At 45.5% G+C, this 71,380-nt stretch overlaps 1 protein-coding gene and 1 long non-coding RNA gene across 6 annotated transcripts; one reads left to right on the forward strand and one right to left on the reverse strand.

The window, feature by feature from the left end:
* Nucleotides 1-2,306: 2,306 nt before the first annotated feature.
* On the reverse strand, nucleotides 2,307-7,946 carry Tmem200c (transmembrane protein 200C). 2 transcript variants are annotated; one of them, XM_087194773.1, is made up of 2 exons: nucleotides 7,297-7,946; nucleotides 2,307-4,701 (listed from the first exon to the last, which is right to left on the reverse strand). In XM_087194773.1, the coding sequence occupies exon 2, from the start codon at nucleotides 4,602-4,604 to the stop codon at nucleotides 2,898-2,900; it is 1,707 nt and encodes a 568-aa protein (XP_087050899.1). In that variant the 5' UTR covers nucleotides 4,605-4,701; nucleotides 7,297-7,946; the 3' UTR covers nucleotides 2,307-2,897. The 2 variants fall into 2 exon arrangements, with proteins under 2 accessions (XP_087050899.1, XP_087050894.1); XM_087194768.1 differs by lacking the exon at nucleotides 7,297-7,946 and adding an exon at nucleotides 4,978-7,055 and having other exon boundaries at nucleotides 2,307-4,888.
* Nucleotide 7,947: 1 nt separating this feature from the next.
* LOC147830173 (uncharacterized) lies at nucleotides 7,948-57,424 on the forward strand. Of its 4 annotated transcripts, none has more exons than XR_015444758.1 (7): nucleotides 7,948-8,235; nucleotides 10,560-10,705; nucleotides 10,802-12,074; nucleotides 13,822-13,906; nucleotides 47,906-48,123; nucleotides 48,863-48,977; nucleotides 51,789-57,424. It is a non-coding gene; the product is annotated as an uncharacterized LOC147830173 (long non-coding RNA). The 4 variants fall into 4 exon arrangements; XR_015444760.1 differs by lacking the exon at nucleotides 7,948-8,235 and having other exon boundaries at nucleotides 8,490-10,705; nucleotides 51,789-52,754; nucleotides 52,891-57,424; XR_015444759.1 differs by lacking the exon at nucleotides 7,948-8,235 and having other exon boundaries at nucleotides 8,490-10,705; nucleotides 10,802-10,913; nucleotides 11,778-12,074.
* Nucleotides 57,425-71,380: the final 13,956 nt, after the last annotated feature.

The raw sequence follows: 71,380 nt of genomic DNA on the forward strand, positions 1-71,380 counted from the left end.
AAAACTGAAAATCCTGTCTCTTCCATCTGCCAGCAGAGTAATCAGTGTCTTTCTCATAGAATGGAAACAATAATAATCCCAGTTCAATAGAATTGCTGTGTAGATTAATTGAAATACAGGTAATACATGTAAACCTGGTAGAACAGTACGTGGCTCACAATAAAGTGAGTGAAACTTAGCATTATTATTGCATAAGATGTCTGCTCATGTGAAAGTTAAGATTGCGAGTTACTACAGTCAGAACTACACAGGACTTCTTCAATGTGAGGAAGTCCAAGACTCCTAGCAAGACTTATAAAACTGAGTTCAATTTTTCTTATCTTCAGGGGAAAAAAGAGAGAATCTGGTTAAATTGCTCACTGACTAAGCTAGCTATAAGTTGATTCTAAACTAAGTTTGCTGAAGTTATTTCATTTCAGAGGGTCTATGGGAGGAGCTCAACAGCCAGAAGAATTTACTTATTCAATCTGATTAATAGTATTGGGCAATTAGTATCATTAAGTATAGACAGTTGTTGAGACTGGATTGTCTAAAGTTTGTAAGGGATAAGGGGTAAAAATTATTCTCTTCAGTTAAGGTAGACAGTGGCCTGATTATTCACCAAGTATTGTTTCTGTACATTTTCTGAGGACTGGAAGCAGCACTGTACAACACCAGGACCCAGATTTTCTCTTACATAACATAATCTCTTAGTACATAAAAGGCCCGAGATGCAGGATAATGGAGGAGAAAACAGGGAAATTTGACTTTTGTTGTTGTTGTTGCCTGGAAGCATGAAAATGCACCTCGGACTGTTGTCATTTAATAATACCTGGAGGGCGTATTGCACTTTTTTGTCACTCTTATTAATGTAACCGCACTTTTGCTCCATAAGAGAGCTCAACACATTAATCCAGAGCTTTAAGTGAGGTATTAGCTTAATGCAGATCCAATCTGGGGGAAAAATTAAGCCTTTAAAAAATGTATTACAGAATGGTACACAAGTGGAAATTGATGAGGCGTATTCACTCTTTGCCAAGTTGTGTGCAAATCTGATATGACTGATTGTCTAGAGGCGAAAACCAGTACCCTGAACTTCAGTAAAGCTTTTCGAGCTGAAGGCGATCACAGAGATTACCTCCTGCAACAGAGGCCCGGAAGGATTAAGTGATTTGTCTAAGGTTATGCGGATAATGAGTGGATAGTTCAGATTTCAGGCTAGTGGAGTCTGGGGAAGGCCACTTCTCCCATGGCGCGCATGGTGCCATGGTCATCACAGTGGCCACGGACACTGCTGATAGGGCTCATCCTCTGGCCCGGTGCGCCCCTGGGCTCTGCACATCCAGCCCCTTCTGCGCTCCCCACTCTAATGCAGCTCTGTGAGGGATGCCATGATCTCTTCCTTTTACTGATCAGATTCTGAGACTCGCCCTGGCGACATACTCAGGCTAGCAAATGCCCCGAGCTGCGATCTACTCCTAGTCCCGAATCTACAGTCAAGAGGTCCAGCTGCTCCATTCATGAGTGCATTTTCCACTGGTTTCCCTTCCCTATCCAGGATCCACACTTGAACCTCCCACAAGGACAGGCTGGCTCCCTGGACTTGCATGCAAATGGCCAAGAGTGCAACACCCTTCCCAGGATTCGAAGGTCACACAGAAAGGGAGGACACCAGGACTACAAGTTCATCTTTGTCTCCTGTTCTTACAAATCAACAGACTCACTTCTAATAGCATCAAGTATAAACAGTCTGCTGACGTACTGAAACACCAGCCTTTTGCCTATGGATTTAAGACCAAACCAAAGAGTGAAATCCAAGAGGTTGGGAAAAGAACATTAGGCCTCATGCTCTGTCAGTTAATGTTCTGAGGTTAACTAGAAATAGTATAGAAATGTGCTATTTAATACTTCATTCTACTTGAAAGAGAAACTCCCAAATGTGCAGCAACCTATGTTTTAAAGTGAAAGATATACTGGAAATTGACTGGTGTACTCACATTTTGGGAGAGGACAACTGGAGTTACAGTAGCAATGTCATAGCAGAATATTCTAGATGTACCAGATAAACTGTTAAATGCTTACGATACTTTAGAAGCGTTAGTTCCCAGGCAAAATGAAGTGATATTATGTTTAATTGTTTGGAAACTGCTTTTATTGAGAGTTTAAAATATTAACGTTATTTTCAATACAGTGTGGTAATACTCAATAAAGCGTGGTGTGGTTTCTATTGTGGACTGAGGGATGTAACAACCTAGCTAGCTCCACCACCGCCTTCCAGTCTGGACACCAGACCCTAGCAGTAAAATGCAAATACCCTTTTAAAAATAAAGAGGTCCTTGGTCAGTGCCTGAGCAGAGTGCAGTGGGGCAAGGAGAGCACTCTCTTCACTTATTCATGCTTTTGGCTTTGACTTCATTTAGAAGGCTCAGTTCGGAGAGAACCAGGCCTCCATGCTCCGCAAAGGGAGGGCGAATAGAGCTTGTCATTCACAAGCAGCTACGGAAGAAACTAGAGGCAGAATATAGGGGTTAGGAAATGTAGGTATACCCCCAAAAGACTGGAGTAAAGTGCACAGTTACTGTCAAAAATATATTATTTTGATCCTAAGAAAATTAAGAGATTTTTATCTAACGAACTAGATTGCTGACCTTTTAATACATTTGGTTTTCATGGAACATACAATCACCATTGGACATAAAAAGACTAGTTTGCTTTAAAAAAAAACACAACTTTTGCTCGGAGTTATCTACAGGAATCTTGCGAACACAATTCAAGGGTAACATTCTGCAGCTCTTTGGATATGGTATGATTTCCTCGGATCAATTCGCAGGGGAGTTGAGGGGCTGCTAAGGAACGCGCAGATTGAAGTGGGCCATTCTCTGGCGTCCTCTCTTGCCCCAGGCTGGGCTCCCCTTTCCCTAGTCCCCGGGGCTTTCTTCTGCCCCCACGGCGTGAGACCGGGAGATCATGAAGAGTTTCTCCTTGTTTGTAAACTGCCTCTGCACCGGGTGGGGTGGCTCGGCCTTGGGCGGCTCTCGGCCTGAACCCTCAGGGAGGTGCTGCTCGCCCCCCACATCGGAGGCGGCTGCACAGTCTTGCCTGAGGCTGTCCGCTGAGTCCACCACCGACTCCATGGAGGTGCCGGCCTCCCGCAGGGGGGTGTAGCCCTTATTGCTGCTGGCGGACGGGTCGTCCGATTGTGAGCTCTGCGAGTCCCGCCTGCTGGCCCCGGGCGATTCCTCCAGGTGCGGGGGAGGCGAGGGGGAGGAGGCTGCGTCGGGATGGGCGGAGCCGGGGTCCGCGCCCCTCGGGGAAGGCGGGGTCTCCGGCGACGGCGGGGCACGGTAGTCCGGGAGCCCGCTGGTGCTGCGGCGCCGCAGGGCTGCGTACCTGCCGGTCCTGGGCAGGCGGCCGCCCTGGCCCCCGCTCTCTGGCTTCCCCAGCGCGCCGTGCGCCCAGGGAGCGCCGCCCTCGGCGCCGCGGAGGTCGGCCAGGCTCAGGTCGAGGGCGCCGCCCCGCGGGAGCTCCCGGGGGCCTCGCTCCCAGGGCGACTTCCGCCAGCTGCAGCTCGCGCCCTCCGCGTCCCCGTCTCGCTCGCGGTCCCCGGGCAAGGGCAGCAGCGCGAAAGCGCTCAGCGAGGAGCCCACGAGCGAGCTGGCAGTGCTCGGGCGTCCCCAGCTCCCGGGCGGGCTGCAGGGCGCCGGGCTGCTGCAGCCGCTGGCGGCCGGGGGCGCCGCGGTCTGGGGGCGGCCGGCCACACCGGCACGCTCGCGGCAGATGCTGTACACCGCCTCAGCCAGGCTCGGGGGCTCGGGCGGGCGGCGGGGGGACGAGGCCAGGTCTGCCGGGGACGCCGCGCGGGGGCGCCAGGCGCCGCGGGCCAGCAGCGCCGCCGCCCCGAAGGCGTCGCCCGGGCCCGCCGGCGTCCGCTCCAGGCCGCGCAGTTGCACGCGGCCCGGGAAGCCGTTGAGCGGCGCGGGCCCCGGGGGCGCGGCGGCGGCGGCGTCCGGGTCCTTGGCACGGAGGCTGTGCACGTCGATGACAGTGGAGTAGAGGTCCCGCAGGTTGATGACCTTGGTCTTCTTGTCGCGGTTCTCGTGCAGCACGGCGTTGGCGCAGATGAAGAGGAAGATGCCGATGCCCATGATGAGGGGCCCGAAGACCTTGAGCTTGTCAGAGTGCAGGTAGCCCGAGAAGACGCGGAAGAAGAAGCCCGCGGGCGCGGGCGAGGACGGAGCGGGCGCGTGCGTGCTTCGGGGCACACTTTCCGAGCTGGAGGGGGCGTCCCCCGAGGCGCTCCTAGGCGGGGCGCGGCCGCTGCCGCTGGCCAGGGCGCGGTGCTCAGGGCCCGCGGGGGGCAGCTGCCTGGCCCCCTCCCCTGCGGCCCCCCCAGCTTTGGGCCAGTAGCCCACCACGGCCAGGGCGATCCCCACCAGCAGCACCAGGATTCCGCACAGGGCGATGAGCCCCGAGACGGAGCACAGCTTCAGCTTGCCTTTCACCACCACCACGTCGTTCTTGCGCCTCTTCTTGGCCTTGCGCTTGCGCTTGGGCACCTGGCCCGGGGGGCGCAGGGGATCCTGCTTGCGGGCGGAAATCCTCAGCAGGCCGCCGGTGGCGATCATGGCGAAGCGGTGGAGCGCGGGGCTGGCCGCGGAGGCCGGGCGGACGCTCGTGCGGGGGCCGCCAGCTGCCCGCTAGCTGCTCCGCCACCTCCTCCTGCTGCGGAGCAGAGGAAGACGGTCAGAGAGTGGAGGCTTGGCTGCAGCGACATCCCACGCCCGCAGTGGCCGGGCTCCGGGTCCCACCCCGGGGCGCCCCACCCAGGGCCCTTACCCACTGACCCCGCGCCCAGTGCCGGGACCGGGCGCGCGTGGAGAGTAGGGGAGGGAAGCGCTGCTGCAATAACCTAAAGATGGGTGGTGATGAAACAGTTTGAGGGATGCCTCTGTCTGCCTCCCCACCCCGCACACATCCCCTAGGTAACCCAGCCCTTACGCTTCAGGCCTGGTGTTCCCACCACCAGCCGGTACTCGGTACTCGGAGAGGGGTGGAGGGCTTTCCTGGCACCTCTGTCTCGCCAGAATCAGAGACTGTCCAAGGCAGGGGCTGCAGGGGTGTCAAGTCCCGAACTAAGCCCAGGACTCTGCGGTGTGGGCCCCAGGTCACTGAAGTCCTCATGTACAAAGGGGAAAAGAATTTGCCTCAGTGGATGAAAGGAAAGGCCATCCACGCAGGGAGGCGAGGCGGCTTAGTTACTCCGGATACTTTATAATACAGTCCGTGGCTGAGAAGGACCCGAAATGTCTCAAGGCTCCGATAGATAATAAAACCCTGCACACGTCGCCTTTCTCCTAGTTTGGTTCCTCCGGCCAAAGGAAAGCAGGCCCCGCTCACAGCCTTCTCCTCTGGACTCTGCAACATCTGGACAGCTTCTTGGAGCGGAGTCTTTAGTTTTAGGTTATAGTTATGTAACCGAGCTAGTCCTTCTGGCCTACCCTCCTCCCTCCGAGGAATTCCCTTAAAGCTATCTCATGCTAGATTTCACCTGGGAGTTTGAGAGGTCCCTTGGAATCTCTAAGAGAAAGCTATCTCTGGGAAAATGAGTGTGAAACAACAGCAAACAACAACAACAACAAGTAGAGCAGCACTGTGACCCCCTCCCCAGCGATATGCCCGCCCACAGCATGGAACAGACTCCCAGGATTCAGATGAGTAGACCGCTAAGTAGATAAAGCTCTCCGTTCCCAGGGATGGGCCCTGCCACGGCATCCCCTGGGGACAGCTGCTGGCTCCAGCCTTTTCCTGAGGTCCTTTTTGGGAAGGTAGGGTGGCCCTAATCCATGGACTGTCTTGGAGGGAGTTTGTAATAAGGCCTGCATAGGTGAAATGCACAGATGCCTATTTGTGGTTATCAGCTTCTTAAAATTCCAGCCTCACAGTTAGAAAGGGTTCCACTGGTCTGGTTACCTCCTGTATCAGATGCTAATATAAAAGGTGTTGCTGAATTTCAAAGATGCAGTTGTCCCTCATAGGCCTTTTGGATTTTTATCCTTTCTAAAATAATCCATGCTTTAAAATAAATTGCCCTTTGAAAATGTGGTATTTCTTGCTTTTAATTGCTGTTGGGTTGAAAAGCATTGGCCCTGTCCTCCTCTCCTTGCATCGCTACAGGCTGAATCTTTCTCCATGTAGTAGGAAAGCAAATGGCAATCGACTCTTAGTGATGTCTGCAGATCAGTATCTCTTTGGAACTTAGTTCAATCGCAGGAAAGGCTAGTAGGCTAGGGAGGGGTCTGCAGAGAGAATCCAACTACACACTTTTTAAATTTTGTTTCTAAGACCTGTAAGTACAAATCTTACCTCCCCCAGATAATCACATTTATCATGTAGTTGCAGCATAGACTGCTGTGACAAACGCTAGCCTCCAGCCTCTTTGATACAGTCTGGAGGTCTGTGGTTATCTTTAGAAGGCTTTAAGGACTAGACATTTTGGAAGCAAACTCAGATTGGTCTGCGGCTGCCTCTCCCAGGGGAGAAGGGCTGCCTTCGTGGTGGGTACCGGTAAGGCGCCCCAGAACGCTGGGTATCCAGGGGAGAAAGGGAGCCACTTAGAGCTCCCTTCCGCTAGGGCTCCGGGAGCCAGCGAGCTTGGAATGGATTTCAGCAAGCGTTTACCAAAGATCTTTAAAATGAGTTTAATAGCTAGTAATTAGCTCCCTAGTTTATTATTCTTCAGCTCTGCTGAAGGCTCAACTCCTTGCCGGCGCCTGGCCACCCGACAGGAAAGGCTGACCCGGGTCCAGTGCCCTGGGAGACCCCCTGGCGGCTTTCCTTTCACCTCACCCAAGAAACTTAGCTTAGATGCAGGCTGGCTGCCTGGCGACCCACTGCCTGCGCCGGGCTTCCCGCGGTGAAGGCGTGGAGGATGGGAAGCTAAGGAAGGATGTCTAAAAATACAACTGCTTCCAAGAGAGACATTCAAGTTCCCTCCCCTCCTGATGGATTGAGCCCCCCGGCGTCGGAGGCTCTGCGCCCGTGGGCCGAGAGCGCTTGAGGCCTCGGCCCGGCCCCCTCCGCGGTGGCGGCCTCCGTGCCGGGGTCACCTGCGCGCGGCGCCTGCGAGCGCGCCCGGGAGGGAGGGGAGGCGGCGGGAGCGCAGGAGCCCGCGGAGCCCGGGCCCCGCCGCACATCTGCGGAGCCCGCGGGGAGGCGCGGTGCCTGGGACACGGCGGGCCGGGGTCGGGGTCTGGGGCGGGGGCGGGGCCGGGCAGGGGACAAGATGGCAGCAGTCTCGGCAAACGATCGCTCACTTACCCGGGCAGGGCGCGGGCGCGCGGGCGACACAAAGGCGGCATGGAGAAACTTTTCAGCCCGAGCCGACGGCGGGCCGCGGGGACAGCGGCGCGGGGGCCCCGGGGCGCGCGCGGCTCAGCGGCCCGGCACGGGCGAGTGTCCCGGCCGGGCTAGCGGCCCCCTCCGGCGCCGTGGCGGGAGCCATTTCCAAGAGTTTCCAAGAAGTGCCGGGTCCCCGGCGGCGTCCTGCGTCCGCTCCAGCCGGCCCCTCCGGCGCTCCGCCTCCCGCGCGCCGCGTTCCCTCCCGCGGCGCTCCCTGGCCGCCGTGAGCCCGCTTGGTCCCCGGCCTCGCGCCTCTTTTGTGTGGCTTCGGCGCGCCGGGCTCCGCCGGGTGGAGTGAAGCTCGGGGCGGCCGGACTGGCGGCTGTTGCTAAGAGACCGGAGCCATGACACAGGGAGATTGCGGCAGGATGGCAGTCGCTACCGGCCCGGATCGGCGGCTCGGGGGCGCCCCCGCCCGCTCCTCCGGGCCCCCCTCCGCGACCGTCCCCGCGTCTCCGCTGCTTTTCCAGCCCGCCGGCCGCCCGTCCCTTCGGAAGCCAGGCGCCTGGGAGCTGGGGCGCGAGGGCAGGCGCGGAGGCATCGCCGCGGGGCGCAGGGCGCCCCACCTTCCCGCCCGGGTCGGCTGGTTCGTCGCTGCCCACGCTGGCAGCTCGCTGCTTTCCCCAACTACCTGTCTGCGTAGCCCGAGGGGCCCCCAGGCCCGGCCCGCCTCTCCCGGGCGTCCCCCACCGCACCCGGGAGCGCTCTCCGGGGAGCCCGGCGGTGCCCCGTGCCTCTCCCCCTGGGCCTCTCTCTGCGCTTTTGTGGCCTCCACCCCGCGACGCGACACAGCCTTGGCGGAGTCACCCCTCCCACCCGGGAGTTTGCAGTGTGGACGCCCGCCCGCGAGCGAGCACAGTAAGTTGTTCCCCGCGAGTTCCGGCCGGCGGGGCGCTGGGAGCTACCGCGCTGCACCCTCCCGGCTCGGTGACGGCCTGACGGGGACCCGGGCTCCCCGGACGCGGCCGGCCGGCTGGGGCGCCTCGGAGGTAGGCATCGGCTCCGAGGCTCCTCCGCGGGCAGCCTCCGCCGCTCCCACCCAGCCCGGCAGTCGGCGTGAGGAGGAAAACTGGTTCTCGGGAGGGGACGGGTTAGCAGAGCGGAGAGGGGCGGGGGCGTGGGGTGGGGGCGAGGCTGCCCAGACACCCCGCGTCACGTGCGGACTGGGGGGAGCGGCGCCTTCCCCCGCGCGGCCCTGGCCTCTGCGCTGTAAAGTAAAAATGACAGAAAAGAGAATTTCCGAGTGGAATTTCCCCACGGGGTATTGAGAAAGTAAGAAAGATTTTAATTATCTATTGAAACGAGGCAGCCAGGATTCAGGAAGAGAGCCACAGAGGAGTGGATGAAGGGAGTGCGCCTGAAACCTGCGATCCAGAGGGAAGCATTCCGCGGTGGCGGCGGCGGTGGGTGCTGTCTGTGGCATTTTGCTGTTTAAGGGTCCGCAGGAGGAGAGCTTGGCCACCTCAGTTCGAGCTCTGAGTGTGTTCTCATGTGCACAGCGTCCACCCAGAGCGTGCATTAAAACACACAGAGAACAATAAAGACCCAAAACTGACAGGTTGAACGATGTTAATGTGATATATGCATGAGGTGGGGGTGGAGGAGAAACGCATCCTACAGGCGACAGGAGCCTGTTGGGGAGGCGGCCCTTGTCACCCTTGTCAGCAAAGAATGAATCTGTTATGATCCGAATGACCAGAGCCCACCTCCTGCTACCTGTCTTTTCCTGTGGGACGGAGAGTATTAGCACACAGGCTACGACACAGGGAAAGTTTTAAACCCCACCGTGGACTGTTCCCCTTTAGAGAAAGCACTAGAAAAGAGAAACAATCGAACCAAGTCTGTGGTCTTCTAAAGCCTTTTTGGCTCTGGATGTCCAGATTTCTTGAATCAGACAATAATCTGGTGTTTTGCAAAAAGGTGAGACCTGCAGCTGCCAAGGGCCAGGCTCCAGCTCCTGTTCTCAGAAGACAGCTGCACACAGGAATGAAGTGGAAGAACTTCATTAGGGTTTTAGGCAGATTAAGCTGTTAATAGTTTCAAATATCTGCATAAGTTATAGCCATCATTTGCACATTTAAAACCCATTTGAGGGATTTGGAGAAGAAAGGACTTTTTCTAGACAAGTGGGCCTTGGGACACAGCTAGCATTTTGCTATGTTGATGACTGTGACAGAATTTATGGTTTATCATTCAAAGGCCTCCTTCCAAACCAAGCTCCTTGGTACTTTGAATGGATTGTTCACAGGTTCAATAATTTTCCTTGTTTTCAGCTCCGAGTATCATTGAAGATCAAACAGAGCACATCTGTTTCCGGGGCAGTCCTTTACTCCCTCTGTAATACAGTATCCACAGACCTCCCCAGGACTTTGCAAGTTATGTGGAGGTGTTTTTGTAAAGAATGTCGATAGTCTTGGCCCTTCTGGTGTTGCCTCCTTCTCAGTTCACATTTAGGCTGGAAGGATTTCTGAGCTCATGGGGCACCGCTTCCCTCCTGTCGAGGACCGAAGGCTAAGCCTACCTGATTATGATAATTTGTGGATGTCTCCCAGGTCTGCACAGCCTTGGGGACATATTTTAGCAGGGACAGTCTGGAAGGAAGGCCTTGGGGGAAAGAAAGAGAGACAAGGAAAAAGATTAGCTTAGTTTCATTAGACTCTGACCTGCAACCTTTCATTGCTCAGTCTTTAGGAATCCTTATATAATGTATTCAGTGTCATAATTTATTCACAACTTCTCTGATCATCTCACTGCCCAGCTTGCCAGGCCCCCCTGAGCATCTGGGCTACCAGAGGGGAGACAGCGGCCTGCCACAGGCACACTCAGCCCTGTGTCCCCAGCGGTGTGCCCATGGGGTGCAGTCTGCTCATGCCAACAGCCAAGAGGCTGCCACCTCTAACCACTAACTCTCAGATTGCTCTGGAAGTGGCTTATCCTTTCCTCTAACCAGCTACTTTCAGTTATGTAACCAGGTTACCTCAGCTTGCTTGACTCAGTTTCCCTATCTGTAATGGTGTTAATGACACCCATACCCAGCTCAGCATTGATCTGATGAGGTTTAAATGAGTTTAATTGGGCTAAGCCAATGCTTAGCACATTATAAACACTCAGACTTAGCTAGGACCTCATGAGTCCTAGCACCCAGCTGGAAGCCCTCACTCTGTTCCACCGAAATTCCCCAGGATCTACATGGGGCCTGTGTGCACCACGGCACTCAAGGCAGGGTTCCAGGACCAGCCACTGTGATTAAACCGCCCCATCCACAGAACAGAGGCCCAGAGCCACTCCAGGAAGCCCACTTTGGAGGGCAAAGACACTTTCTCCATTGGTAATTTTCTCATTTTGCAATTAACCTGGGTCCTTTAATTTCAGTTTTCTGGATGAACTCAGATTTCATACTCATGTCACACTTCATTGAAATTAGAAATTTGCAGAATCACAACCAAGAGGATATTCTCCAGACCAGAGATCTGAGGACTCCAAGAAAGCACTGCCCGGGCCGTATCTACACGAGCAGAAAGAAGTCACCACCCCAGGTGGGGCTGAGGACACCGAATCTCCCATTCTTCCCCTTTTGGCCTCCTCTCTCTTCATGTCCTGTCAGGAAAAAATAAAATCATAAAAAGCATGACAAAAGAAAACAGTACACTAAGCACACAGCTGGAGTCACCAGGGTTAACAAACTAGCGTTTTAGCAGGGCATACATCTACCAAACAAACTATTTGCTGTTGTCTGAAATGGAAGCTTACCTGGGCATCCTGCATTCAGGGTGTAAGACAACTATGATGTACCTTGGTTGCTTCACAATTTTGTCATGGTACTCTTAAAGGCCGAAGAGCCTGAGAAAACAGAAAATGTGCAGTGCAGTGGTGGACTGAAGCCTCTGTAACGATCTAGATCTAACGTGTCCCCCAAAAGTTTCATGTGTTTGGAAGATGATTGGATCATGGGATGCTATACTCCTGAGTGGAACTATCCTTTCATAAGTTCAGAAATTCATACTCTAGGAGGCGGGGCCTAGCTGGACGGGTGGATCACCAGGGCCCCTCCCTTCTCTCTCTCTGCTTCCTGGCCATCATGGGCTGGGCAGCTTCCCTCTGCCATGCCAATCCACCATGCCCATTTCTGCCTTGCAGCCAGCTAGCCGTGGACTGAACCCGTGAAAACTGTGAGCCAAATAATCCTCTTTTCCTTTCATTTCTGGATGTCCCGGTGCTGGGCAAGTGACTAGTACAGCTTCATTCATTTTCTGGGAATAGAATCAGCAGGAAGAGAAGAAACTTAGCTCAGGATGAATGGAGCAGCCCCAGAGTGCACGTTTACTAATGGGCCGAGTGAAGCCTTAGGGCTTTTCCTAGGTAGAGGTTACATGGTTTTCACCTGCAGCTTTTCCCCACAGGACGCTGCTGGCTAGAGGGACAGGTGCTTGCCTCTGCCTCCAATCCCTAGGGCCCCACAAATGAATCTCTGAAGAGAGAGAACTCAGCTTCACTTTCAAGAACTACGGTTTGGAAAGCAAAGATAAAGTCAAACCAGTGTGGAGGTCATGACCGGGCCCCTTTCTTGTGCTTATGAGAGATATCCAAGAAGTTCAAACCCAAGCCCTTTCAACTCAAAGCCCAGGATAAAGAAATAATACAAAGTCTAAGCGCCTTCCTTAGAGCACACCTGACAGGGTTTTCTACCTCTGTGCCAGGTAAGTGGATGTGGCAGTGTCAGCCTCCGTTTCTGTCTCCAGTCCTGTTCATTCTTATTATTACAAATAACCCCACTCTGAATTGCAGGCCTACCAGAAGGTTGTTTTCTCTAACAAGTGGGTTCATTCTCTGTACATTCAATTTTCCCAAATAGCCTGAATTTTCTACTGTTTTCCATAAACAACGTCAAAGTGGGATTCTGTGCCTTGCAGAGTAATTTGAGGCCTGAGATGAAGATCTAGAAAGGGCGGCAGGCTTGAAAGCAGATCAAAGATGAGCTTGGAAAGGGCTTTGCCGAGAGGGCGACCTCAGTGGAGCCGCCAGGAAGAGCCCATAGCTATGTTTCGCCTGTGTTCCCAAAGTGCATCCAGTGTCCACCCTGACATTCATATTGTTTTGTATAATCTACGGTGTGGTGGACAGATGACTTTTCCTACTGAGAGCTCAATAAACTATAACTTACTTCTCTGATCTTTCAAAATTAATTGTGATGGGAGAGTGGTGTCTGAAAACGATCAAGACGTATGACGTATCTCAAATATACACGGATAAAAGAGAAGCATCACTGAGAGAAGAGCTGCTTTGGGTATGAAGCAGAAAAGAGGAGCTAGCTTTGGAAAGTAGCAGATGACAAGAGCCCAGGATCTTGGTACCTCCTGGGACCACAACTGATTCACCCAAGAGCATTTTGTTAGACACCTCTTTCAGGTGTGCACACAAAAGCCCTGTCTCCTGGTGGGTAGAGAGGGGCTGCAGCGAGAAAATAAGTGAGAGAGTGAGAAATGTTTCGCTCTTGCTACGTGGTATGGAGACATTTAAAGAGCGGCCTGGGGCTGCTCAGAAGGGGCAGTGAGAGAGAATGAATTAGATTGGGCGTCCAGGGAAGGCCTCCCGAGGAGTGATGTTCCACTGAGAGGGAGAGCTGAAAACGAACCATTTGAAGTTGTTCGTGTGAGAAGAAAATAGTTAAAGGACATGGCCTTATTAACCTATTGTCCAGTTCGGTCTGGCAGAGAGTCAGTGACAAGTACAACACCAGAGGGGAGAATCTTTAAGTGCTGGAGGCCTTTAGAAAACACACATAAAACTGGGATACGGTAACAGAACGTACTTGATCCTAGTCTTTGCTGTCTGTGACTCATGTGTGTGTGTGTGTGTGTGTGTGTGTGTGTGTGTGTGTGTGTGTGTGTATTGGTGGGGGGGGAACATTTAGCTTTCAAGTATCTTTCCAGTTGTGACCCCAGAGATAGCTGACACCTGAGGCGAATTCCGAATGTGTGTGTCTTACATGGGGAAGTTATAGCTTCCTGGCTTTTGCAGGTCCTGCCCCGTCTAGAAAATAGGCCTGGTGGGTGTTGGGCCTGACTTTAGCTTCTAAAGACCCTCTTTATTCTCGGAATAATCCTTAGATCCAGGCCATTCACACTCAGGTAACCATGCCCCTCCCAGCCTTGTTATGTTGAGCAGGCTACTGAAGTCTGAACATAGCTGTGGTGTCTGTAAGAAGCCCCTTATAGCTCCCCTCTCTCAAGGTAGTTGTAAGGAGAAGATGGGGCGAGGCGGTTGTGGCCCCGTCATCTCTGCAGAGTGCCCCTAGTTGAATAGATGGAAGGCAGAGCTGCATACTTGCTGCACATACTCCCCTCCGTGTGCATCACTGCCCCTACACCTACTCCGTAAATCATGCAGCCACCACCAGACTCAGCTTGGGATGTGGGCCCTGAGGTCTGCAGCTTTCTCTTTCAGATGTTAGCGGTCATGGTGGTGATGGTGAGGACCTCAGGAGCGCTTGTTTCCTGTCTCGCCCCTCCCTGGTCCTGGAGATGCAGTGGTGAGTGAAAGCTACCTATGAACTCAGGCTCCGACCCCACAGCCCCAGCAGGCTCTTGCACTTGCTCTGTGGCTCCAGCAGCTTCTGGGTCCCCGTTCTGTCTCTCTGACCCTCTCACTCCTCCAGTAAGCGCACTTCCAAGCAGGTTTCGGTTTCCCTAAATCTTACACCTTCCTGTTGGGACACCATGGCAGTGCCTCCATTTAGGACTTCAAGTGCTGACCCTCCCACACCTCAGCGTGGTTTAGAATCCCCATCGTGCTTATGCAGTTGTAAAATCATAACGCTGAAGGCTCACGAAGGGGCCAAGGAACCATAATGAGGACTTAAATTTCATAGTCCAAGGAGTGCCACCCAATCAGTTTTTTGCTCCACACATCTTTCAGATGGTCCCACAGCAACATCTACTCATTTTCTTTGGGGGTAAAGAAAGTCACAGCACAAAATACAGCCTCCTCCATGTCACATCATAAAGAACATGTATGTCTAATTCATAAAACCAACGAATCAGTTATCTACATCACGTTTTTACCTAGTGCAACTCTTCTTATCAGAATCACAAAAGATATGTTAAATTATTAAAACAAGCTCAAAGTGGTATATATTTCCCTTGGAAGGGAAAAGCATACATTTCGTCCCAGTAAATTTAGTCTGGAATTTCTGTAAAAGCTTACGGACAACAATCTGAGTGGCTTTAGAAGATTGAAGTATCGTTACATTGGAAAAGCATCACAAATATTGCTTTTCTGGTGCCAAAGACACCAACATTACTTCTTGACAGACAAAGTAATTACACAGCTTTCTATAGAGGCAAGATATTGGTATGGAATATTAGTGTACTGGAAGCTGATATGCAGAGAAATCAGAGACAATGTTTGAAATACTCCTGACTCCTGTTATTTTCCAGTCATTCCCTCCAAGGATCAGGATTTGGCTATGGAGAGGTCTGTAGAGAAAGAGCCAAGTATTTACAGCAGATTGTGTGAGGGCTTAAAACGTTTACCTCACAAAGCGTGGCTGTGGCGGATTCCCTTCACATTCCTCCCCAACACTTACAGCTTCTGACTTTGATGACATTAATATTAATGCAATGATTCCAGAAATTTTCTGGGAATTTGATACTAATCAGTATTATAGCTCTACTTTTTGGGGGGGCGTTAGGGAAATGATGTTTTTCCTATTTGGAGACAGATGTACATACATGGTTAAGACTGAGCATCCACAACCCAAGATAGGAGAGTTGTGTGTGATCATAATTTATGGTAGTCACTTTAAATGTGGACTCGCCAGAACCCAGGTGTGTTTTATGGCTCATTCTCCAAGGGTGAGAACTCACTCTCGAAGTCTTCAGCTTCCTTCTCCTGGGCTCTGCAGGAATCTCCCCCTCAGCGGTCAAATCTGAAGTCACAGGAGAGGCTTGCTGGGCAGGATGAGCTGTGCTTCTCCTTGGCAGGGTAGTTACAGGACGGAGGACCTGAACTCTCATTTTCGGTTTCCATCTCTACTGCTGGTGGAGACATCAACGTGTCAACAGTTTCTGTCCTAAACAAGACAGGTTCTAAACCCTGTCAAAGCAATGGCTTTTGTGCCTTTTTCCTGGGTGATCTCTTCACCACATAGATAAGGCGGGGACTTGAAAGTGTCCCTTGTATTAAGAGGATGTTGAAAGTCAAACTAGATAATGTGATTTCCTCTTTGCTTTCACATCCATAAAAATCTCAAGGGTGTATTACATAACCTCTTGGACCCAATACATATTAATGTACTATTTAAAAAGATACAGAATGCTGAATAGTTGGTGTTGAAGGATGTGATTAAAAGAAAGGTACTATTTGGCTTTTAAAGATTCCTTCCTGTCATCTGGAATTTGATTCTGCAAAACCCAAACTGGCTTTTTTATACCAAGCCCTTGTATTTTTATTTACAGCTGCAAAAACTGGGGTCATGTCGTCCATGTCATGTTCCTTGGGCAGCTTTCTCTGCCTTTCTGTGGGCATGAGAAATATTGGTTTACACCAAACATAGCAAAATGGCAGTGCTCCAAGCCACAGCAAAGCTGCTGTGCTTTGGTCTGTGCCCTACCTTGAATTAGCGATCCCCACACCTCTTCAGGAGGTGGGATGTCGGAGAATCTCAGCTCTTCCTGGAATACTGAGACGCAGGGCTGGACATGGGTCCACGTATGAGTTGGGGTTGAACCACGGTATGGTTTGCTTTGGTGACACGATGGCCGTATGTCGAGAGCCTGGTCTCCACGCAGGGTGCTCTCAGGAGGTGGGGGAGAGTCTTAAGAGTTGGGGTCGAGGTGGAGGTCACCAGGGACAGGCCCTGGAAAGGGGAGTTGGGACCTCAGCCCCTCCTCTCCCACTCATGGTGAGTGGCTTTACTTGCCACACAACTCCACTGTAATGTGTCACCATGGACCCACAGCCGCGGGCCCTCCTGATAGTAGCACAAGCCACAAGAAACTGCTTCTCTGCACAAATGGACCTGACCACTGAAGGCATTCGTTACAGCGACAGAAAGCAGACCAACATAAATCATGTAGCATCAGATTCTTACAGAGAAACAGACGAGGGATATGAATGGAGGAAAACCTGAAAATGATGAGCTTTTGTCTGATACCATTTTCCCCTTAAAACCGGCAAAGAACACAATCGTCCTCCCCGAGGCATGGGACACTTTGACCTAGTTAAGGAACAGGAGTATCTTTTAAGAATATAATTTATAAAACTCAATCTTAGGTCCCAGTGGTTAGCTAAGAATCTCCGTCTTCAGCCGTCTGTTTTGCTTTTGCCACTCAACTGTCATTGGTCACGCTGCAGCCACCACCTGCTTTCTTATTATTTGTCCATCCTGGCCTCCTTTATCAGTGCTGCTTTTCAGGGTTATTTAGCTCCTTAGCTACCTTGTTTCTCTGGAAAATACCCCAGAGGTATTAGTTGGCAATTTCCCCAACTGAGTATCATTTTTTTTCTGGCACATTTTCTTCATCCAAGCACTTCCTTTGCCTTCCCTCCTGCATCCCTGTGGGTGCGTGTGCCCCCTTTGTTTGGTCTCTGCACCAGCTGGGGTGCTGTTTACTCCCTTACCCTGATCATTAGTGAGCACACAGGAGCTCAGGGTCACAGGGGAATTCCTCTCTCTGTTCTTTGTGTACAATCTCGCCATGCGCACAGGGACAAGCACCAAGAGGCCTGTGCAGTTTTAAAACACAGAAAGGGCTCAACTCACTTTTCATCCATTTTTGAAGAAACAGTTCCTAAAGATCTCTTTACAAAGAAAAGGCAATACCCTCAGACCAACTCAGACACTGCTACTGTGTTTCTGTCCTCAGGATTTTATCAGTCGTGTTGAGCTTACAGATTTCCTAGCGTTTTCCCCACAGTGGTCCACATGGGGCTCGTGGTGATGGACTCGTTGTTTGCGGAACTCTCTGGAAGGCTTTCTAGGCTGGCCCTTCCTGCAGCCTCTGCCCTGTGGGACTCTCGGCAGGAGCAGCCATCGGCTTGTGCCTCAGCACCCAGCTGCTCCTCGCTAGGCCACAGCCCCCTGGCATTCACTCCTTTGGGATTTTTCTCTTCCCAAACCCATTCTCAGAGTCAGCGGCTGCTTCCTAGTTGTTTCTCACACCCTCCAATCATATGCAGCCGCTGAGTTTTTAGAGCTTTGCCAGTCACATGGGCCGGCAGCGTGTGTCGTGTAAATGATGCACTTGAGGAATTTGCAGGGATTACAGGGCCTTACAGCCCGAGGAGAGGAAGTTGTAAATGGAAGCCCCACTGGCTTTACTGCAGCTTATTTCATTTCTGAGGCTGCGACTCGCCCCCTCCTTTCCTGTTTTACAGCCAGCAGGGCAAAGCCTGCCCAGGCCCGTGCTTTCATAGCCCTTCCACTCCCCACCCTGGGCTGAGGCGCTGCACAGAACCCCAGGCTCGTGCCAGTGTGAAAAATGTCGGTGACCTGCGTCTCTGAGACCTTCCAGCTTGGAGGAGCGGCCTGGCCTTTAGCCAGAGCACCGATTCCTGCATTTCTTACGCTTGCTCTCTAACTCCTGCCACCGCTGCCACGCTCTTCACCTACTTTCTGATTTCATGCCAGTTGTCCCTTCATTAAACTAGAAAGTAGATTCAGTGAGAGCAGCTGCTTCGTCTTGTACCCTGCTGCGTCCTTAACATCAAAGAGGACCGGACTCCCACGCGCCTTCCGTGTAAGGGCAGCGAATGGGTTGGTTGGCAAAAGAGAAGTGCACAAAATGAAGTAGAAGTATTAGACAGTAGCCCATTAATCAAGCATGATAAAAATAAAAGATTGGGAAAGACATTCTATCATTTGGATAAATGCAAGAACATGCCGTTGTTCTCTGGAAGGAAAGATTGTACTGTAAGAAGGTCAAGTATTCCTTTGCCTTAAAGCAATTCCAGTCAACATTCAACTGGAATTTCCTTTTTAGTTTACTAATATTCTCCTAGAGATCTACTCAAAAGACATGAAAAGATATTGCCACATATGACTTGTACATGCATCATTGTGTATATCTAAAATGTACCAATAAATGTTTTGGTTCAAAAAACTAAAGTATAATAAAGCTGGAAGTGTAGCTCAGTGGTAAAGGCCTGACCCAGCATCCCCAAGGCCCTGAGTTTGATCTCCAGTACTACAAAAAAAAGCAGTAAACAATGAACAATAAAATAAATAAAATGTACCAGGCAATGAAAAAAAAGACATGCATGAATGTTCATAGCATTAATGATGATAACTTAAAAAAAGGAAAAAACCCAACTCAAATGCTCATTAACTAGTGAACAGATTATAAAAACATAGCACATCCACTCAGTGGAATATTACTCAGCAACAAAAAGGAATAAATCAAGGCCTGACACATGCTATAACACAAATGATAAAGACATGGTGCTCAGTGGAAGAAACGAGACACAAAAGACCACATATGGGATTTTATCATTCCATTTATATGAAAAGTCTGCAAAAGGCAAATCTACAGAGATAGAACGTGATTAGCGGTTGTCTGGGGCTGGGGTAGAGGAGTGACTGTAATGGAAATAAAGGTTTTTTCTCCCCAGAGGATTTCTTTCTGATGTGAAAATACATTCTAAAATGAGATTGTAGGGACAGCTACAAAACCCTGTAAAGACACTGAAGTCCATTGAACTATACACTTTCAGTGGATGAATTTCTATACAAGTGTATCTTGATTAAGAAAATAGAACATTCTGAAGTTTCTATGTAAGAACAGGAGGTCTGAATAGTGAAGGCACTTTGGCAGGAAGACTTGTGATGGGCATGAGGTAATTCCCAGGGGAGAGGTCTTAGGAGAATTTCTGGACTAAAGAATATACACAAAATGAGTAATAGCAGTAATTGAACAAAATAAAAACCCACTTTCATCACAGACCTGGACCAAACTCACACTGTAAAATCCAAGTAAACCAAAATGGATCAGAGGTAAAAAGAAAACCCAGGATTATTAAATATTGAGGAGAGAACACTGGGGGAAGTGTGTGAGACACAGGGCTTAGTGTCTTAAACATGACACCAGAAGCGTGGTCTGAAAAAGTAACAGCTGGTAATCTGGAAACCATCGAAATTCCAACCTTTGGGACTTACTTGGGGTTCAGCGCAGTCATAGAGCACTTGCCTAGAATGCACAAGGCTGTAGGTTCAACATCCAACTCCAACAACAAACAAATAAAAATAAAATCTTTTGTCTGACAAAAAACCCTGTTAAACGGATAACCTATGAATAGTGAGAAAATAGGTATAGCCCACTTATCTGAGAAAGGAGTCATATGTAGGATACATAAATAACCCTTAAAATGTAATAGTAAAAAAACAAACCCAACAAGAAAATGGCAATGTACATGAAGAGAGGGGACGTAGGGAGGACTAGTCCATGGGAAATATTCGTTCAGCATCCCTAGCTGTTAGGAAAATACAAGGCCAGAGTAAGTAATTGCTGCATTCTTGCTAAAATTAAAAAATAGTAAGAATGCCTAATGCTTGTGATTATGAAGAGAAACTCTTCTACATTACTGGTAGTAATGTAAAATGGCATACTTCCTCTTAAAATAATTTGGCAGCTTTAAAGAAAACTGAATATATTCTTATTATATGATTCACCTTTTACTTCCTGGACGTTTATCCCAGAGAGACGAAGACTTGTATCTACACACAGTCCTATACACCATTACTCATAGAAGCTTTCTATGAATAGTCAAAAATTGGAAGCAAGCGAAGTATCTTACAACAGGTAGAATGGTTAAATCAACTGTGGTATATTCACACCCTGGAATACTACTTCACAATAAAAGAGAACAACTACTGATTTAAGTAAAAGCTTGGATCTCAAGTGCTGAGTGGAAATGCCCATCTCAAAAGGTTCCTGCTGCCTAATTCCTTCTGGGTGATATTCTCCAAATATCAGAGTTACAGGGACAGAGGACAGATGAGGGGTGATCGGTAGTGACGGGAGACAGCTTAACTATGAGCTAGAACAAAGGAGATCCCTACGGTGGTGGTGGGGGGAGTTCTGAATCTTGATTTCAATGATGGTCTCGCGAGCGCGCACACACACACACACACACACACACACACACGGTAAAATGACAGAACTTGATACAGACATGGTACAATGTCGACTTGCTGAGTCTGACACTGTCCTATAACTATGCAAGATGGAACTAGAGAAAAAAATTAGATTAAAGGTATACAGAATCAATCTTTTTGTACAATCTTTACAACTTCCTGAGAATTATATTTTTTAAAGCTTAAAAATTGGTATGAAAAAGAATGTAGACACAAATGAATTATAAAATTTAATCATTAAAAGGATAATTCAAGTTATAACAAAAGATGCAGGTAATTTAAAAATATACAGATAGGTAAATCAATTAAAGAGATTTTAACACATGAAAAGTGATGCTTTTTGTCAGAAGTCAAGATTTTTAAATAAAATTTTCTAGGTTAGTTATTCCGTTAAAAAAAAAAAGTCCTTGCTTTTCACTATCCTCCAGAATGAATTCCAAATAGATAAATCATTTAAAAGCAAAATAATTATACCACTAACAAAATCAAAGAAAATGCAAATGAATATACATTGGATCTCAGGATAGTAAGACTGAAGTCATGAAAAAAATATATTGCTGGTTGGTACTACATACAATTTTAATACTTTAGTTAATTAATATCAAACTAAAATTCAAAAACAAAGAGCAAATTAGGAAAGAATCTCAATCTAGATACCAAAAGGTTAATGTCTTTACTATAAGAAATGGAAGAGGCCCGGCAGATCTCGCCCCTCCTCCTCTGGGACCAGCACAGGGCCCAGTCCAGAATCCGGGTCTTAAGGCAGGCCCTGGAGTCTCCTTAGGGCCGACTCTCATTTAGAAAGATGAGGCCAAGGGAAGGTAACACTTTTATGCTGTCTGGCAGCTGTCTATGAAGAGGGTTCTGGTCTCTCTGACCCTCTTTGGCCAAGAGAATCTCTAGTTTCTGTGACCTTGCTGAAGGGAGGCCAGGGGTGAGAGAGGTGGGAAAGAGAAGATCAGAGAGAGGCTTTGTTTCTGAGAGTTTCACTTTGGGGTATCATTTTCTGAGCCTCAAGAACCCATGTAAAGAGTATGTTTTCTTTCTTTTTTTTCAAGTCTGTACTAGTTCTCCTGAGTCTATGGAATTCTTCCCATGCCTTTGCTTTCTTTGAATCTTGAATGTTTCCCTTTGCTGTTGTTTCCTTTTGCCTCAGTGTGAATTCAAACAAGTCGTCCTCCTGGGTGCTTGATTTTCGGAGCAGACTTGGAGCTTAGCACTTGCCTGGAGATGGTTTCAGAACTCTCCCTCCCCACCTCAGTCTCCATCCCCCCTTGGAAAGTGCCTTGCGTCTGTCCTCCCTAAACACCACGCTAAACACTGGGCTGTCTGGGTCTCAGGTCTGTACCCTGTGTACTGCAGCATGAGCTCCAAATGAGATGGCTGAGGAGAAACAGAGCGCTGAGCTGGCTGCAGCTCAAAGTCCATCAAAACCCTTGTCTTAGACAACACTTTAAAAGTATGAGCATCCTGACTCTCTGTCATCTCTACAGCCTTCCTGGTTCTACTTCCTGATTCACATCAGGATGGTGAAAATCCCACTCGCATTCACTTGGGTCTGGGTCTTCAGATAGCTCCCAGGAGTCACCCAGCTAGCCTGGTCCAGTAACTGATATTCGCAGGACACATCTGATGCTGCACCTAGGAGACTTAGCAAAACCCTCCTGAAGATGCCTCCCTCTCCTTGGCTTTCATTGTCTAAACCTCCAAGAGACTCAACAGATCTGAATTTCAGATAGGGGGTGGAGGAGGATCAGGTAGTGGAACCCTATTTAAAATTTCTGCAGAAATCATGAAAAGAATGACTAACAAATGGATCCAGTGGGTCTAAGAGTGAGCTAAATTTTTAGCAAAAAAGTCAGAATGCCTAGAAGGTGCCAGATGGACAAGGAAGCAGTGTGCTGAGCCTCAGGAAAGACATCGCATGGTAGTAAATCCTCCACACCCTTTCCTCAGTGTGCATACCAGCCTGTCAGTCTGTGAGGACAGCGGTACCCAGTAATGATCCTCAGCATTTGCCAACTGCAGAAACCATCATAAGCTTCTGTTTACTCCCAAGACAGCCCTGGCATTGGGGTTGGATTGATTCTTTCCATAGGGCACACAGAGAAATTGAGGCAGGGTTTTAGCGGGAAAGGGATGAGTCAGAGTGGAATTAACCTAAGGAATAGTCTTTATGTTTCTTCCTGCTGAGTGTGCTACAGAAATTTATAAATTGTGCAAAATGACCATGGCACCAAGACCACCTCTTCAATCGAGAAACAGCGCTTCTGTTGTAGTTTCACTTATTTCCCCTGGCCAGAGGTAGCTTGGGGGTAATAATTTGCAAAGATGAAAAGTCTCAGCTTCCATTAGCGACCTCTAGGGCTGCTGTCTGAGAGCTCAGCCAGGCCACCAGTGTTGGAGAGGGGTGCTTTCTCCTTCGAGGCTTTGAGCTGATTCTTAGAGGGGTTCTGTGTTCTCTGTTGAGAAATCTCAGGGTCGATATGGTGGGTATGTCGTGTTTCTTGAATGAATGGCTAGGTTATTTTGAAGAGATGAGCTGAGGACGTAGCTCAGTGGAAGAAGAGTGGTTGTCCAGCGTGTGCACAGCCCATGGTTTAACCATTGTTTAACCAAAATCAGGACATATCCAACAAGCCCATTGAATCCGTGGCGTTGGGAAGATAGGGGTGAAGGCTCTGACTGAGAAATGGCTGTTGCCATGGTAACAGTAGGGTGGGCAGGACTAACTCTGGTCCTTAACATTTATTTTAAAGTAGTAATTGTCAAATGTTCTTGAGAATCCCCTGGAGGAGTTAGGTTATGGGTCTCACCCCAGACTTTCTAGTTTGGTAGATTTGGAGTGGTCCCTATAATTTGCATTTCTTTCAAGTTCTCTCAGGTCTAGCTAGAGACAAATCCAAATTCCAGTTGCCATTTGTTTTTCTAAAGGCTGCAAGCTAACAATGGATGTCACTGATGAATCTTTGCAATGAATGCCATGATAGGAAGCACTAGCTCAAGTGAAATACTGGTCCCCCCAAATTATATTCCTCTCATTAGTAGACCTGTGTACAAATGATGGCACTCAGTATTGTGGTTTGAATTTCACCAATAAATCTTAGTGGAATTTGTTTTCTTCCTTCTTGTTCTATAAAAATGTGCACAATAGCCTCAATTTTGCCTTTGGGGGCCATGGAGTCTAAAGTATTTTTTGGCCCTAGACAGAGAAGCTGGCCAACGATGCTGATCTGGGGGTAACTTAGAGGACCCCTGCCCCAAACTGCTTTTATCACATTCTCCTTTGCTCACGGGCACAGTCTACCCCACCTGTCACTGAGCATCAAGTGCTGGCACCCTGACACTCTAGATAGGGCATGCAGCGGAATTCAACAGAACTCGTCCTCTGAGACTCTGGGGATTCTCTGGCCAGGCCAACTTCTGCCCCAACTTCTGCCCTCCTGGGAGACCTCCCCAACATACCTGCAGCAGACAGTCACCTCACCAGCTAGGTGTTGAGTAAGCCAGCTGAGGATAAGTCTTCAGGATTTGTTAAATTCTGCGATTCATCTCTGATATTTATGGTACATACAGTTGCTTCGTTTTCTCTTTAATGATGAATTGCCTGTTGCAGTATTATTTGAAAATTAGTGCACTGAAAAATGTTGCTTTTTAGAAAGTCTTGTTTTGTCCCTACTCTCCAATTTTGGTGTCAATAGCAGATTCTCAATATTAAAAACTGCTCAAGGTGAGGTGTTTTATTGTAGCTGGGCTTGAAGGAGGAGTGCCACCTGACTCCTACCAACTAATGAAAGTTGTAATTCTCTCTAAAGAAAGTTCTCTCATCTTGATTCTTGTAATCAAAGAATGAGTCAGCTGAGGGATTCAGCTTCACCTCTTTCTTGGGCTCAGACTCTAGGGAATCCTGAGAAAAGCAGAACGATGTAACCACAGGATGGCAATTGCTTTTGCTGTCATATCGCACATGTTCCATGGAAGAAAATTGCTTGCTGTTTGTCTTTTTCACATTGGAACTCACAACTGCGAAGCTCCTGGCTATTATAAAAGTTAGGAGAGAGCAGTGGAGCATAGTCCTTAAAAGAGTTTTAGAGTCAGCTGAGCTAAATCTGGAAAATCTCATTTTTCCACTAAGGTATGAACTTGGCCACAAGGACACCTCTCTCCGCATCATCTGTACATGTGCAATGATGTCAAGATCAGGTGCTCGAGGGGGTTATAGGGATTATAATCGATAATGTGCAGAGTCCGTAGAATAATACCTGGCCCATGGCTTACTGGGGCTCTACAAATTGTAGGTCTATGTAAAGTGCTTTATTAACTGGGATTTAATCATACCTATAGTGGTGCCTCCCAACAAACACATCCATCTGTCCACCCTTCCATTTATCCATTCTAGAAATATTTTTGAAGACCTGCTGTAAGCTAAGTGCCCTCTAGAACTTATACACCTGGTTCGATCAGGCCCAATGTGGCCCCAGCCTGCTCCGAGCTAATGAGGGCCTATCCCTGTCTCTGTCAACAGCCTAGCAAGCTCTTTACTCAAAGAGTGTTTCTTAAAGAAGGACTGCATGGCAGACACTTCTGACAAGTGACAGGCTCTCAGTGGGGCCTGGGCCTGGGCCTCCATTAAGCAAAGCACCCTGGGAACCATCAGGGCTGACCATCCTCGGAGCCCCGGGCCAGGGGCCATCTTCTCAGTGGGCACAGAGGGGAAGTGACAGCCCCTGGGGAGATGGCAGCCACTCTGAGACCATGGTCCTCATCTTAATTGCAGTTTGTAACTCAGCACTGAATTCCAAGTGGCAGCCACACAGAGGTTGTTTTCCGACATAACTAAATGTTCTTTTTATCGCCGTGGTACACCGAACAAACTGTTCAGCTGTGAGTGAATTCCGGGGAAGGAAATATAATATTATGCTGCCATGTGTGCTGAAAGACAGAAAAGCTTTCATATTATGGAGCAATTAATTGAAGAACAATCATGAAAATGTTCCAGATAATTCACTTCAAGCAGCTACTCAGTTACTTTATTATAGATAATGTTTGTGATTGTTGTTTAATTTGTTTTCAATACGAATGCACAGTTTTATGTAATCCTCTTGTAATTGAGTACCAGTTAGAGGTCCACATGCTCTGAAATACTTCTTTAGACAATTACACAACTTTTACAAGAATCCCATGATTCCGGTAACCCAGATTATTAACACAGACATAGGCATTCGATCTCTTATTGCATACAGGCACAACTATAAATCTATGGGACTTAATTTCTGAGTTTCATGGCAAAAGCTATACTGCCATTTCTAGCTAATACTCATGGATCCACAGTCCCTATTAGGGGAATTCATCAGTAGTTGACAAACATTTCTTGGACAATTACCTTGTACAATATATGGGAAAGGAGTTTTGGAGCTGAGTATATAAGAAATTTACAGAGCTTTGTCCTTGATCTCTAGACATATCTAGTTTTGTTTAAATAATAACATATATAGGCTCAGGGTGATAATTTATGTCAAATGATAGTGTCAAAAATAGTTACAGGAGCCCACAGGAGACAGCAGTATGGTTATACTCGGTTGTGAATGTCTTGTGCACTTAATGCTGTCTGTCTCATGAAAGGTCGTCCTATTAAATGGAAGAACGGTGGGCTGAGTGTCTACCCTGGCTACTCAGACAGACCAGAAAACTGCTGGACATGAGACTCTTCAGTCCTGACCCAGATAGCCTAGGTGGGAATCTGTAGTGTCCTGAGACCCTCAGTGATCCACAGAGGATTAGGGTCTCAGAAGCACTGGCCCCTCCTGTAGATTCAGAATCAGTCACTTTTTCTTACCCGAGGGAAATGAGATTCACATTTGCTAATCTCATTCTGGCCTCAACAACAACAAAAAACAAAGTAATTAAGACAATCATTTCTTCAACAAGCCTCTGTGTTGAAAGACTGAGGTAGAACGATCCCAAGTTCAATTTAGTGACCAATTTAGCCGCAACCAATTTAGTTACTAAGTGAGATCCTATCTGAAAGTAAAAAGATAATAAAAATACCAGGGACCGAGCTCACTGTGAATATCTTGGGTTCAGTCTTCAGTGCTGGGAGGTGGGGGACGAAAAACCCCCATGTGCCTTCGATATGCCAGGCACTCTAAGTGTTTACCCTTGCCCAAGGACAGTGTGGGATGCTTAGTACTTCCAGTGACTTCACCCTGAAGATGCTGAGATGTAAGAGCCAAGCAGATGCTTAGCACTCAGGGATGTCTCCTCCATCAAGCAAGCCGGGGCCACCCGGGAAGTGGGATGAGGGTGTGAGAAACTGCTGGGGACACAGTGTGACCTTGGGAAAGGAGGTTCTCCAAGGCCAGAGCGGGGCCACCACAGGGTCAGTGCTGCACTTGGTTTCCTCCTGGGCCAAAGACTCTGTACCCAAAAACCTACTTGGCATTGCACCTTGTGCGTCCAACAGGCTTTCTGATGATAAAAATCCAATAGAAAGGCTAAATTTCTCCCACAAGTCCTTTTTTTCTTTTGTACCGGGGATCGAACTCAGGACCTTGTGATTTTGAGGCAGGTGGTGGCACCACTGAGCTAAATCCCCAGCCCTCCCACAAGTCCTTTTTACCTTGGATCTACCTCTTCTTGAGAAATGGCACATGTACCCAGTCAATGTGTCCCACAAATCAGTCTGAATTCTTCAGTTTTCCTCTCTGTCACATACAATCCATGTGTACTTTGTGAATTCCACCTTCAGACCCAAGATCTTGGATGCTCCCCTTTGGGTCATCTTCTCGAGCACTATCAGCCAGCCCTCTTGCCCTGGGAACACAGCTGTTTACCAAGTGATTTTTCTGTCTCAACTCTTGCTCTTACCCAAGCTAATCACCATACAGCAGCCAGGATGGTCTCTTCATGCCATCGCTGTGCTTCACATTTTAATGACTTCCTGTTTACATTTTATAAATAGAAACAGCCTTGTCGAATCAGGATCAGGGTATCCCTTCTCTGTACCCCTCACTTCCTGTCACATATTGTGTTCTAGCCAAACATCTTCTAAGCATTCTCTAACATTATCATCTCTTCTCTGCCTTAAGACCTTTGCATTTGTTCCCTAGAACAATCTAGAACAATCTAGAGCAGTCTACCTGATTCTTCACATGGTTGTTTCTTGCTCTTTCCGGTCTCAAAGCAACTCTGCTGTTATGTTGAAGATCTTCCCCGAAGTTCAGCTAGTTGAAAAGCTCAGTGATGATATATGTCATAATCCTAATGATAAGCTCCAATCAAAAATGTTAATTCTTTTGGTTTTGTTTATGTAAGCTGTCCCTCAGCTTCAAAATGAGAATATAAACCTGGGAAGTACCTCATTCTCTTGCTCTTCTCTATTTCTTAACCATTCCGTGTGATCCAATGAGCAAATGAATAAGAGCATATTTCTAAGTTTGTGCAACTTGATTTTTTCTCCTGTTTTCCCTCTTTTGGGGAAAAACTGAAATACTTTTTGTTTATTCAGTTCCCCAAGTAGTAGAATAGGGCTATGTAATTAACACAGGTTGTGAGCACAGGCTTACACATTGTCTCTACTTCACGCAGGTGCACCAAGGAGCAATGGTCACTGTTAGTGTGGGAGTGCCACCAGGTGCCACCAGGTGCCCAGTGGTGTGGAGGGAAGGCACACGCTTAGCACCCAGCTATCTCTACAAGGTAGCCACATTTCCTTCCAAGATCCACTCCCAAAGACACTCCGGACCCTGTAGTAGATGTGTTTGTTAGCTTCCATTGCTGGCCTGATATATATAACTTAAAGGACAGCTCTATTTCAGTTCATGGTTTCAGAGGTTGCCATTCATGGTAGTCTGGCTTCAAAGCAGAAGCATCCAGGCAGAAGGGCATGGTGGGACTGCTCACTTCATGGATGTTGGGAAGCAGAGCACAGCACAAAAAGAGCCTTGGGGACCAAATGTGGTGCGCAGGGTCATGGCCCGGTGGCCACTCAGAGGATTCACTAATCCCCGAGGCAGCTCTCAAGCCAGTCAAACTGACAGGCAAGAGTAACCCTCACAGTAGAAATGGAGCCCCCAGAGCAGCCCTCTCGAGGTGTAACATACGTAAGAGGGTCCTCTGAGTCCCTGCATCCCAACAGAAAATGCAGATGAGTCCTTGCATACTGACAGGAAGTGCATGTAAGTCTCTATGCCCTTACAGGAAATGTAGATGAATCTCTGTAGATGAACCTAAACATGGAGGAAGTAAATACTTCAGTCTCCTTAAGTGATTTAGATTGTTGGGTCTTTTTGAGCTCCAAGGAATTCAGTAACTTTAAAAAAATTTATCAACAGCTACCTGTTGCCATGTCTAATATAATACCAAAGAGACTCATGTTTGGTTACTGCACAGGTAGAGTAATGGGCGCCCCAAAGATGTCCATGTCCCAATCCACCAGAATCTGCAAGCATTGCCTTACAAGGCAGACACAGTTCAGTTAAGGACCTTGAGATGAGAAACTGCTTGGATTATCTGGAAGGATCTAGTGTCATCACAAAGTTCTTTCAAAAAGTCAGAGAAGGAGAGCTGATGACAAAACATTTGAAGATGACAAAGATTTGAAGATGCTACCCTGCTGGGTTTGAAGTTGAAAGGAAGCCATGAGCCAAGAAAGCAGCAGTCTCTAGAAGCTGGCAAAGGGAAGGCAACAGATTCTCCCTAGGGGCTCAGAAAAAACAAGCCCTGCCGAGAACACCCTGACTTTAGACCAGTGGGACCCATTTCAGATTTCTGACTTCCAGATCTGAAGGATAATGCTTCGTGTTGTTTTAAATGGATACGTTTGGAGACATCTGTGATACTGGGAATGGCTGTTACAGACAAATGCTTCAGTCTTCAATTTCACTTAAAAAATAATGGCTGTTCCAACATCTGCTCTAACAGGGATCATGAAGTGAAAGCATTTCACCCAAATCGGATCTGCCTCCTCTCTTCACTCAGAACCCCTTCTGTTTTAGTTTCCTTCTCATCACCAAGACACAATACCCAGTACAGCTCCAAGTAGGGAAGGTTTATTTTGGCTCAGTTTGTAGAGGTTTCGGTCCATGGTCAGCTAGCTCCAAGGCAGGGTGGCATGGCAGAGGAGAAACAGCTCATAGCCTGGTGGCTGGAAACAGAGAGAGATCAAGGGAGGAGGAGGGAGAGAGACCCTTCCAGAACACACTCCCAGTGACCACCTCCTGCCACCAGGCTTTAGCTCCCAACATCACATTAGCTATAAACTCATCAGTGGGCGAATCCTCTGATAAGTATCTGCCCCATGATCCAATCACCTCCCTGCACCCCCACCTCTGAGCACATAGGCTTTAGGGGACATCCAGATATAAGCCAAAACATCCTCCCTCTGTTTCCCACGTAAATTTTATTAATTAGCTCTCTGCCCTGCCACAGATGAAAAATAACAAGTAAGGAACTGTTGGAGCAAAGACAATGCCTGTCACGAGATGTGACAGAGAATGGCTTGTCTGTGAGAGAAGATAGTTAACCCACAGAAAGGCCATGAGAGGTGGGCCGCCACAAGAGGTAAGTGATGCTCAGGATGTGACAGTCCCTGGAGCATTCCTCATTCACATCCCAGCCTAGTCCTCACTGTTTGAATCATGGCCCTGAGTCATGCAACAGAAAGATTAAGTAAGTCTTTCCTAATAAACCTCACAGATGCAGTGAAAGGTGTCCTATCTTTAAGAGAGAAACCTAAGAAAAAGTTACAATCAAGATGATTTGAGGATTCAAGGTAGACAGCTAAGGTTGACTCTCTAACCATACTGGACACTGAGGCATTGCTGTGGGTCTCTACCTTCTCATTAAAATGACCATCGGGTGTGGTTTTCTAGGAGATGTCAGAGGATACCTCCTGGGGACTTGATTCTCTGTCCTTCCTGGAAAAGATTGTGAAGTGACAGATGGGCTGTTGAGTGCTTTCGGAAAGAGCGCTCCCTGCCTTCCTGCCATCTTGAGAGAATAGCTGTCTGTTGGAAGAAGAATTCTCAGCAATGATCAGAGCTAAGTGCTTACAATACAATTAGAGAGGCATGGTTGACATTTAAACATTTTTCATTTTTCATTTTTAACCACCCTGTAAGGATTAAGTAATTAAGTCTCATCAGGCACTGATGCAAGAAAAAATTACCTCCAATATTCTGTGATGAAAATAGTTCATATGATACTTCTGAAATTTCACCTCACGATGAAAAGGAGATGTGTCACCTGGTGTACCTCTGCAGCATTGCATTGTTTTACTGATTTATTCATCTTGCATCACTGGGGGTGGATGCCAGGGCTTTGTCCACATTAGCCAAGCGCTCTACTACTGAGCTACACCCCCAGCCTACTGTGATTTCTTGAAGCAGAGGTTCTCAAGAGTGACCTGGTGTTACTGAAAGAAGACTGTGTGTCCAGATATACAACCAAATGCAAATCCAGCCATAAGTTCCCAAGATAAGGTGGTGCTGTTGATCTAAGGCCTGGAGTTTCAGAACCATTCATCTTGGGTACTGAAACAAAAGGAAACACATTACTAGTTCTCATTTCTATGGTACTGGTCCTAACCATCTTTGTTCAACACAGCAGATAGGATAGACTTTAAATATGTTGCAGCTGTATTTTAAATTAATCCTTGTTTGGGGTAGATGATTTTTAGAGGATATCAGAAATCAATACACTTACCTGTCATTAAATTTTTCTTCAAATGAAGTTCTGGAGGAGGCCATTTGCATCCAGTAAGAAGATATTCTTTAAAATTCTGTTTAGCAAATACTACATTTTGGGAGTATTAGTCACAAATTAGTCAGCTTTCCATTGCTGGGACAAAATGGCTTATCTACAGAACTTAAAAGAGGAAAGGTCTATTTTGGCTCACAGTTTCAGAGGTTTCAGTCCATGGTTGGCTGGTACCAATGCAGAGACATCATCCAGAAAGGACGGGGTAGAGGAAAGCTGCTCAACTCATGGTACAGGGAATCAGAAAGCAGGTGAAGAGCCAGAGAGGAAGGGGCAGAAGAACAGATGCAGTCCTCAAGGTCTCATCCCTGAGACACACCTAGGTAGACAGCTAAGGTTGACTCTAACCATACTGGATAGTGTGTCATTGCTGTGAGTGTCTATCTTCTTGTAAAAATGACCATCTGATGTGGTTTTCTAGGAGATATCGGAGGATACTTCCAGGGACTTGATTCCTCTATCCTTCCCAGAAGTGTATTTTACTAATCTTTTAGGGTTCTCTCAGGTCAATCAAGTTAACAATCAAGATTAATCATCACAGTAATTAGTGACCAGTGAAAATCCTATCATCTCTCAGTATTTGAGGGGGATCAGTGTTCCAGGATCCCCTATGGGTACCAAAATCTGAGGATGCTCTCTTGTACAAAATGGCAGAGCATTCACATATAAGCTGTGCACACCCTCTGGCATACTTGAAATAAGGTCTGGCCCATTTATCACACCAAATACAATGGGAATGCTATATAAGTAGTTGAAACACCACATATTTAGGGAATAATGACAAAAGGAAAAAGTCTGTATATGTCCAGTACATATATAGTTTGTTCTTGTTTTTATTTTTGGTATTGGGGATCAAACTCAGGACCTTGTGCTTGCAAGGCATGCGCCAGAACCACTGAGCTAAATGCCCGGCCCCTACAATTTTTAAAAAAATAATATTTTCTGTCTGCAGTGGGTTGAATCCACACATGCAGACCTGGCAGTGCAGGAGGTGGACTGTATGTCCAATGGATTCTAGTTCCTGCCATCCACGGTAGCAACACAGATCCCAATGGTACCCATGTCGTGTGGCACATGCATGTGTGGCCTCCATCCCGTGTGGCCTTCCTCTGTCCTCCTTGTCTGCCTTTACTCTAGGACAAGTCTCAACATGGTCCACCTGGACCGGGGCAGTCGATACCTGATGGCTCTCCCAGACCCCTACACACACACACACACGCATACGCACACACACACACACACGCATACGCACACACACACACACGTCTGTCTCCTCACAGTACACAGAGTGATCTTGTAAAAACTTAGGTCATTGCCACTCCTCCTAATAAATCCTTCCACGATTTTGCATCACTGTCAAATAAAATCCGCTCTTCTTATCTTGATTTCTGTTATGGACTGAACTTTCGTGTCTGTCTCCTAATTCATATATCGAAATCGAATTCCCACTGTGACGCTGTGTGGAGGAGAGTGGAGGTCAGGATAAGTGCTGTCGTAGAATGAAGTTAGAAAGCTCCTGCATGCCCTGCCACAGGTGGTCTGCGAGCCTCCCCAGCACCCAGCCATCCCAGCTCTGATCTGAGAATTCCAGCCAGCGGAGCTGTGAGGAATCAGCCTCTGTTGTTTATAAGCCATCCAATCTGTGATACCTTGGTGCAGCATTCCTAGTGGACTGAGATGACTTCCAAGCCCTGCAGGGTCCAATCTCTGCCAGCCTCCAGTGCTGATCCTCACTCAGTATACCCAGCCGCACTGGCCTTGTGCTCTCTGCCCAGTGCCCCAGGCCGCCTTCGCCTCCAGACCTCTGTACTTGTGGCTCCTCTCATCGTCCCACACCATCTTCTTTGTGTCTTGGCCTGCATGGTTCCTTCTCAGAGGGGCCTCTCCTCGCAGCCCAACCTGCAGAGACCAGAGCCAGTATGAGGGCTGTTGTGATTAATGAAACACACGTGACCTCACAAGTGCCACTAAAGCCAGAACAGGTTTGGATCATTCAGAATTTTTTCCCAATTAACATGGCCTGTAAAAATGTTCAACTTGTAAAAAAAATTAATTCCACCCCAAAAGGAAATAACTATTAAATGGAGCATCTTTATTTTTTTTTTCGAAAAAGTCTTTAACAAAAATGATGCTACTAGTGTATCCCAGGTTGGTAATTCAACATATATTTCTCAGAGCTACTACTGATTTTGATGGTGTCATGGTGGAAAGACCTAGTGTAGTGTCAGGTGTTGAGTAACAGAATTTCCTTATTCTGGAAATATGAGCGAACTTGTTTTTCTAAGCTTTGCAAAATCACATTTATTCACTGAAACTTAAGATAGCTTCATGGTCCTGTTCACCGACAGAACCCATAAAGAAGAGAAAATTACTATCAGGCACACCACAAGCAATCTAACTATCAAATTGTAAGAGAGAATGTATCACTCTCTAAAATATCCATTTGAGAAGCAAATAAGTTTATTTGTTATACCTATAAAATGTGAATCTGCAGGTTTACAAGCTACAAAAAGACTGATCTCTGAAAAAAGTGAAAAAGATGTACAATGTTTTAGAAAATCACTGGAAACAAGACAAAACTTAGAAGGAATATGTACTGTGGAATGGGAGAAGGGCCTCTGTAAGGGACAGGGTCCCTGGGACCTCAGAATGTCTCAGCTGTGGACCTGGAGGTGCTGAGATGGCTCTGCAAATCTGCCAGAAGAATTTGGGGGGAAGCACTGGGAGGGTGGTCCAGGCAGCGTGGGGTGGAAATGAGGAGTGGAAACTGGGTAATACAGGGGGAAGGGTCAGGGAGAGACCTCTGTGGACAACAGTGGACAAAGGGTGGCCCGAGGATAATTTAGGGCAGGTGTGTGTGTGTGGGGTGATGTGTCAGTGGGAATATGCTGAGTATATGGCCTCTCCTGATGATCCTTCAACTTTAACGGAGTTGACATTGAATGACTGGATGTGAGTGTGTGGTAAACTGAGGAAGCAGCTACATTTTGCAGCTGTTTAGTAGGAAACATGGCCCTGAGACTATAAGCCTTTCAAGAACTGACAGATCTCCTGGGTTTAGACCTCACGGGGAATCTAGCTTCATCAGAGAAAGTTCTTACAGAGTCCAAACTCCACAGTGACATCTGGACTTTGAAGTCCTGGAAGCTTCACATGGGTTGGGTGGGAAGGAGTAATTAAAGACCTATTTTCGCGTGTTCCGATGAGGAAGGCTGCTGGTGCTGGGCTGAGGGAATACTGAATGGGATGCCATAGCTTTCAGCTCATTGTCATACACGCCTTTATTTGAAGGACAGTGTTTTCAATGCTTCGCATCAGTACCAAACACTTCTCATTATGGTTTGATAAAATTCCTCCCTATGCACGTGGTCAAGGATAATAGAAACTTAAATTTAGTTTCACTGAAGAAAATTTCCTAAGGTGTGATATATGTAATGGTTTCACCAACATTTGAAAAATGACACTAAGTGGCAGAAAGAGGTTGTTAGTCTTTCAAGAAGTTATTGAAATTTTCAGTGTGATATTGAACTCAAAGAGATAAAAAGCCAGTTATAACTAATGTGAAGTCGTAAGTTTAAACTAGATGCTATTTATTCCTTACAGTCTATTTTTATTTAAGAGGGGGAAAAACAGGTTAAAAGTGATCTTATTAAAGATTGTTCCCTGGAACGTTACCTGAAAAAAGTGGAACCCAGTGTACAAGAGGTGAGAAACAGCCTTTATCCTGGGCTTAAATCTAAATTTTGATTCTTCTAGCTATCATGGTTCTTCATTAAGCCAGCTTGTTAGCTTGAGGCTTGTAACAAGTCTGATTCTCAACAGCTCCATTTCATGTACATTTCATATATTTTCAGTGTGTCCTTTGAACAGATTATTATGAAATGTTATGTGAGAATGTCAGTCTCCTGATGAAAAGAAAAGGAGGTTTGCAATGTGTGTTCTGGGAAGATATGACTCCGAGGGAAATTTCCTAAGCAAATAAGTATAGTTATGAAAGAATAAGCCATAATTATGTCTCCTTTCCTCTAAGAAGAAATGATTCCACTTCCCATAGCATACAGTGGCAAAGGTAAGAATCCCTGCAGCTTACTCCAAGCACACAGTTGGCAAACTAACACTGAAAGGGACCATCACTCACATGGGAAGAGCAGGCTGTGCACTGGATGACATTATCACCGAGTCATCAGTATCTATCAGCGCTGAACGCTGCTGCCATATTGAATTTGACAGTGCACTCTTCTGGAAGATACCTCAGAGCAGCTCACGCATGATAGGGTAGTCTAAGGGAGAGGAACTCCATCCCCCTTCCTTCTTCAACTCTTTCCTTTCCTCCCAGTTGGCTCCTGTTTCCCTAATTCACACACACACACACACACACACACACACACACACACACACACACACACTTGGATTTCTCTTAACTCAGGCTAAATTTCTATTCCAATTGCAACTCTGTCCTTTACTCATGGGGCTTTAGGTTCTGAAAATCCAGAGAGAAATTCACTCCAGGCAAGTTGCAACTCCCAGGAGCAGGTTGATGATTCCTCAGGGCTGGAGACCACATTCCAGCCAGCAGTGAGCGACTCGAACAGCTTTTCCATGGTTGTGAAGGGCGACACTGATGGTTCCCGGCTTGGAAGGGAAACTTCTGTTGGCTTCATGGTGCTCACCATCATTACTCTGGACCCTACACTCCTTCCTTTGCAAAGACCTAGGGCAGCTTCTGAAAGGATGCTGCTTATGTGCAAATTGAAGCCCACATCCTGGTTGGAGTCTGCCATGACTCATCCTTATCCATGACATTGAAAAGTAGGGCATGGTGCTGCTGTATTGACCCTTACAGGGCAATCAAAGTGAGAAAAGCAGCAAGTATCTCTATTTGGAGTATGGCTAATGTGGTCAACACATGCTTTTATAGACGCTGGCTGAAAATAAATGCTTGGAGTTTCAATAAGGATCATTTTTATCTATCAAAAACCTACCCTGTGAGAGACACTCTGCTTGGAAGCTGGTATACTTTGCCCAGCTTCCTTTAGGACTGACATGTATTACTATAGAGATGAGAGAACCAAGCCCAAGGATGCTGGGTATCTAGCCCAGGTTCCTAGCAGAGGCTAGAACAGGGTTTTCGTTCAGTCGCCTTGTCTTTCCATTATGCAGTGTTCCCACTCAATAAGGGAAGGAATCTGGTGAGAAACAATGGAAGAGCCAGGAAATTTGCCACCAGTTAGGGAGCAAATTGAGAATATTATTTGTTTTGCTATAAATAAGAAAGTGGCCTAATAAGAAATCAAAGGTAGAAGAAAAGCTTTCTTCTCCAGATGGAAAGATGTTAAGAGATTATTTAATAATTTTATAAGTGGTTTGGATCAGAGCACACAGCAAGATCTCCAAAATTAAAGATGGAAGTGAAATGTCAAACTGACAGGGATAAACCTCAGTAATATCTCATGAGGTTTTGTGAGTGGGTAGAGAGATAGCAAATGAGCTCCAGCGTGGGCAAGTGTAAGGCAATATAGTCAGGGAAAATAATATAAAACTTTCCTTATGACAACTCCTGGTTTTAGGGTAGAAAAAGGAGCTTGGAATCAATATCAAATATTATAGACATATACAATATGGTGCATATTTTAAAAAGGGGATTTTTAGACCCATTATGTTTTGGCCTTCAGAAAGAACCAGGGAGAGAAACTGCTGCTAACTCATTTTATAGAGAAAGACCGGGTTGTTCCTGTGCCTTCTCAAGGTCATTCTGGAAGTCACTGCAAGAACTCTTAACTAGAAACCGGTTCTGAACAGAGTCCTAGCCCTGCTCTCTCTTCTTCTATGGTCTTTAAGCCAGTAATCACAGGTTACTGTCAGTAGCTGTTCTCTTGTCTTTAGCATATCAAGGTCATGCTTCTGGGCTCCATAGTCTTATAAACTTGGATTTGAATCCTATTTGGGCAGAGCACTTGACTTAAAACAGGTCTATAAAAACTAAAAAGTGTTGATTTCCCCTCATAATGGAGATACAGAATAGTACCAGCCTCCTAGAGATTTCAAGCATTAAATGCGGTAAGAAGTGAAAAGATTTAGTGCCTGGCACACAAGTATTTAAAGAATGTGTATTTTATTGCTGCAAATGGATGGGACAGTGTTGTAGACGGATGGAAACTCCTACTTTGAAGTACCCTTTGTGCTCTGAGCATATGTAAATGGTAGATAAGAGAATAAAAAAGCAAATAACCACATCTGGGTTAAAATTCCATGTAGATCTTCTCCAAGACCACAAGCGGAGTAACACTGCAAAGACCAGTGAGGCTGGCGATGGGGCTGCAAGCCGCTGGAGGGAGGAGGTGGGTTCCCAGGGAGTACAAAAGACCCAAGCCTCCCACCTGGGGGCAGGGCTAAAGCCAGTTTCCCAACCCTGAAGCTTCCTGTGCAAAACGGCTGCCCAGGTTACAGTTTCAAGAAAGCTATGGACCGTGGAGGATGGAGACACAGTGCGGGACCTGGAGCCCGTGACACCCCTGTTCTTCTGAAGAGTGAGGCTGAGCTGTCTTACTGGACAGGAGGTCTGCATAAAATCCAGCCCTGGGCTGTGGTCAGGGAGGTGGACAAGCATATTTTCCAGCCAGACTTCAAGGCAGGGAGCTTATACCTCATAGGAAGGGAGGCCCCAAACCAAAACAACTAAATACCTCCAGCGGATACATTAAGATCTATTGGTTTCAAAAGACTTTTCTGTTTGGGCAATTCATAAAGACATTTGATATTAAGAAAGAAAACAGAATAGATGATTAATAGGAAGAGAATCCAGAAATTAAAATATTTTTGTGGTCCAAGAAACACAATAACGTATGTGTGTTCAGAAGGCTCAAATATAAATATTTGTTTTGTTTTGTTTTTTTGGTACCAGGGATCAAACTCAGGACCTTGCACTTGCGAGGCAGGTGGCAGAACCACTGAGCTAAATCCCCGGCCCTCAAACATAAATATTGAAATAATATTTATAAAAAACCCAAAAAAGTAAAACAAAACAAATAGAAATAAAAGAAGAATGGGTAGATATGACTAAGAATCAGTTTGAAACTTTGGAAATAAAAAATGTTAAACATTTAAAAGCTTAATAGGCAATAAATAATAGGTGGGACACCAGAGAGAACCAATGAGGAGGGAGATATTGCTGAGGATTACCCTCGAGAGCTGGGGATGTAGCTCAGTGGCCCTGCACCTGCCTCACAAGCGCAAGGTTGGGAGTTTGATCCCCGGTACCAAAAACAAACAAACAAACAAACAAAAAATTACCCTAGAGTGCAGCATCGAAACCAGAAAAAATTATGAAAGAGAAGTTCAGATCCATGAAGAGTAGACTGACAGGCTCTGGCAAATGTCAGTCTAAATTTCAGAGGAATATTTAGAAGGAATGGTAGAGAAACGAGATAATGGCTAACATTTTTTCAGACATGTGTCCTCAGACTGAAAAGTACCTACCAATAATAATAAAAGTAAACTGAAATTAATGTATGACTTGAAATGTCAGGGTGAAATGTAGAATATTGAAAATAAAAAGAAAGTCTGGAAACCACAGGGGAAAAAAGCAGATTATCAACAAAGATTGGATATTCAGTGAATTTTACCACCAAGGGCTATGAGAAAACATGGACTAAGAGGTTCAAAATTCTAATGGAAATAATTTTCAACTTTGAATCTTATACTCCTGTAAATTGTCACTCAAGATTGGAGAACGCAAACATTTTCAGCAATATAGTGCAATGAGAGTTTATCAGTCACAGCCCTGTGTTATTAAAGGTTGTATCTTATCAGGCAGAAAGGAAATACATCAGACAGAAACAGAAACAAATAAAAAAATTTAAAACATGCTTGTAAATGTAATGGACAATAGATTATAAACTACAAATAACCAACTAGGGTTATGATTTTAGTAAGGCAAAAAAGAACCCAATTCTGATTAAATATTACAAATTTATAATCTGGTATGTATGATATGCATTTAAGAGTAATTACAGAAATATATGAATCTGCACACCTGAAAACATTACACAGAGCTAAATACACACATATATGCATGCGTATGTACCACAGTTGAATGCATATAAAACTAATAAAACTCAAAGTCACTGGATTTTATCAGTATTAATGTCCTAGTTGTGATATTATACTGCAATTATGGAAGATGTTACCATTGGGAAAGGTTATATTATCTTGCATTATTTTTTACAATTGCAAGTAAATCTGCAATTGTCTTCAATTAAAAAGCTAAAAATAATATAAATATAATCTCTAGTTTTACAACTTTCCATGAAGGACAGAAGTTGTGTATATAGAAATTGCTATCAATTCAACAGAAGATAAAAAGGGGAAATAAGCAAATAAAAGAAGATGGTAAAACAAAACACAATGAGAATGCAGATACAATTTTAAGAATAATTACAATTATGAATTACATGTATCCATTAGCTTAAGACAAAAGCTACTGGTGTGAAAAATATTCCAATCCAGCCAGATGCTATTTAAAAAAGACACATAAAACAAAATGATGTACATATGTACAGAAAAAGAAAAAATGCCATAGTAGGTAAATATTTATAAACCAAATTTTAAAAGAAACTTGGTGTAGTAATATCAATATGACACAAATGGAATATAAGAGGAAAAGCATTAACAGAATGAAACAGGAGGAAAATATATAATCAGATAAGAAGCTATAACAATTATGAACATTTTGGTATAGAAATTAAAGCTGAAAGAAAGACATATTAGTATTTATACAACTTTGTCCATGGGCTTCATTTTTATTCAGTTCAATAAATTTTATTAAATTTTAGCCAAACACTCTCTTGAAATTTTAAAGCCTAGACTTAGAAGGAAATTTTATTTTATATGCAGAGTTAAAATGGGTCTTCCGCAGTCCATCTGGGCTGAAAAAAATAAACGTGGCCATAAAGTTTAGTTAGATAAATGGAACACAAAGCCAATTTGAGGATGTTCTTGTGTGTGTATCTTCAAGAATTTATGGCTAGAATTAAAGAAAGCAACAATTTTTTTTCCACAAAAATCTCCTTAGTCTAATAGCAGAGGCAGTAGGTGGTTCTGGATCCTTTTCTGTCAAATGATTGGCATTTCTCACATCATTGGATGGGATATATAGTGAAAATATGTGAACTAAAGAGGTTCGTTTGACGTGACCTTATTATAATTGAATGATTATGTCCTCCTAAATTCATGTGTAGAAATCCTAGGCCCAAGCCGTTAGCAATCCCCAAGGGGGCAGAGCCTTTGGGAGGGGACAGGTCCCGAGGGGGAGCTTTCGCGGTCAGGATTAATACTCTCATAAAAGGGATTCAAAAGAGCCGGTTCATCCCTCCTGACATATGTGGACATAGCAAAAAGACTTGCGTGTAGGAAACAGACAATAGAATTTCCAGTACTTTGACCTTGAACTTTCTTGTCTTCAGAACTGTAAGAAGTGCATGCCCATTGTTTATTTGCTACTAGACTCACAGTATTTTGTTATAGCATTCTGAATGGACTAAGACAGACCTCTGGATGTTGTGAACAATGCTCATCATTACTTCATTCAGAGCCCCACAAACTTGGCTTTGTCTTCCTGTTTAAAATTGTCTTCATGGCTCCAGGTTTGCAGCCTGTAATGACCGCATTCGTCATGGGGAGGCTGCATGTGTACCTGACACACCTTCATTCCTTTTTGTTCCCTTCCTCTCCCACCCTCTCTGTTCTTTCCACCTCTTGTTCCCCTTCCAATTTGAAAAAACTCTATTTCCATTTTTTTTCTTCGTCCTTACTTTTTTTCTGAGAGGCTGAGTTCTGAAAGATCAAGAAGCCACAGTCAAGGACAGGCCTTCTGGGATTAGTGTGACAGAGACCACTGGAAGCACAAATCTGCAGGAACTTGAAGAGCACAGTGCTGGCCTCAGCCAGCCCAGTCTGTGCCTACCGGGCATCTGCCTTGGGAAAGGAGTATTCTGCCATATTTCCATCTCCGGGCTTCCCCACTCCAGCCGGGACTTCTGACAACGTTTGTAGGAAGGATGATTGTGTGTGAGTCCTAGCAAGGAGGTTCATATAACATTTCAGAGTAGGTGTTCCCATCAACTAATCAGAAAAGCCAGTCTCAGTAAGATGACTACCAGCCCTTCTTATGCCTCTTCTACCAGAGGTGGGACAGAGATTAGGCAGGGGATAAAGGAATGGCAGGGTTTGCTGACAAAAGGCAGGTATGCAGGTGCGGGGTTGCACAGACATACGGAGAAACACCCCACTTGGAAGGCACATACCAGAGAGATTGCTGTGAAATAGGAACATGAATGTGTACTTGTAATTCCCATGTTCTGGCTTTCCTGGATCATTGCATTAACCAGGTAGGCAAATGACACTCAATCAATTTGCAAATATAATGCTGTAAATGGATATATTTTATTGGCTGATTGATTGGACCTACATTTGTTTTCTATGTTTTCCTTTCCATAACATTTTAAAAATAAGTCTTAGTGCCTAACGTTGACTCTGCTGAGTCTTGGCTTTGTGTTTCAGAAACCACACACATGCACACACACGCACACACACATGCACACATGCATGCACACACACAGTACTCTTCGGGTTTCCACAAAGTGATGACCTTAGAATCAGTGGTGTGCCGGGGCTGACTTGGACTGGCTCAGGCATCTCCTTCCAACTCTGCATTCAGTAGTGTCATTTTGGTAGCTTGAAATCAGACACAGTGACTGTATCTCCACCAGGAAGCTGACAAATGCTGTAGCAGTTGTTAAAGATTTCCCAGCAGCACCTGCTCAGGATCCTCTTACCCACAGTGAACTGCCCTTCAGATGACCTTACAAGGCCAGAAGCGGGGTCCTCTCTGAGGTGGTTCTGCTTCAGCGGCCACACTCATTGCACAGCGGCTTGTAAGCATTTCTCTCTTAGCACAAGACTAAGTACTAAGCTTTTCCTTTCAAGGTTCATATGAACACAGCTCACCATTGGAGTAGCCTATAACAACAATAACAACAATGTGTCCTTTGGCTAACGTTCTCAATTCTGATTCTCTCATTTTATAAAACATTGGCTCCTACTGTACCAAATTATAATAATTCTTGCCAAATATACTTTTCCTGTCAATCAATGAATAAAATATTTACTAAGTATTTATTACATATACAACAGGGTGATAAGCAATATGCCAGACAGAGAGGGTGATTATGCAGACTCAGATTATTATCTTCAACAAGTGTATAATTTAGAGAGAGGCAAGGCATGTAAATGTGGAAAGTTAGATAAAAGAATTTCTGTAGCAGTGTGTACTTTAAACGTACCCTGGCTGTCTTGTTTTCATCTTGTGGACCATCTCAGGTCATGGCACACATCGGCACCTGCACGCGCACACACACACACACACACACACACACACACACACACACCCTATTGAGGATCCTTATTAAAGATTTCTGAGAGACGGACACCAGAAGACCAATGTGGAAGTTGCACCTCATATTATACAGCAAAATGTTCTAGAAATCCTCTTCGACTATTGCTATGGATTGAATGTTTGTCCCCACCAAAATGCACATGGGAGCTTAATTGGCAAATGCCTGTGTTAATGGTGTTTGGAGGTGGGGGTTTTGATCGACTTGAGCTGAGGGCATTGGTGGCTTTACTCAGACACGCAAGTTGGGACCCTTTCCCTGCGGTGCTCTCTGCCATGAAAGAAGCAGCAGAACACCCAGGCCTGCTGTGGCCAGACCCTGGTGCCCTGCTTATGCATTCCCAGCCTCCTAAACTGGGACCCTAAGAACCCTCTGTTGGCAAAACACTTACCTTTTGGGGAACCCAGTCCCATGGACACTAAAGGATAAAAAAATGGTTGGTTCATATGCTCCTTCCACAAAGATTATTCTAAGATAGAGCTGAGGACTTGCGGGTGTTCAACTCACAGAGAAGGAAATGTGAAAGCTGATTCGGGGTGAGAAGGCTTGGGAGAGGGACAGGTGTGTGGAAGGTCTCACAACAAACCCAGCCGGGAGTAACGGCCACGGCCTCTCTCGACTGTGTGCTCACCTGGAGAGCCATCAAGGTGAGCTCAGAGTCACCTCGTGAACAGAACAGAGTTAGCGTTCAGGAGCAGGCAGAGGACCACACTTGCTTCACATCTCACCACACCTTTGGACATCCTTAAAAAGACCCTTGGGAGCTTCTCCCTCTTCTAAAAATGCAGAGGAGGAGGAGGAAGGAAAGGAAGAGGAGAGGGAGGAGGAACCTGTTTCTGCATGGAGTAGAGAGAGACTTTCAGGACTTCTCCAAGGTCACGCTGCCACCCTGGTAGGTCACACCTCAGATACCTGGACATTCACATAGTGTCTGCTTCACCTAGGGTCACTCTCGAAACCCAGTGACCAACTGGAGAATGGCTGTGCTGTCCTATTTGGGTCACAAAGCCCTGGCCATCACCCTCACCAGTACTGTTTACTATCTGAGTTCCGACCCGGTAGAGAAGCCTTTAGGAGAGTTTCTCTCTTCTTTTCACGGGAGGCTTGGACGACTTTGGTGTCAAGAGAGAACCCAACTGTCAAGTGTGCTGTCAGTGACTTTGCCAACTTGCCAGGGCTTGAGAATCGTCAGCCTCCTCCAGCCCAGGTGATAAGTTCAGAAATCTTGCTCTCCATTATGAGACATCATCCAAACCCAGAGTTTACTCGGGGATTTGCATATTCTCTCTGCCCTTTCTGGGACCCAGCTGTTGGCGCAGAAAGCAGGGAGCCAGAAGTGGTAGAGAGTCCTTAAACTAACTGCAACCCGATTTCCCTCATTTCCAGGCCCGAGCATCTAAATAAATCTAGACCTCTCCCTTCCCAATCAGCCCGTAAATCCTCACTCCCAACAGTATCAGAGACACTCGAGTCATTCAACCATGTCTCATCAGGGATTCCAGGTATTTCGCTCACCTCCCTTCTGCCTCTCCAGCCCCGTGACCTTGAGTGAGTTCCTAAATGGCCGCCGGAACCTCAGGGTTGACATGTCCAAGTCAGGCAGTGATGCATCCTGTGTCTCCCCAGGCTCTTCCGAACACCCACATTAGCTAACATGGAAGAAATCACTGGGAAACGAGAAAGTTCTGTATAATCTTTTAACGAGAAGATTCCGTGATGTCCTCTTGGCTGATGAGAAAGCAAAATTGCAATCGACTCTTGAGCCTCCTACACTGGTCCCAGAGCAAGCACTGAACTCAATTCTCTGGTCTGTTCCGCGGTGTTTCTAGGAAGTTTAGTGTTAGGTAGGGATTTTCTTAAGAAAAGTATTAATTTCATCCCAGTTTCTGATAGGTTGCTCCAAATCCATGGTGAACGTGGCATTTTTATTATATTTTCTTTGACATAAATTATGGGAAAAATAGGAATAAATCATCCCCCAGAGTCACAAATACTTTTCCAATAAATAAAGTGTAGCCTTCTTGAAGTCACAATGTAGATCCAGACGCTACCCAGTGAACACCCAGGAAACAGCGGGCACTGGCAAACAAACACATTGGAGAATAACCAAGACCTCCCTGTTCTGGCTCAGGTCTGTCTCTCTCCCTTCACGTTTCTCCCAGTCCTGCATCACACAGCCGGAGCACCATGCCAGCAAAAGCAGCAGACTTCAAGGCCGGTGGTGAACGGGACTAACCCAGACCCCTCATGTGGGATGCTGAGCATACTCCACATGCAGATTTCTTTTTTTTTTTTGCAGTACTAGGGATTGAACCCAGAGTTTCACATTGAGCTACAGACCCTGTTTTGAATCACGGTCTTGCTAAGTCATTAAGTTGCCCAGGTGAGACTCAAACTTGGAGTCCTCTGCCTCAGCCCCCCAGAGCACCGGGATCACAGAGGTCCACCACCATGCTTGGCTCATATTCAGAATTTTGACCCATTATAGGTATAGAATACAGCAAGGACTCTCACTTGAATCATCATGGGATTCGGCCACGGCTGGGTGAGCCGGGAATCCTGCAGCAGGCTAGCACAGCCAAGGTCTGTTGGAGAAGGAGGTGAAGAGAACCACGGAAGAGGGCAGGCGGGGAGGAGGAAGAGGGGAGTGGAGGACGCCTGGCTGAGGTCACTAGGAAGGACTGGTGATAGGCAATGTCCCCGGGTCTCCACTCCCTGAGCTCACACTAGGCCTGCGGGGAGAGCAGGCTACTATGAAGAACAGAGGAACTAGAGGGGCTGAGACCTCAGGAGAAGGAGGAACAGCCGGGCCTGGTGCCAGAGCTCCTGTTGTCAGCTGCAGGGGACATCGGCCAGCTCGAGGCAGCCTGGGAGGGACCAGCTGCGGTTGGCAGCAGCCTGAGACTTCAGCAAGCTCTGGCAACGTGGCCGATGGTTTAAGATGGGCAATGGAGGAGGCTGGGGCCAGACAGGAGGCAAACGGCCTGGGCAGTGAGCAGAGGCACTGGGAATGGGAAAGGCAGGCAGGGCATGAGAGGGCTGGGGCCCAGTGCAGTGTGGTGACCCTTCCCTCCGTATCTTTCCCATGAGCATCTCTGGGGCGAGTGACACAAGTGCATCCCCAAAGGCCCACCCTGGGTAAGCGACATGGAGTTCACAGGCGTGCAAGTTTCAGATATGGAAAGAATGAGGCAGTTTTTCAAAGGAAACACAGGGTGGAGACCATGTTAAACCGTTGAGTTGGAAGAAGCAGCTGCAACTCCCAGACTCAGGGCAGTCCTCTTTCCTCCTCTGCGAACACAGCTGGTCCAGCAAACACCTGCGGCTCTGCGTCTGCTTCCCCCAACTCAGGAGCGCAGCAGTTGCCCATTTGCTTCAGGGATTCTAGGTGGGGTTTTTATAAGTAAAGAGATTTACCCAGCTCATCTTTCCAGCCGCCGGGAGTTACAAGCATTGAGGTGTCCGTGTCCTGGGAAGGGCTCCTGGCTGTGTCACAACATGGCGGGGAAGCAGAAAGGGAGCGACTGGGGACCAAGCTCAGGGGCGGCCCCGCTGTGGGAACTGGGTCTTGTGAAAACTCACTCCTGTGAGACCCGCCCAACAGTGAGAGACCAGCAGCCATCCGCTCCCGAGCGCAGTGTCCCCGTGACCCAGCCACCTTCCATGAGGCCCCCAGCTCTCAAAGGCTCCAGTTCCACATCAGATACGGGGCACTGAGCTCCCAGCACCTCCACCTACGGGGAGCAAGCCAGTTCCTAACCATAGGGTGGCCTGTTAAGGAGGCGAGTTTGGTGGAGGAGAAATCCAAGCCCTTGGGGCGCATGGCTTGCACACAGGACGAGAGCTGTCCAAGAGGCAAAGAGGAGCTCGGTGGGGATAGACAGAGGCCCTCCACACTCAGAAGAGCACCCCTGGAGAACGGTGCTGTTGGCAGTGGTGCCTGGATACAAGGAGGCCAGGACCAGTGCGCTCACAATCTTGATGTGTGGATGGACCCGCCCCCAGGCGTCACAGACTGTCCCCAGCAGGTCACTGTCCAAATGGAGCCAAAGCTCTTTTAGACACTGAAGAGCAGGCTGTGGGTGGCCAGAAAGGTGCAGACACGCGTGTGTCCAGTTAGAAAGTGTTACTAGTGAAGGTTCATTTGAGAAAGTTTGGAAAATTGCCTAGCGCAGAGCTGCCTACCTAGAATCCCACAGCACAGGAGGCTGAGGCAGAAGGATAACAAATTTTTGACCAGCCTGGGCAACTTAGTGAAATGCCGTCTCAAAACAAAAAAGAGATGGGGCTGGGGCTGGGTATCTCGGTGTAAACATGTTATGTCCAATCCCCAAAACCACAGAAAGGAAAAAGAAAAAAAGAAAGTTTGGAAAATATAGAGAAGTACACAGAAAACATGCAAATGACCTGTGATTCCATTATGTACAGGTAAAACGTATCCACATTTTGCCTGATTCCTTCCCTGTCTCTTTCTATGCAGATTTAAAATATGATTGTGTTGTCATATGCATGGTGTATCTGGCTTTCTTCTTCCTGTGGTATTACATGGCAGAGGATGTGAGAGGCCTGCAGACTTGGCTTTGCACACCTGTGTCATTAGCCTGAATGTTCTTCTTCTCTTGCACCAGTATCTTCTACCATAAATATTTAAAACCCATATCTGTGCTGAAAATCTTGGTGTGCAGTTCTGATTCTCTCTTTAGGGTAGCTTCTTAGGGTTGGTTTGGATACAGTTGGTTCCCTCCGAAACGAGTCCTGGACTTGATTGCCATTGTGAAGGATTGGGAAGCCTTTGAGAAGTGTTTGGGTCATTGATACCATTCTCACAGCACTGGGCTGGTTCTCGAGGGAGTGAGCGAGCTCTTGCTGTCGTGGGAGTGGATCGGTTACCGTGGGAGCAGGTTGTTACAGAGCAAGGCACCGCCTCTTCCTCTGCCCCAGGCACAGAGGCCTTTGCCCTTCTGCTCTCCATCATGAGCTGAAGCCCCTGAGGCTCCTGCCAAATGTAGCCATGATATCTTCCAGCCAGGAGCTCCACGCACCATGGGCTCCAGAACCTTGAGCTAAAATAAGCTCTTTTAAATTATCCAGTCTCAGGTATTTGGTTACAGCCGTAGAAAATGAAGTAAGGCAAACAGGCACATTTTAGATATTCACAGTGTATTCTTTTTATTCTCTCAATGCATAGCTGTTGACAGCAATGCCATGCCATGTCCTGACCTTGTGGCGAGAGGAAAAGGAAGCAGGACAGCCTGAGCCCCCAGCATTCACGGGTCTGGAGAAGTGCTAGAAGGATTTCCATTCGGTGCTCTGTGTGCAAGGCGTGGGAAGACCTTGGTGCTTCGGGCTGACATGCCAGGACCCCTGACCTGTGTCCGGCTTTGGTGACAGCTGAAGGAGTGACATGCAAGTGTCGGCCCAAGGAGACTGCCTAGGGGCGGGGGCTGTGGTGGGTGCTGGCAGTGGAAAGGAGTGTCCAAAGCCATAGGGAGGAAAGGCACTCACGCTGCCCAAGCCTAGTGATGGGCGTCGGAGAGGCCCCCACAGGGCCCAGCGAGGCCCTCACATCAGACTCGCCCACGGCATCTGAGGGGCTTCGTCCCTGGCTCGGGGGTAATAAGGAGCTCACGAAATGTCCTCCGTAGGAGAGGGAGGTGGTCACTCAGCTGCACCTCTAAGGGAGGAGGAGGCCAGCTGGAGCTGTGGAAGTAACCCCGCTGAGAAGAGCCATCGTCTAGGGGAATGGCGGGAAGGGTGGAGAAGGGCCGAGTCCAGGGCGTTCAGGGGAAAACGCCAACAGGCTTCTGTCCCCCATGAGGTTGGGGAGCGAGGGTGGGTAGGGGGTCAGAGAGCTCCTGAGTCTGTCTCTTGTGGATGCCTAGGGGGTGGCAGTGCCAGCCAAGCTGAAGGGACACAGGGGATGGGAGCTGGGCGGATGCTGCCGAGAGCAGGGCCAGGACCAGCTCATTCGGTCGCACAACACCCGAATGGAAGAGGAGAGAGAGGTGGGAGAGGGCGCGCTGTGTGCCACAGGGAGACCCGTCGGGCTGCATCCACGCCGGGACTTCCACACGCATGCCAGCTGCAGACTCCCAACCTTTCTCTGTGAGCTCCGGCAACCCTGGTTCTTCTTCACTCTCCACAGGATCAAGACCTAGCCCGGCGTGGCTGCCAACCTACGCGCCCTGGGAGAACATAAGGAAGACATCTCCGGTGTCACAAATGCACCGGACTGACCCTAAAGCAAACTTGGAATCGAAGTGAGCACTTCCACCCACAGGTCTGGAGCTGGGGGAGGAACTCGGGGCTGAAGACTGGATTCAGGAGTCCTTGGTCTCCACTGAAGTGGAGTGAGGAGCAGGTCAGACTCACTGCGATCCCAGCCTCCAAGGGGCAAAGGGCACCATCCCCCAAGATGAGGAGTATGTTCATAGTTCATAGTTCATAAGCACTTCTGTGAGGAAGGCACTTTGTGATAGGACCTGAGGCTTTCAAGGCCCAACAAGATAATCAATAATTCACTTCTGAAGAGGGTATCTCATCCACGACAGGGGTCTGGCTTTTCCGGGTGCACTACGCCCGTGCTGGCCTTACATAAATGTTGACTGATTGTTTGGGGACTGTACTGTTGGCAGGGTGCTGAATGCTCGGCTCTCCTGCAGAGCACAGACAGGGGGACGGACCGGCTTAGTGTGAGGATGTGGGGCGTGCAGCAGACACAGGCAGGAGAAGAGCAGATGGGCTGCGTGAGACCTCGGGCAGCAGCACACGGGGTGTGAAAGCGAGGGGTCGGTTATTGGTGCACCAGGCAGCTGGCCAGTCGGGTCAAGTGATGACAGAAACGTTGGCATTGGGTTCAACAGCAAGTACCTTGCCGGGCATCTTTGGTAGCATATCCCCTGAAATGGGGTTGATGATGCTGGACTTCGATTTGTGCTTTTGGCACATCAGAAAAGGTAGACAGGAATTAGACAATTCATTCGAGAGATTTGGCCTCCTTAGGAGAAAAGAGAGGAGAATTTGTCTTACTGTCCACTGATGGCCTATGGGTTCATGATTTGGTAAAACGATGTTTCAGAGTCAGTATCTGCTGTCCATCACTGGGACTCTTTGGTACTGGGGATGAACCCAGGGCCTCGTGTGTGCCAAGCAGGGCTTCCGTCCCTAGGCTATACCCCCAGCCATACTGTTTGAACTTCTGACCTTTATCTGACGGTTAGTATTAGTGAGTATTTTCTCTGATGACTATGTATAATTTTTCTTTTGTTATTTATGTCCTTTGCCCAATATGCTGTTAGATTAGTCATCATCTTACTCATTTTGAAGATGTATTTGTATGTAACCTCTTTGCAGTTATATTTGAAGCAAATATATTTTCTCAATAGTCAAAGGACAAAATTACCACACTTTAGTTTAAAGATCTTAATTGGCTTTATTTTCAATTCTAAGATTGGACAATGCTTCCATCCACAAAGTATAATAAAGTGTTATAAAAACCTGAGCAGAGAAAGTTGGTTTTATAAAGTTGGTTTTATAGAGAAGAGCTAATGAAAGCAGAAACAATAACAAAAAAGCCAGCTCGGTCATTTTCTTGTAAGGTGGGGACAGGGAAAAGGCAAATAACTGGTTATTTAACATCAGGTTACTCCAGGTTATTTCTGTGTGAGGATTAAGGCAGAGGGAAGTTTGTTATCATGCCAATTGAAAGGAGCCGGTTGGGGAAATTTGGCTATTATCTCTCCAATCCTGATTTCCCGGAAGTCAGATAAACAACTTCCTTTTGGCTTAGTGACTTGGAACTGTAGCACCAGTGATTCCATCTTGAGTTTTAGTCTTGTCTGTTGGGGCCCAAGGCAGGAGCCCGGCCCTGTAATTTTTATTTAACATAGTGTCAATTTTTCCTGCCTTTACCATGGACAATTGTTTTCTGTCTTTATGTTATGAAATCTCTGTGGCTTATTGACTTTGAATGGAAAGTGAACAGCAGATGGATCCATGTGGGCAAAGAGGGACTCCTCCGGAGCCACTATGAGCCCACTGCATGCGTCCTAGCCAGGGTGACAAGAATACAGCACTGAAGGGCAACCAGTAGCTCAGGAAGCCAGCCATCCAGGCAAGAAGGGAGCCCTGCTGAGGTCCATGGCTGGCCTGCAGGCTGTGCAGTGCCAAGGGCTGCCAGCCGGGGGAGGGTCAATGAGCTCAGGCACAGACAACTGTCGCTTGGGACTTCCAGAAGCCACAGCATCTCTGTAGCTATCAGTGTGCACTTGCTGCTCCACCCACACCTGACAGCCATCTCAGCCCTTGAAGGTGCAACAGGAAGCAGCCTGTAGGCAGGAAGCTCAGCAGGGCAGTGCACAAAGCTAGCACTCAAAGTCCAGCAGCAGCAAGAGGTTCTTGTGGGAGGGACATGGCTGGGGATGGATGCAGCTGCAGCTGCTACCAAAATGTCCTGCTGGTTCTTGCTCAAGGTACAGATGTCAGGAGAGTCGCTCGGTCATTGGGAAACTGCTGATTGAGCATATGTCTTGTGAATGAGGCATGACCAGAAAATATGGCAAATGTTCAAAATTTTAAAAAAATTTATTATAGTAAAAAAGACACTGCCACGAATCCCCCTCAAAATTCTCTACTTACTTTCAAACACACTTAGCCCATCCTTCTTGCCATGTTCTGAAGCAGTTCTCAAGTCCTGAGTCCTCTTTCCTGAGTGTCTTCAATTGCACTGTCCCAGCTGCTTTGATGTCCTGAATCGATGCAAAGCCATTTACCTTTCATGGTCACGTTGACTTTGGGGCAGAGCCGAAAGTTGCATGAAGCAGCAGCTGCCGCTATATTTTTGATCTCATCTTATAAAGACCCTCATGAAAGAGGACTTCCAGAATTGCTTCAGAAAGCACAAGAAGCATTGATGGGATAAGTGTGTTCAATGTGAGGGGGAGGATTTTGAGGGGATTCATGGCAATGTGATAATAATACATTCTTTGAAATTTAAACATTCACTGTATATTTCATTTGCTCCTTATAATTCACTGCTGCAGCTGCTTACATCCCCTACTCTGTTTTCCCAGGGAGAACAATTTGAAGAGACTCTTTGCCTCAGGAGAAGACCCATGAAAGAGGAGTGGCCCAGGTGGCAGGAGACCCACAGAGTGTGCAGGAGGCTGAAGCAGCCTGGCCCAGCACCTTGTCCTCTGCACAGGCCCCTGTCACTCACCAAGTCCAGCACCACACCTAGGTCACCCTGAGCACCAAGCCAGTGTGGGCAGTCGAGGGACATCCCTGGGCAGCTTTCCTGTCACCCTGGACTGTGCTGGTCATCAGCTGGGCACTCTGTTCCCTGTGGTGTGAGGATTTGGTCCACGCCGTCCACACACTGCCCATCCTCCCTGGTCACTGCAGATGCAGGCGGTGACCCTACTGGGTGAGGCTGGCAGCGCAGTGCAAGGCGACTGCCCTCAGGGAGGTCTGCTAGCACCAAACAGAGCCAGATCATTAGGAAAACACTGAAGTGCAAAAGGGGAGAAGGGCAGGTTTGGCCAGTGCCATTTTCACCACTGTTGGCTGCTTCTCTACTAGTAGAGTAGCTGGCTGTGTGGCTTCAATGTCAAGATTACTGAGTTCAAAGCCTGTGTCTCCCTGTGTGGCCCTTGCACAGGTGACCCCAGCTATGGGTGCCAAGCTCTGTGGCTGTGAAAGGAGGGCCCACTTCGCAGCATGCCACCAGAGTGCACACGAGGGAAAGGGCTGCTGTGTTCTCATTGCTGTCTCTGTCATTCCTGTAAGGGACATGGAGAGCCTGCTTCACACTTGGTCCTGAGACTCTCGGGGAAGGCAGAAGACCCTGCAGAACTTCAGGGTGCAGCTCTGTTTTCTGGCTCTGCTCTCTCAGCAGGGATAAACCTTTCCGCAGAACTCTCCCTGCTGCCATAAAATGCCCTCTCTGCAGACTGGGACATCCCCAGATGCCAGGCAGACGGTGGCTCCGTGCCCTGTGCCCTCAACGCTCTGGTGGCGCCAAGGAGTTCTGCGTTCAGGTAGAAGGAACAGGAGACACTGTCAGCTTCCAGTCTGCAGGAGAGAGACCGGGAGGAGAGGGGAGAGGGAGAGGCAGTCCTGCCCCCATCCCACCTCTCTCCCCATGGCCTCTCACTGCTGCCTTCCACCTTGCAGTACCTGACCTGCTGAGTGAGCTCAGCCCCTGCCACATTAGTTACACAAGCGTTTCCCGAGAGACAAGCTGAAGCTGTCCTGCTCACCTGCTCCTCTGAGCGCATCCTGGAGGCTGTGAGATAGGCCGCATGCAGAGAGAAAGCATTGTTCTGCAACCTGCTCTCTCCTCAGGGGTGAGAAGGAAGCAGGGGAAAAAGAAAAAGAGGAATTATTGACCCCTTTGTTTTCTCTTTGAAAAATGTAATGGAGCTCTGAAGCCAGTTCAAGTGATGCGGGGACAAATTTTGAATAAAGGGTGATCTTGACTTGACACTCACTCCCTGGTGTCCTTCCTGGGAGTCAGGCTTTCAGGACCACAGGTCGCATCTGCAGGGGTTGATCTGCAGGTTTTGCATTTCTAGGGTGACACTGGGACGTTTCTCACTGCCGGGGCACCAGACAACACTGTGATAGCAGAAGTGAGCTGCATCTGTCCTGTCCATGCAGAGCCCCAGCCACGCCTGGCTGTGCCCCGGCAGCTGAGTGACTTCACCTCAGATTTCCCTAAGGTGCTTAAATTTAAGTGGGTGAATGTGATTAGTGTATGGGGTACAGGTTAGTGCTCAAAACACTATCACAGCAGCACTAGGACCAGCCACAACATACTAGACTGTGTCACCCAGCCACAAGAAGGAAGAGGGTGACCGGCAAGACCTTCCTGTCCCCAGTGGGAACTTCTGCTCCTGGCTGTGCCCGGTCACCACCTTTGGCTCCACCGGCCAGCTGAGGGACTGCAGCCTGCTCTCTCCAGGGAGAATGAGGTTGAGATGACAGAAGAACACGCATCACCTCCTGGGCTAGGTACTGTTCCCACTCGGAAGCTCTCCCTTCCGGTACGGACTCAGCGAGAGGGTGACCTGGAGCGCTAAGCGGAGGGGTAGATGGGAGCTGGTGTTGGGGTGCTGGGGTGTTGGTGAGGTCAAGAGGCTGGAAAGCAGTGCAGAATCTGCAGCTGGGTGGCCACATCCTGGTTCAGGATTTGGGGACACAGGCTCAGGAGTTGATGTGAGTTCCCAATCCAAGAGAGAGGGAGGCCCCAGAGCCATGTGGGAGCAGACCACGAGCATGAGAGGACCAGGAGGGACCTCTGTCCCAGGCCAGGAATGGGGGAGAAAAAGGAGAGAACAGGTGGTGGGGCCTGGCTCCTGGGCTGGGTGCATGCATTCCATCTCTTGGGTCCCAGGACAGCAGGGCACCGGCTCCTGGTGTTCCCACCCCAGCTTCCCAAACCCTCAGGTCTGTAGCCTCTGAGTAGAAGTTCCAGCCTTGGCTTCCCTGGTTCTGAGATCTTGGACTTGGTCTGAGCCATGTGATCAACATCCCAGCTTACAGACGAGCTGTCAGGGAAGTTCCCAGCCTGCACACGTGCAGGGGCCAGGTCCCATCTAGTGCTCTCTTGCTCATCTAAGTGTCTATCTGTCTAAAATGAGAGAATCAGAATTGAGAACTTTAGTGAAAGGACACATTGTTATTGTTGTTGTTATAGGTTACTCTAATGGTGAGCTGTGTTCATATGAATCATCCATCATCTGTCATCGCTCTGTCATCTACCTATCCATCCGTCTAATCATCCATCCATCATCATCTGTCATCTGTCTATCTATTATCTATCCATTATCTATCTATCTATCTATCTATCTATCTATTATCTATCTATGATCTATCTCCTATCATGTGTCTATCTTCTATCATCTAGCTATTTACTTATCTACATCTCTCTCTGTTTCTCTGGAGAACCCTGACCGACATGCAGGCAGGCCCTTAGAACACAAGCATGGAGCACAGAGTTCATGGTGAGGCAGCAAGAGAGGCCCTGGGACCAACCCCAGAGAGTTTAAGACCACCGAGAATGAGGGAGGGCAAACAGGACTCCGACCTGCAGGGCCCCGTGTGGAGGGGCTCACTGTTACTCATGGTGCTTGAATATCTGCCTGCACTGGGGATTCTCTGTGCATTGCGAAGACTCTAGGGTAGATACTCTTATTCTAGTTCTATGAAAGAATGAGCTGAGCCTTGGAGCAACTGAGCCCTCTCTGGCCTGGCTGGCTATTCCTTCTCAGGCTTCCGTGTCCCGACCAATGCACCTGCATTGGGATTCTCCGAGGCTCCTTCCCCAGCCTCTTTCCTTCTTTTTTATTCCTTAAATTCTTTTATTGGTACATTTTAGGTATACAACACGTTTACATTTATCGTTGGGAATTGTACCTGTACATGATGAATTTTAGTTCTTATTTTTTCCCCATTCCCTGTGCGCCCTTCACCCCCTCCACCCTTCCCTATTTACATAGATTTTGTTTCCATTTTTTAAATTTTCTCATAATTGTTCCTTTCCCTTCTTTCCTTTCCCCTTCCCCTCCCACCACCCCTACACCTTTGGACCTTTTCCTATTTCAAAGTATCAATTATTAGTTATTAATCCTTTTAGTCCTTATTTACACTTTCAGTTTCTCACACTAGAGAAACTATTTGGTATTTACACACATGTGTCCTATTTATTTCACTTAAGAGGATGGCCTCAATGTGCATCCATTTAGCTATACATGACTCTAGTTTCTCATTCTTTATGGCTGAGTAGTACTCCATTTTATAAAAAAAACCCCACATCTTCTTTATCCAGTTTCCAGTTGATGGGCACTTGGGCTGTTTCCAAGCTTTAGCTATTACAAACTGTGCCGCTATAAACATAGGTGCACATATATCACTGTGGTATGATTCTTTTGATTCTTTGGGGAAGATACCCACCAAGGGAATAGCTGGGTCAAATGGGACCTCTAGCCCTAGTTCTTTGAGTTATCATCACACTGATTTCCAAAGTAGTTGCACCAGTCTGCACTCCCACCAACAATGGAGAAGGGTTCCTTTCTCCCCACACCCCCGTCAGCATTTATTATTGGTTGATTTCTTGATAGCAGCCATTCTTTGTGGGGTGAGGTGGAATCTCAGTGTTGTTTTCATCTGCATCTCTTGAATGACCAGTGATGTTGAACATTTTTTCATATGTTTATTTGCTGCTTTTACTTCTTTGTCTGAGAAATGTCTGTTCATTTCAGATGTCCATTTTTGAATTGGGTCTTTGAATTTGGGGGGTCTGATTTTTTTCAGTTCTTTATATTTCTAGATAGTAGCCCTTTGTCTGAGGTACAGCTGATAAAATTTTTTTTCCCACATTGTAGGTTGTCTGTTAGCTCGGTTGGTGGTTTCTCTTGCAGTGCAGAAGCTTTTTAATAAGATGAAATCCCAATTGTTGATTCTTTCTGCTAGTTCCTGTGCTGCTGAGGTTTTGTTCATAAAGTCTTTTCCAATGCTAATATCTTCAAGAGTTCTACCTAGCTTATCTTCCAGCAAGTTTAGGGTTTCTGCCTTAATATTTAGATCTTTAATCCACTTTGATCTTAGTTTAGTGCATGGTGATAGATATGGGTCTAGTTTTAATCTCTGGCTGGTTGAGATCCAGTTTTTCCAACACCATTTATTAAATAGGCTATCTTTCCTCCAATGAGGGTGGTTGGCTCCTTTGTCAAAGATGAGGTGGCTGATTATGTCTGGAGTTGTTTCTGCATCTTCTAATCTATTCCACTGATGCTTGGGTCTGTTTCTCTGCCAGTACCATGCTGTTTTTATCACAGTAGCTTTGTGGTATAGCTTCAAGTTGGGTATTGTCTGTTGTAACAGCCATGTCTCTGTTGCCTAGAATTGCTTTTGCTATTCTAGATCTCTTCTGGTTCCAAATGAATTTTTGGATTGTTTTCTCTAACTCTGTGAAGTATATTGTTGGAATTTCAATTGGCAATGCATTGAATCTATATAGTAGTTTTGGAAGTATGGTCATTTTCACTAATTTTTTTCTTCCTACCCAGGAACAAGGGATGTCTTTCCATTTTCTTATATCCTCTTTGATCTCCTTTTTCAGGGTGCTGTAGTTTTCAGTGTAGAGGTCTTTTGCTTCCTTTGTTAGATAGATTCCTAGATATTTCATTTTTTTGGATGCTATTGTAAAAGGAATTGTTTCCCTAATTTCTCTCTCAGTCAGTCTGCTATTGGTGTATAAGAAGGCTATTGTTTTTTGAGTGTTGACCTTATATCCACCTACTCTACTGAATCTGTCAATTAAGTCTAGAAGTCTTTTGGCTAAGTTTTTTGGGTCTTCTATGTAAAGTATCATATCATCAGCAAATAATGACAGTTTAACTTCTTCCTTTCCTATCTTTATTCCTTTTATTTCTTTCTCTTTTCTAATTGCTGTGGCTAATGTTTCCAGAACTATATTGAACAAGAGTGGTGATAGTGGGCATCCTTGTCTTGTTCCTGATTTTAGCATGAAAGTTTTCAGTTTTTGACCATTTAGTATGATGTTGGCTGTTGGTTTTTTATAAATAGCCTCAATCAGGTTGAGATAAACACCTTCCATGGCAATTTTCTGTAGGGTTTTTATCATGAATGGGTGTTGGATTTTGTCACATGCCTTTTCTGCATCTGTTGAGATGGTCATATGGTTTTTGTCCTTGACTCTGTTAATATAGTGTATTACATTTATTGATTTACAAATGTTGAACAATCCTTGCATCCTTGGGATAAGTCCGACTTGGTCAGGGTGTATGATCTTCTTGATGACCCTCTGTATTCTGTTTGCCAGTATCTTGTTGAAGATTTTTGCATCTAGGTTCATTAGGGAAATTGGCCTGTAGTTCTTGTTTTGGGTTGGGTCTTTCCCTGGTTTTGGAATCAAAGTAACACTTGCTTCCAGGAATGAATTTGGAAGCCTTGCTTCCTTTTCAATTTCCTTGATGAGTTTAAAGAGTAATGGCTACAGTTCTTTTTTAAATGTCTTGTAGAATTCAGCAGTGACCCCATCAGAACCTGGGCTTATCTTTGTTGGTAAATATTTTATTACATTTTCAATTTCACTCATTGTAATTGGGGTGTTTAGAATTTCTCTGTCTTCTTCATTTAACTTTGGCAATTCGTATGTATCTAGGAATCTGTCCATTTCTTCTGTGTTTTCCATTTTATTAGAGTACAGGTTCTTGAAGTAGGTATTGGTGATCCTCTGGATTTCTGCTGGGTCTGTTGTGACTTCACCTTTTTCATACTTAATTTCATGGATTTGAGCCTTTTCTTTCCTTTTTTTGATAAGGTTGTATAAAGGTTTATCAATTTTATTTATTCTTTCGAAAAATCAACTCTTTTTTGATTCATTGATTATTTGTATCTTTCTTTTAGTCTCCATTGAATTGACTTCTGCTCTGATCTTTATAATTTCCTATCTTGTGCTAGCTTTGGGTTTGTTATGTTCTTCTTTTTCTAGGAGCTTGAGGTTCTGCATTATGTTATTTATCTGAGTTGTATTTTCCTAACATGGGCATTCTCTGCTACGAATTTCCCAAGTAGAATTGCTTTCATTGTGTCCCATAGATTCCTGTATGTTGTTCTGGCATTATCATTTACTTGTAGAAACTGTCTAATTTCTTCTTTAATTTCCTCTGTCACCCATTGGTTGTTCAGGAGGGCGTTATTCAATTTCCATGTGTTTGTGGGAGTTTTGCAGTTTCTTATGTTATTGATCTCCAATTTTATTGCACTATGGTCTGATAATATCAGGGGGTAATTTCAATTCTTTTACATTTATTTAGACATGTCCTATGAGTTAGCACGTGATCTATTGTGGAGAATGTCCCATGTTCAGCTGAAAAGAATGTATATTCTGATTTTGTGGGGTGGAACACTCTGTAAACATCTATTAAGTCCATTTGTTCAATAGCTTGGTTCAGTTCTAGAATTTTATTGCTAATTTTTTGTCTAGATGATCTGTCTATTTGTGATAGTGGGGTAATGAGGTCCCCCACTACAATTGTACTAGTGCTTATTTGGTTTTTCATGTCCATTAATATTTGTTTTGTATAGTTGGGGGCATTTGTATTTGGTTCATATATATTTATGGTTATCATCTGTTCCTCTTGGATTGTCCCTTTCATAAGGATGTAGTGACCATCTTTGTCTCTCTTAACTAGTTTTGTTTTGAAATTTACTTTGTCTGCAAATTAGATTGCTACCCCTGCTTTTTTCTGGGTTCCCGTCGTGTGGAGAACTGTTTTCCATCCTTTTGTTTGTTTGTTTTCCATCCTTTTACTTTCAGTCTATGAATTTCTTTTTGAGTTAAGTGTGTTTCTTATATACAGCATATTGCTGGATTTTGCTTCTTAATCCATTCTGTCAGTCTATTTCTTTTGATTGGTGAATTGAGGCCATTAACACTGAGAGTTATAACTGATAGATATTGACTCTTCCTTGTCATGATGTTTTACTGTTGTTGGGTCTTTTATTTCTTATTTCTTCACCTTTTCCCTTTAGTTTCTTACCTTGCCTGGTGGCTTCCCTCTGTTGGGCCTCATGGAGTTTTGACCTTCATTGTCTTTTTCTAGGATGTTGCTTAGAATTGTTTGGAGTGCTGGTTTGGTGTCCACGAAATTTCTCAGGTGTTCTTTGTCATGGAAGTATCTAATTTCTCCATCGATTTTGAAGGATAATTTTGCAGGATACAACAGTCTAGGTTGGAAGTTATTTTCTTTTAGGGCTTGAAATACTTCACTCCAGGCTCTCCTTGATTTGAGGGTTTGTGTTGAGAAGTCTGCCGTGATTCTGATGGGCTTTCCTTTGTAGGTGATTTGTTTCTTTTCTCTAACTGCCTTTGGATTTTATTTTTCTGTTGGGTTTCTGGGATTTTGACTATTATATGTCTAGGTGTAGATTTTTTTTAATTAAATTCTTTTATTGATACATTGTAGGTATACAACACAATTACATTTCTCATTGGGAATTGTACCTTTACATAATGCATCTTGGTTCTTATTTTTCCCCCATTCCTAGCCCTCCCTTCACCCCCTCCACCCTTCCCTATTTACAAAGACTTTATTTCCATTTTTTCCATTTCTCATCATTTGTCCTTTCCCTTCTTTCCTTTCCCCTGCCCTTCCCACTACACCTACCCCTTTGGACCTTTTCTTCCTGTTTTGCATTATAGATTATTCATTCTAATCATTGGTACATTTTCAGTATACAATATAATGACATTCATCATTGGAAATTTGCACCTTTACATAGTCTCTCTTGGTTCTTATTTTTCACCCTTGCCCAGCCCTCCCTTCAACCCCTCCATTCCTCCCTATTTACAAAGATTTTGTTCCTAGTTTTCCATTTTCTCATATTAATCCCATTCCCTTCTATCCTTTCCCCTAGCCCTCCCACTTCCTTCCCCTTTGCCCCTTTTCTTCCTATTTCACATTACCTATTATACATTTAGTCCTTATTTACACTTTCAGTTTCTCACACCAGAGAAACTATTCGGTATTTACACATGTGTGTCCTATTGATTTCACTTAAGAGTACTGTCTCAATGTGCATCCATTTAGCTATAAATGTCTCTAATTTCTCATTTTTTATGGCTGAGTAGTACTTCATTTTATAAAAAAACCCACATTTTCTTTATCCAGTCTCCAGTTGATGGACATGTGGGCTGTTTCCAAGTTTTAGCTATTACAAACTGTGATGCAATGAACATAGGCGCACATATATCACTGTGGTATGATTCTTTTAATTCTTTGGGGAAGATCCCCAGCAGTGGAATAGCAGGGTCAAATGGGACTTCCAGTCCTAGTTCTTTGAGGTCTCTCCATACTGATTTCCACAGTGCTTGCACCAGTCTACACTCCCACCAGCAGTGGAGCAGGGTTCCTCTTTCCCCACAGCCCCGCCAGCATTTGTTATCGGTTGATTTCATGATAGCAGCCATTCTTTCTGGAGTGAGGTGGAATCTCAGCATTGTTTTCATTTATATCTCTCAAATGACCGGTGATGTTGAACATTTTTTCATGTATTTATTTGCTATTTCTACTTCTTTGTCTGAGAAATGTCTGTTCATTTCAGATGCCCATTTTTTGATTGGGTCTTTAAATTTGGGAGGTCTGATCTTTTTAAGTTCTTTATAGATTCGAGATAGTAGACCTTTGTCTGAGGAACAGCAGGTGAAGATTTTTTCCCACATTGTGGATTGTCTCTTCACACTGCTCGTGGTTTCTCTTGCTGTGCAGAAGCCTTTTAATAAGAAGAGATCCCACTTGTTGATTGTTTGTGCTAGTTCACGGGCAACTGAGGTTTTGTTCATAAAATCTTTTCCTACACCGATGTCTTCAAGGGTTCTACCTAACCTCTGTTCCAACTGGTTCAGAGTTTCTATTTTAATATTTAGATCTTTAATCCATTTTGATTTTAGTTTAGTGCATGGTGAGAGATATAGGTCTAGTTTTAATCTTGGCAAGTTGAAGCCCAATTTTTCCAGCACCATTTATTAAAGAGGCTATCTTTCCTCCAGTGAGGGTGTTTGGCTCCTTTATCAAAGATGATGAGATGGCTGAGTGTGTCTGGCGTTGTTTCTGCATCTTCTAATCTGTTCCACTGGTCCTCAGGTCTGTTTCTTTGCCAGTACCATGCTCTTTTTATCACAGTAGCTTTGTAGTAGAGTTGCAGGTTGGGGATTGTGATACCCCCTGCCATGTCTCTGTTACCTAGAATTACTTTTGCTATTCTGGGTCTCTTCTTGTTCCAAATGAATTTTTGGATTGTTTTCTCAAGGTCCATGAAGTATGCTGCTGGGATCTCAATTGGAATTGCATTAAATCTATATAGCAATTTTGGAAGTATGGCCATTTTCACTATATTAATCCTTCCTACCCAGGAGCAGGGGATGTCTGTCCATTTTCTGATATCATCTTCAATCTCTCTTTTCAGAGTGCCATAGTTTTCAGAGAAGATGTCTTTGATTTCTTTCATTAGGTTGATTCCTAGGTATTTCAGTTTTTTGGATGCTATTGTGAAAGGAATTATTTGCCCTATTTCTCTCTCAGTGAGTCTGTCATTGGTGTAGAAGAAAGCTATTGATTTTTGTGTGTTGACCTTGTAACCAGCTACTTCAGTGAATTTGGTTATTAAGTCTAGAAGACTTTCGGTGGAGTTCTTGGGGTCTTCTATATAGAGTATCATGTCATCTGCAAATAATGACAATTTGACTTCTTCATTTCCTATCTTTATTCCTTTTCTTTCTTTCTCTTGTCTAACTGCCATGGCTAATGTTTCCAAAGCTATATTGAACAAGAGTGTTGATAGTGGACATCCTTGTCTTGTTCCTGATTTTAGTGTGAAGGATTTCAGTTTTTGACCATTTAGTATGATATTGGCTGTTGGTTTTTCATAGATGGCTTTTATCAGTTTGAGGTAGAGACCATCTATTCCAATTTTTTGTAGGGTTTTTATCATAAATGCGTGTTGGATTTTGTCAAATGCTTTTTCTGCATCTATGGAGATAATCATGTGGTTTTTGTCCTTGGCTCTATTGATATAGTGTATTACATTGATTGATTTGTGTATATTGAACCATCCCTGCATCCCTGGGATGAATCCCACTTGATCAGGGTGTATGATCTTCTTGATGATCTTCTGCATTCTCTTTGACATTATCTTATTAAGGATTTTTGCATCTATGTTCATTAGTGAGATTGGCCTATAGTTCTCCTTTTTGGATGGGTCTTTCTCTGCTTTGGAGATCAAGGTGATGCTTGCTTCCAGGAATGAATTTGGGAGTATTGCTTCCCTTTCAATTTCATTGAAGAGTTTAAACAGTCGTGGCAGCAGTTCCTCTCTAAATGTCTTGTAGAGTTCAGTGTTGAAGCCATCAGGGCCCGGGCTTTTCTTAGTTGATAAGTTTTTAATTACATTTTCAATTTCATTGGTTGATATTGGGTTGTTCAGAATTTTTAGGTCTTCTTCATTCAACTTTGGTAATTCATATGTATCTAGGAATCTGTCCATTTCTTCTGTGTCATCCATCTTATTGGCATATAGGTTCTGGAAGTAGGTACTGATGATCCTCTGGATTTCTGCTGGGTCTGTTGTCATTTCACCCTTTTCATTCCTAATTGCATGGATTTGGGCCTTTTCTTTCCTTTTTCTGACAAGGTTGGCTAAGGGTTTGTCAATTTTGTTGATTCTTTCGAAGAGCCAACTCTTGGCTTCATTGATTTTTTGTATCATTCTCTTAGTCTCCATTGCATTGATTTCTCCTCTGATTTTTATAATTTCCTCCCTTGTATGAGCTCTGGGGTTGTCCTGCTCTTCTTTTTCTAGAAGCTTGAGGTTCACCATCAGGTTGTTTAATTGGGCTCATTCTGTTTTCCTAATATGCATATTCACTGCTATGAATTTCCCTCGTAAGACTGCTTTCATTGTGTCCCATAGATTCCAATATGTTGTATTGTCATTGTCATTTAATTGAAGGAACCGTCTGATTTCTTCTTTAATTTCCTCTGGAACCCATTGGTTATTCAGAAGTGTGTTATTCAATTTCCACGTGTTTATAAAATTTTTCCAGTTTCTTTTGCTATGGATCTCCAATTTCATGCACTATGGTCTGATAAGGTACAGGGGATAACTTCAATTCCTTTGCACTTACTTAAACATGTTCTATGTGTGAGTATGTGGTCTATTTTGGAGAATGACCCATGTGCAGCTGAGAAGAATGTGTATTCTGATTTTGTGGGGTGGAAGACTGTAAACATCTGTTAAGTTCATTTGTTCAAGAGTTCAATTGAGTTCTAGTATTTCATTACTTATTTTTTGTCTAGTTGATCTATCTATTTGTGACAGTGGGGTGTTGAGGTCCCCCACTACAATTGTATTAGTGCATATATGACTTTTCATGTCCATTAGTATTTGTTTTATATAGTTGGATGCACTAGTGTTCGATGCATAGATATTTATGATTGTTATCTCTTCCTCTTGGATTCTTCCCTTTACAGGGATGTAGTGTACTTCTTCATCTCTCTTAATCAGTGTTGGTTTGAAATCTACTTGATCTGCAAAGAGGATAGCTACTCCTGCTTTTTTTCGGGTTCCTGTCACATGGAGTATTATTTTCCACCCTTTAACTTTCAGTCTATGAGTTTCCTTTTGAATTAAGTGTGTTTGTTGTATGTAGCATATTGTTGGATTTTGCTTCTTGACCCATTCTGCCAGTCTATTTCTTTTGATTGGTGAATTGAAACTATTAACATTGATGGTTATAATTGAAATGTATTGACTTGTCATTGCCATGACTTTTTCTTTTTGTTGGGTTCTCTCCCTTTACATTTAATTTCTTGTCATGCCAGATGGGTTCATTCTGCTTTGCTTCCTGGGGTTGTGATCCTCAATGTCTGTTCCTAGGATATTGTGTAAAATTCTTTGGAGTGCTGGTTTGGTATTCACCAAGTTCCTAAAGTGCTCTTTGTCATGAAAGTATTTTATTTCTCCATCAAATTTGAAAGATAGTTTTGCAGGGTACATCAATGTGGGTTGGAGGCTGTTTTCTTTTAGGTCTTGGAATATGTCACTCCAAGCTCTTCTTGCCTTGATGGTTTGTGTTGAGAAGTCTGCTGTGACTCTGATGGGCTTTCCTTTGTAGGTGATTTGTTTCTTTTGTCTAACTGCTTGTAGAACTTTGTTCTTCTGTTGAGTTTCTGGAATCTTAACAATTATATGCCTATGTGTAGATTTTTTTTGATCAAGGCTATTTGGAGTCCTATATGCCTCACTTATGTGTATGTCAAGCTCTTTTCCCCTCCTTGGGAAGTTTTCTGCCATTATTTCTGTGAAGAGATTTTTTATGTCATCTGCACTCTCTCCTGTTTCTTCATTGACTCCAATCAGTCTTATGTTATTCTTCTTTGCATCATCTAGCAGCTGCTGGATTGATTTCTCATGTTCCCTTATAATTTTGAAGCAATTTTGTTTTCCTGGTCACTAATTGCAATCTTATCATGTATATCTGAAATTCTGTCCTCACATCGGCTCATTCTGCTGTGTAGACTTTCAGTGGAGTTTTTCATGTCCTGGAAATCTATGTGCATCTGTTTTATGGATTCCATTTGTTTCCTATGTTGGGATTCCATCATGTTCCTGAGCTCCTCTCTAGATTTATTAATCATGTCTTGCACTAGGGGCACAATTTCTCCTGTTATCTGAGAAATTATTTCTGATTTCATTTTTTCCAGATCCCCTTTTGTTGCCAGTTCGGTGGGTCCAGGTGGTTGAGTATCAGATTGTTCCATCTCAGTTCCCTTTGGGATTGCTGTAGGTGATCTGGAAGTCTGGTTTTGAGACTTATTTATGTGTTTTCTCATTTCAACTGGGTGGGGGGGCTGTTGGCGCCTGCACGGATTACCTCCTCTGAGCTGGGAGAGGTGGGACAGGGTCTGGGAGCAGCAGTAGGGATGGTGGCCCAAAAGCCCTTTCCTGTGGGCTGGGAGCAGTGGGAGGGATGGTGGCAGGGAAACCCCTTCCTCTGGTCCAGGAGCAATGGGATGGCGGCTCAGAAGCCCCTACCTCTGGAATGGGAGCAGCGGGACTCAGTACCATGGTCTGGTGGTCCGGTGGTCTGGTGTCCTCTGCGTCTTTGTAGTGTGGAATCAGGTGGCTGCCTGTCTGCAGCGGGCTGATTTGGCATGTTCTTTGAGACTCGGGACCTTGGTAGGGCATGCGCAGACCTGCCTGTCTGCCGCCAGCTGATCCTTATTATTTCCAATGGAGTGTCTTAGTTCTTCTTAACTCTCATACACATGGTTCTGATGCAGAATTAAATTTTGTGTTTCCCTCTATAAGAAGGCTCCGGGCCTAGCTCCTGCGGGCCAGCGAGTTCAGGAGTCTTCCCGCCGGGGGAGTGTGTGTGGGTGTTCCAGGCGGAGAGGTGCTCTTTGATGGCCCTCATTGTGTGTTGTGGAGGAGGGTGAGGAATGGTGAATCGGGGACCCTTGGGCACCACTAAGTCCTTTAGGGGGCATGGGCTGGGGGGCCTGGCAGAGCTCCAAGGATGGGGAGCGACCCTGCCTCTCTCCCACTTCCCACCGGTGTAGATTTTTTTTTGATCGTGGCTAGTTGAAGTTCTGTATGCCTCACTTATCTGTATGTCCAATTTTCCACCTCTGTCTGGGAAGTTTTCTACTATTATTTCTGTGAAGAGATTTTTTTATGTCAATTGTACTTTCTCCTGTTTTTTCGTGGACTCCTATCAGTCTTATGTTATTCTTCTTTGAATTATCTAGCAGTTTCTGGATTGATTTCTCATGGTCCCCTACTGTTTTGAAGAAATCTCTGTTTTCATGGTCCTTAACCACAATCCTGTCTTCTATATCTGATAGTCTATCTTCAAATTCTCTTAATCTGCTCTGCATGCTTTCAGTGGAGTTTTTAATCTCCTGAATATCTGTTTGAATCTGTTTCATGGATTCCATTTCTTTTTTATGGTGGGTGATCATGGTTTACATTTCTTTCTTATGCTGGGCATTCATGGCTTCCAGCATGTCTCTGAGCTCATCTTTTTTTTCATCAGTTTCTGTTCTAGAGCCTCTAATCAAGTCTTTCAGTCTGCTCACCATCTCTGTAGTTATCTAGGAGATTATTTCTGCTTTGAATTTTTCTAGAGCCTCATTCATCTGTTTTGTTACTTCCTGTGTTATGCGTTCAGGGTGTCCAGGTGGTTGATTATCAGACTTTTCCATCTCATTTCCTCCAGAATTTGCCTTTTGTGGGGTGGAAGTCTGATTTTGTGACTTGCTTAAATGTCTTCTCATTTTTGTTTTTGGTACTGTCGTTGGTTTAGTTCCTGGGTTGATATTTTGAAGTTGCTTATCATAAGTATCTTTGTTGATGTATTTAGAACCCTTATGGAATGATTGTTTTTCAGATGTGTCTTCCAGATATAGCTGGTCTTTAAGTTTTGAGTCTCTAATGGCTCTGAGGCTATCTCATTATCATTATACCAGGAAGGACAACTGATTAGATCAATCACAACACCTTAGCCCAAGTGGTACAATCAGCAACACCATAGCATCAAGTACATCTTAGAAAATGACAATTTGTGGTAGTTATTAATCTATCACTTTTAACTGTGTGAATTAAATCAAAATCAAATCAAGGACCAACCCAACATATGCTTATATTGGACAAACTCTTCAATTTAGGAACTTTACCCTTCAGGATGGGGAGTTAGAAGGAGGTGTGGAGGGAGGAATAGGTAAGTAGAAGGATAGGGGAAGTTTAGCAGTGAGGCCAGAGGGCACAGGCAAGAGAAGGAAAGAGAAGAAAAGACAAATAAAGAAGAAATATAAATTAGGGCCAGAACAGGGACACAAAGGGGAGATGAAGAACAATGTGGGAAAGCAAGGGAGCAAGGCAGAGAGAGAGAGAAAGAAAATAGGAGAGAAAGAAAAAAGAAAAAAATTTAAAAGAGTAGCAGAGAAAAAAATTAAAATAAAAGCAAAAAAAATAGTGGTAATTTTGAAAAATAACAAAAGATACAGATGAAGGGCCTCCTTAAGGGTGTGTTTCTTCTGTCATAATAGACAATGTGGGCAGCAGTATGTAGTTATAAGTCAATGAGTCTCAGCAAGCTAGTCCCAGACCTGTGAGATTCAGGCAGATTTCTGGCTGCAAGTCCCAAGTTGAGCTTCCTGTCCTCCAGCAGGGTTGAACTCTGCAAGGCTCTACTGCAGGTTCCAGCTGCCCTTCCCCTGAAGATAGCCCAGGTTCTGATGGGAGGTGGCCTCCAACTTACCAAGCACGGTGGTCTGGTGTGCCTTTATTGCAGAGATTCTCTTCACTTTTCCAGTGGGCTTCAGTTATCATCAGGGAGCCTGAGAGAGGCCCTCTCTCTGTTGTTCACTTCTGCAGATCAGAACAATGGCTTTTATGTCCCTCTGTGCCTCTGTAGTGTGGAACCAAGTAGCTGCACTGGCAAAAGACCAGAGCGGGATGGGGGTGGGGGGCTGTTGTTGGAGGCGCCCGCGTGGCCAAGCTGGTACCAGCCTCTTTCCTTCTAAGCTCTCCTCACTCAGCCAGGATCCTCTGCGAGCTCCAGAATTCCATCTCCAGCCTTGATCTCTGCCAGGAATAGCAAAATTAACCTGAAAGAGACATGGGGAAGAAATGCATAGACATATAAGTAAACATTTCTCATTTGTTACTAGAAAAAGCAGAAAGAGCAGGCAATGATTCTAACAGACAATAAAGGAAATGGGAAAGCATACAGGCTAGGAAAACGAAGTGTCTCATCTGACCAATGCTGTGTTGACACTTAAAACCCTAAATCAATTTAAAAATTTTCTAGCAAAATACTTGTTACAAAGTTTATACCATGATGGAGTGTACTACTAGGGTTGCCACACTAGCAAATAAAATTTTGCATTTCAGATAAAGATTTTTTTATTATTAATACAGCTCATGCAATATTCAAGACATACACTTAAAAATGTATTATTTTTCAGAAATTAATTGGATGTCTTTTATCTGGCAGCTCTATTGAAACAGATAAATTATTATGGAGAAGCATTAGGCACTAGTTAGAAGCTTTAAAAAAACAGCAAGATCAGATGTTTAAGGTGAATTACGTGAATTATATTCAAGGAATATTTTCAGCTCTGTTTAAACTATTCCAAAACTAAAAAAAAAAAAAAGAATTCTAAATTTTGTATAAACCTACAAAACAGTGAAATCAAATCTGACAATGATAGTAAAAAAATTGTGGACAGAATGGATAAAGAAAATGTGGTATTTATACACAATGTTTACTGCTCTGCCATAAAGAAGGATAAACTTGAGGCATTTTTAGGGAAATGGATGCACCTTGAGACCATAATGCTAAGTGAAAGCAATCAGATGCACAAGCTTAAATGTCACATGGTTTGCCTTATAGGAGAAAGTCAAATTATGAATAAAGAGCAAAATACAAGATAAGAGGAAACAGGGAAGTGGATCTTTCGCAGAACGGAAGGAGACCAAGATATGGAGGGAGGGGGAGAGCGGAGGAGAAGGGGCGAAAAAGAGTTCAGATGCCTTTGTGTATGGGCCGACTCCCCGCAGGGAATGCAATCACTATGCACTGCAAACATGGAATTCAAAAATAAACATTCGGGGCCGAAGATTTAGCTCAGTGGTTCCGCTGCCTGCCGCCAAAGTGCAAGGGTCCGCCCGATTTCGATGCCCAGTTCCCCCTCCCCGCCAAAAATAATTAAATAATTTAAAATTAAATAATTAAATAAATAAAAATAAACATTTTTTAAAAGTCTGAACAAATCTGTTATGAATGTTCATGTTAAAATCTTAACTGTTATTAACAAAGGTGGAGGAAATAATATTTTCTTCACATTTGAAAAACTTCTCAAGAAAAAAGCAATTGAAACAAACTACCAGAAGTGATTCTACCAAGTGTTTTGGATTTCTTCTCATTCTATAATGCCTCAGTATTTAATCTATATGATTCTTACTTTTATGTCATCAATACAGTAGATGTTACTTTCTGTAAGCATCTGAAATTAAAATTCATTGTTCTGAAAACACAAGTCAGTGTAATTAGATAAGAGGAAAACTTGAGGCATCAATACTTCAGTTGAGGAGATGAAATTCTTCTTTTTATCAGATAATGCATTTGTTTACCTAGGAAAGATTCAAAAGAATCATTTGGGGAATTTCATTTAGCAACAGAATGCAATTCAGTTAAGTGCACTGGTTTCAAAATTAATATCCACACTGAATTCTTCCAATAAACAATAATATTGAGCTATTAAATACAAATTACCTCATTTATAAAATGAAAATATGAAACCTATAAATGTAAATCTATTAAGAAACATATCAGACCTATTAAAAATCCTGCTAAACTTCTTGAAGAACATGTAAAAATAAAAATGAATAAATAGAAAGACCTACAATATTTCTGGATAGGAGGATATACAAATAGATCAATTTTCCCTAACTTAACCCATGAATCCAATGTAATCCTCAAAATACCAGCAGCCATTCATATAACTTGACGACAATTAAAGACATCTAGAGACATAAACCTTGGGAAACTCTATGGATTTCTGTACATAGTCATCAATTTTTGGAAGGATGCAGAAGGAGCCGTTTATGTTTGCCTCTAGACAGTGGAAGTGCCTGGGCTGACTCAGAAACTGCACATATTCACATTTCTAAGTAAGTACACATATTGCTCACATGACTAAGGGTGGTAGTGACTTTAAAAATTTTCCATTATGTAGAGAAGTGGTTCTTAACCTTCACTGCTCACTAGAAACATACAGAGGCTTAAAAACAAAACAAAACAAAGCAAAAACACCCACCCAGGCACTGGCTTCCTCTCCATTTCCAGAGTCAAGCTATCCAAGTTGAAGCCCAGGCCTGAGTATTTTTTAAAAAATATGCATCATCACACATGGGTATTTTGCCATAACTAAGCTACTTAAGAAAGACACTGAGAAAGAATTTGGCTGGTATGGACTGGCCTTATTTAAAGTGAGATATTCCACTGATACGTCCCATATTGAGAGTCAGGTCTTCAGAAAGACACTTGAATTCTCTCCATAACCAACTTTATGTGACAGCAATTCCTGGTTAACCATCTTCTCAGACTTGGGCAAGATGCTGCAGCAAATATTTAAAAAGAATTAAAGCTCCTTACACCAGGCGAGCCTAATTATAAGCAAGGAAGAAATTCAAATTTGACTGGGGAAAAAGGAGAGGAGTCAAAATTATCAAACCAAATAGCTGGACACACAGGACATCAGACAGAAAACATGATAGAGAGCTCGGGTGACCCCCTATGCCTGAACGCTGCATTCTAATTTGCCTAAACCCTCTTCTTCAAGAGGCTTGTTTTGTTTAACATTTAACAAACCATTAACAAAATAGCCATCACTGGAGTTCCCTCTTTGCGCACATTGTTAGGCTTCTCACCTTCATGCCGGTGAGGCTGTGCTGCATGACTCAGCTTGCTGGCCTGCTTTGCTCTTGTGTCCCTGGGATTTTGCTTTTGCAGGAGTTGGCATGGATGAAGAGTGCCGATGTCTACAGCCTCACTGACTTTCAGCAGGAGCAAGCCATGGCTCAGAGACAGCGGCTGGGTTCTGAAGCACCACTGAGGACAAGGAGGAAGCTTTCTTGTGGAGCAAACAGCCGTGAAGGTCAGTGGGCGTGAAGATGAGGAACAAAGCAAAAGTTATAGGCAAAACTTGAAAATTTCAGAGTTAAAAACCTAAAATGAATCTGAATAGTGAAAGGGAGATTTAGTCCAGAAACAAAAGTACTAAGAGGTGGCATTGTTAAGAGCCATCAAAAATGTACGGAAGGTGATTTTACAGGGGGAGCAAGAGAGACCTGCTATTTTACATGGTAAACAAAAGGGGGAAGGGTTGGAGCTGGTCCTAAAAAGTGTGTCTTTTCTTCTTTATGTTTTCAAAATATATACATTCAGGGCATCTTCTGTACTGTCCAGTTGTTGCACGTTAAGTTCTATTTACCCTGCGTGAGCCTGCACTAGCTAGAAAATTCAGCAAGTGTGAGCCTCTCTGCAGGGAGCCACCTGGAACGAGACCCA

Source organism: Heterocephalus glaber, unplaced genomic scaffold (assembly GCF_053883595.1).
Source record: "Heterocephalus glaber isolate CG9 unplaced genomic scaffold, H.glaber_assembly_v1.0 deba00000331, whole genome shotgun sequence".
NCBI classification, from domain to species: domain Eukaryota; kingdom Metazoa; phylum Chordata; class Mammalia; order Rodentia; family Bathyergidae; genus Heterocephalus; species Heterocephalus glaber.

Excerpts from the sequence above, each read along its gene's own strand:
- Tmem200c (XM_087194773.1), bottom strand. The coding sequence starts at position 4,604 with ATGATCGCCACCGGCGGCCTGCTGAGGATTTCCGCCCGCAAGCAGGAT.